Below are 72,089 nucleotides of genomic sequence, written 5' to 3'. Positions count from 1 at the left end.
TCGTTATATCCTCCCCTTCTTAAATAAATGTTCATCCTTGAATGAGTCAAGAAACATACCTGAAGCCTCAAATAGGTGAGGATATCTTCTCTACTTCTCCCGCTCGGTCTCCCAAGTAGCCTCCTCCACGGGCCGACCTCTCAACTGCACTTTCACTAAAGCTATATCCTTTGATCTCAATTTTCGGGCCTGCCGTTCCAAAATAGCCACTAGCTCCACATCATAAGTCAAATCACCATCTAACTGAATCGTGCTAAAATCCAAAACATCAGACGGATTGCCAATATACTTCCGGAGCATAAAAACATGAAATACTGGGTGCACACTCGACAAGCTAGGTGGTAAAGCAAGCTCATAAGCCACTTCCCCGATCCTCCGAAGCACCTCAAAAGGCCCAATGAACCGAGGGCTCAATTTGACTTTCTTCCCAAATCTCATAACACCCTTCATGGGTGAAACCTTCAGTAGAACCTTCTCCCCAACCATATAAGACACATCCCGAACCTTTTTGTTAGTATAACTCTTTTGTCTCGACTGCGTCGTGCCAAGTTGCTCCTAAATCTCTTTCACCTTGTCCAAAGCATCATGTACCAAGTCTATACCCAAAAGCCTAGCCTCACCCGGCTCAAACCAACCTATTGGAGATCTACACCGTCTCCCATATAAAGCCTTATATGGAGCCATCTGTATACTCGGTTGATAACTGTTGTTATATGCAAACTCTGTGAGCGGTAGAAGCTGATCCTATGAACCCCAAAAATTAATGACACAAGCGCGCAACATGTCCTCTAATATCTGAATAGTGTGCTTGGATTGCCCGTCCGTCTGAGGGTGAAAAGCTGTCTCAACTCAACCTGAGTACCTAACTCTCGCTGCACGGCCCTCCAAAACTGTAATGTAAACTGGGTACCTCTATCTAAAATGATGAAAATCGGGACACCATACAGGCGAACAATCTCTTAGATATAAATCTCAGCTAACCGCGACTTGGTTAGCCGATCCACAATTACCCAAATAGCATCGAACTTCCTTACAGTCTATGGGAGTCTAACTACAAAGTCCATGGTGATTCGCTCCCACTTCCTCTCTGGAATATCCATCTGCTGAAGCAAGTCATCCGGTCTCTGATGCTCATATTTCACCTGCTGACAATTGAGAAACCGAGCTACAAACCCCACTATATCTTTCTTCATTCTCCTCCACCAATAGTGTTGTCTCAAATCTTGGTACATCTTCGTAGCACCCGGATGGATAAAATACCGCGAGCTATGGGCCTCCTCTAGAATCAACTCCCGAAGCCCATATATATTGGGCACACATATCCGGCCTTGTATCCTCAATACCCCATCATCACCAATAGTCACATCTCTAGCATCGCCGTGATGAACTTTGTCCTTGAGGACAAGCAAATGAGGATCATCATACTGGCGCTCTCTGATACGATCAAACAAGGAAGATCGAGAAACCACACAAGCTAAGAACCAGCTGGGCTCCGAAATATCCAACCTCACAAACCGATTGGACAAGGCCTGGGCATCAACTGCAAGAGGTCTCTCCATAACAGGAATAAATACAAGACTACACATACTCACCGCCTTCCTACTTAAGGCATCGGCCACTACATTGCCTTCCTCGTATGGTATAAAATAGTAATACCATAGTCCTTTAGCAGTTCCAACCATCTCTGCTTCCTTATATTGAGATCCTTCTACTTGAACAAGTGCTGGAGGCTACGATGATCAGTAAACATCTTACAAGACACACCACAAAGATAATGCCTCCCAATCTTCAACGCATAAATAATGGCAGCCAACTCTAAATCATGAACAGGGTAGTTCTTCTCATGGGGCTTCAATTGACGAGAAGCATAAGCAATCACTCTACACTCCTGCATCAGCATACACCCAATACCAACTCTAGAAGCATCACAATATACTGTATATGACCCTGAAGCTGATGGTAAAACTAATACTGGAGCTGTAGTCAAGGCAGTCTTGAGCTTTTGAAAGCTCGCCTCACACTCATCCGACCACCTGAAAGGAATGCCTTTTTGAGTTAATTTGGTCAAGGGTGATTCAATAGATGAAAATCCTTGAACGAAGTGATGGTAATAACCCTCCAAACCCAGAAAACTGCAAATCTCTATGGCTGAGGACAGTTTGGGATAACTTTAAACCGCATCTATCTTCTTCAGATAAACCTGAATACCCTCACTAGACACCACGTGTCCCAAGAAATCCACTGAACTTAGCCAAAACTCACACTTGGAGAACATTGCATAAAGCTTCTCCTCCATCAATCGTTGTAATACAACTCTCACATGCTCATCGTGCTCCTTCTGACTACGTGAGTACACCAGAATATCATCAATGAATACAATAACAAACGAGTCGAGATAAGGCCGAAACATGTTGTTTATCAAATGCATGAATGCTGCTGGGGCATTTGTCAGCCCAAAAGACATCATAAGGAACTCATAATGACCATATCGGGTCCTGAAAGTTGTCTTAAGAATGTTTGAGTCCCTGATCTTCAACTGGTGATACCCTGACCTGAGGTCAATCTTGGAGAACACTCTTGCTCCCAGAAACTGGTCAAATAAATCACCAATACAAGGCAAAGGATATTTCTTCTTGATTGTGACTTTGTTCAACTGCCTGTAGTCAATACATATTCTCATCGTGCCATTCTTCTTCTTCACAAATAGAATAGGCGCACCCCAAGGCGATACACTAGGCCGAATAAACCCTTTATCAAGGAGTTCCTAAAACTGCTCCTTCAATTCCTTTAACTCCGCCGGTGCCATACGGTACAGTGGGATAGAAATAGGCTGAGTGTCTGGTACCAAATCAATACCAAAGTCAATATCCCTGTCTAGAGGCATGCCCGGTAGGTCTGCAGGAAATACATCCAGAAAATCCCTCACTAACGAAACTGAATCAATGGAAGGAGTCTCTACTCTAACATTTCTCACAAAGGCCAAATAAGAAAGACAACCCTTTCCAACCATCCGCACTCTCAAGAATGAAATCAACCTACTGGGAGCATAATCCATCAAATCTCACCACTTAATCCGTGACCACCCCGGCATAGCCAACGTCACTGTCTTAGCATGACAGCCCAAAATAGCACGACACAGAGATAACCAATCCATGCCTAATATCACATCAAGTCGACCATACTAAGCAACAAAAGGACCACTCGGATCTCTAAACCCCTAATAGTTACTACACATGACCGATATATGTGGTCTACAACAACAATATCACCCACTAGAGTAGATACTCGAACAGATGAAACAAGAGACTTGTAGGGCATATCCAAATAATGAGCAAAATATGATGACACATATGAAAAAGTGGAACCAGGATCAAATAATACAGAGGCATCCCTGTGGCAAACTAAAACAATACCTATGATCACAGCATCTGAAGCAATAGCATCTGGTATGGCTGGGAGTGCATAGGAACGGGCTTGACCACCACCTGATCGTCCTGCCCCTTTAGGGCGACTCTTAACTGACTGTCCCTCGCCCCTAGTTGACTGGGCGGGTGGTGAAGTAACTGGTGCTGGAGTCGATAGACTAGAACTCTACTACGGAGTCCCACTCAACATCCTGGGGCAGTCTCTCTTGATATGACCAAGATCACCGCACTCGAAACAACCCTTCCTCTGACGAAACTGTTGTTTCTGATACCCTATGGAACTACCCGTAGAAACCTGAGCAGACGAGGCATGATGAGAGCTCTATGCTGGAAGGGCGCTAAGAGAAGAGTGTCCCTGATGTGAACTGTGCGAACCATGTCCCGATGATGCCCCACGGTGAACCGGGCAAGCTGACTGAGCATGTTTGAATGTACGGACTCTGCTATGCTAAAACTGACCACCAGGAGGAACACAACAAAAAATACAGGATCCCCGAGGCCTCTTGGCCTCCCTCTCTACTCGCTCCTGGCAGAAAGCAAACTCTATCTGTCGAGCAATGTCAACCACCTCCTCAAAAGAAGCACCGCACACCCTTTCTCTAGTCATAATAATCTGTAACTAATATGAGAGACCATCAATGAACCTTCTGATCCTCTCCCTGTCTGTGGGAACCAACCAGATAGCATGACTAGCCAACTCAGAGAACCTCATCTCATACTATATCACAGTCATATCATCCTGACGCAACTGCTCGAACTGCCTACATAGCTCCTCTTTGCGAGACTGCGGCACATACTTCTCTAGGAAAAGAACGGAGAACTGCTGCCAGGTAAGGGGCGCTGCACCAATAGGCCTACACCTCTCATAAGCCTCACACCAAGTAAAGACGGCTCTATGGAACTAAAAAGTAGTAAATAAGACCCCACTAGTCTCCAAAATACTCGTTGTATGAAGCATTCTCTGGGCATCCTTGCCCTCTGTACCACTGAAAGTCGGAGGCTGAAGTCTACCAAACCTCTCCAATCTATGCTACTCGTCATCAGACATGACTGGTACTACATAATCCTGAGCAGGTGCAACCGGCTGGGTTGGTGATGCCTCTGTTGTCTGCAGTCCCCAAACAACCTACTCGGGTGTACGAGCGGCGGGAGTTTGAGTGCCTCCCTTGGCCTAAGAAGTAGTTGTTGTAGTAGAAACAGTGATAGCCTGGGCAAGACTGGTGCACACGGTCAAGATCTGAGCCAAGGTCTCCTAAAGACTTGGAATAACAATAGGCATAGTCGGTGCATAAGTTGGTCTTGCTGGAGCGTCCCCAATTGGGACCTACTCATGAACTAGGGCGGCTAGTGGATCTACAAATGGCGCCCTAACTGCTATGTAGATTGTACCCCTGCCCCTACCACGGCCTTGACCGCGACCTCGGCCTCTCGCGAGCCCAACTGGTGGTACTAGTGGTCGTCCGTTCTGACCGGTAGCGCGTGTCCTCACCATCCGTGAGAGAATAGAATAATAGAAGTTTATTTACTAAAATCAAAAGATTCGCATGACAAAAATTCAAGAATTTGAACTTTTCCTAAAGGTTCTGCAGCCTCTAGAAGATAAGTACAGACGTCTCCATATCGATCCGCAAGACTCTACTAAACCCACTTATGACCCGTGAGACTTATGTAACCTAGGCTCTGATACCAACATGTCACAACCCCAAAACCAACCCGGTTGTGATAGTGCCATCTCTTTGTACATCACATCTATAAGAAGCATAAACTCCAAGTCTTCCCAAAATCTACCCATGAATCGATAAGGCGAAATGTCGCACAGATTCTTGTCACGACCCTAAAACCAACCCGGTCGTGATGGCGCGTATCATGGAACTAGTTCAGCCGACACATTCCCAAAATAGTCCAACATTTCATTAAGATTTAAATAACAACCTTTTTCATATTGAAATCCTCATAAAAAGTGTAAAGTCAAAAACCAAAACGTGGAAAATAAAGTTCAACCTCGGGTGTCACTAAGTCATGAGTAATACTACAATTGTTCTGAAACATATCAAGACAAAAATAGTCTGGAAATCAACTACTAATATCTATAGGAAGATAAGAGGGAGAAGGGCAAGGCTGCGATTGCCATGCAGCTACCTTGCTAACTCCAAGTATTCACGGAGGATGAAGATCAACGCTCGCTAGCACGTTCAGCAACTCCTGCATCTACACACAAGGTTCAGGGAGTAATGTGAGTATGCCAACTTAGTAAGTAATAAAGGTAAATAAAGACTGAGCGGTAAGAAACACATAAAACCACATCATGAAATCTCAGTAAGTACAACATACTTCCAATTCAGTGTGTGAGCCAAATCATCTCGTTTTAAATTCAGTTTTCGAAAGAATCATTGAAGATATTTTTCAACAGTTTTTAACAAAGACTCAATACAATTGATAGTAAAAGTGAATAAAAATCATAAACAGCCCCTCGGGCACAATGTCACTCATAACAGCCCCTTGGGCATATCTCGAATCACTTACTCAGGGTACTCGCGCTCACATGGGGTGTGCAGACTCCAGAGGGGCTCCTACAGCCCAAGCACTAGAGCACGCACGAACAACTCACATGCTGCACAGACAACTCATGTGTTATAGTATCAATATTAGAATCCTCACAGATAACTCACATGATGCACGGACAACTCACGTGCTATGCTCTCAATATCCTCACAATTACAGGCTCTCAGCCTTACTCAGTCATAAATCTCTCAAGCCACTCGGTCTATTAGTAAAGACAGGGTGCTCAGCCTAAAATATTATTTTATGCATCAAAACGGAGTAATAATGACTGAGTTATGAAATCAGTAAAACATAGCGTGACTTAGTATAGATCTTAAGTCAAAACAGTGAGGAAATAAAAAAAAGGCCCCTAAGGGTCCAAACAGCTTGGCACAAGGCCCAAATATGGCATTCAGCCCAAATAATAGAAATTCTTCCTAAAATACATTAGTATCATATAGTTTCCAGTCAAATACGCAACTTAATAGTTGCTACGGGATAGACCAAGTCACAATCCCCAATGGTTCATGCCCACACGCTCGTCATCTAGCATGTGCGTCACCTCAAAATAGTGAAACGATGTGAACTCCGAGGTTTCATACCCTCAAGACAAGATTTACAATCACTAATTACCTCGAACCGGTCAAATCCCTACTTTACAACGGCCTTGCCTTTAGAATCAGCCTCTAAACATCCCGAGTCTGGCCAAAAGCATTACAATGCAATTAATATAGGCCAATGAACCAATTCCATACGAAATATTATCAAATTAAATCAAAATCCCGAAATTCACCCAAACTGCCCCCCCATCCTCCCGGGCCCATGCCTTGGAATCCGATAAAAATCACAAAACTAGAAACTCCTTTCACTCACGAGTCCATACATACCAAAATCATCAAAATTCGGCGCCAAATGGTCCCTCAAATCCCAATTTAAACTCTCCAATTACCAAGCCGTAACCCCTCAATTTCATCCCTAATTTCTACAAATTTCATACTTAAACAACTGAAAATCACCATAACCATGAGTGTTAGGCTCAAGAAACTTACCACAATGAAGAACCCCTTGATTCCATCTTCAGAACTCCCCAAAAGCTCCAATCCCGTCTTCAAAAATGGAGGAAATAAGCAAAAATTCATGAAGGAAACCTTTTATACATTCTGCTCAGCACTTTCCGCATCTGCGATCTGCATGTCGCTTCTGCGATGCTGCACCTGCTGAAACTCCATTGCAGGTGCGGTTTTCACTTAAACCTCAAACCCGCTTATGCGGTCAATCACCCGCATCTACAGTCTCGTAGGTACGGTCCAATGTGCGCATCTACGGCTCCTGCCCTTCTCATCAATGGCCACTTCTGCGGCTGCTTTTTCGCTTCTATGGGCCCGAGTTTGCGATCCCCTTTCCGTAGGTGCATTTATGATAGCTGAAAACAAATCTTCAACATTCCTCCAACTTCCATCCTTGATCTGTCAACTACCCGAAATCAACCCGAGGCCCTCAGGACCTCAACCAAATATGCCAACAAGTCACATATCACCATTCAAATTATTCCAACCTTCGAAACACTCAAAATAACATCAAAACACCAAATGTAAGGACCCGACTGGTCGTTTCATGAGTTACCACTCCATTTCCCCTATTTCTACTTCTTTACATGTTGTTCAGTTGTATTTCATTGCATCGTGTTGGTTAGTTTGGGTTCGGAGTGGTTTTGTAGAGAAATAAGACACTTAGTCTCTTATGTTGGCCTTTTAGTTGGAAAAGTCAATTGGAAGTTGACTTCTGAGTAAATGACCTCGGAATTTGGTTTTTATGATTTGGATAGCTTTGACAGGTGATATGGGACTTAGGAGAGTGATCGGAATGTGTTTTGGAGGTCCAGGGTTGATTTAGGCTTGAATTGACGAAATTGGAATTTTGGCGTTTTTCGATTGATAGTGGAGATTTTGATATTGAGGCCAAAATGGAATTTTGGAATTTGGATTTAGGTCTGTTGAGTCATTTCTGACGTGTGTGCAAAATTTCAGGTCATTCGGACGAGGTTTGATAGACTTTTTGATCGAATTCGGAATCAAAGGTTTTTGGAATTATTAGGCTTGAATCCTATAATGATTTTATGTTTTGATGATGTTTTGAGCATTTCGAAGGTTGGAACAAGTTTGAATGATGTTATGAGATGTGTTGGCATATTTGGTTGAGGTTCCGATGGCCTCGGGTGAGTTTCAGGTGGTTAAACGGATCAAATTCTTGTTTTGAGAGTTGCAGATTTTCCTTCAGTTCTGTTGCAGATGTTTCTTCTTCGTGATCGTGTGAGGAGGCTCGTGATCGCGTAGAGCAGTTGTAGAGGTAGGCCAGGTTTATCTTCACATTTTTGTATCTGAGGTTGCAATCGTGAGTGTTATTCAGGTAAAGCATCGTGAACACGTGGGTTAAGTCGCGTTCGCGTAAGGTAAAGTGGATCAAGGTAGGACCACGTGTTTGTTCATTGCGAACGCGGTCCCTGGTCCGCGATCGCGTAGGTGTGAGGGAGCTGTGTATCGCGTTTGCGTGGGGAGAGACGCGTTCGCGTAGGATTATTTCTGGGTTAGCAAGGTTTGTTCTTCGCGATCGCGATGGTCTTCCCGCGATCGCGATTAAGGAAAATTACCTGGGCAGAATGTTTAAATAGTCATTTTCGCGATTTTTGGTCTATCTTCCACCATTGTTGGGTGATTTTGAAGCTTTTTGAGAGCGATTGAAGAGGGAATCGAAGGGTAACACTTGGAGGTAAGATTTTTGAACTCAATACTCGATTCTATGGTTATTTCTACCTAATTAGACATGAATTATGGGATTTAAAGCCTACAATTGGGGAGTTACGGTTTGAAATTGGAGACTTTGATTTGAGAATTTAATGGGCCGTTTGTGGTTGGATTTTGATGTATTTGGTATGTATGAACTCGTGAGAGAGTAAGGATTCTTGTTTTGTAATTTTTATCAGAATCTGAGATGTGGGCCCAGGGGTCGGGTTTGGCCAATTTCAGGATTCTTGATTTATTTTCGCATGGGCTTCGTTCCCTTAGCATATATTGATGTTGTAATTCTGATTTTGGATAAATTCGACGCAAGTTGAGTCTAAGTCGAGAGGCAAGGGCATCGCGGAGTAGTATTTCATTTGGTTTGAGGTAAGTAACCATTGTAAATCTAGACCTGAGGGTATGAAACCCCGGATTTCGTACTGTTTTGATAAATGAGGTGACGCCCATGCTAGGTGACAGGAGTGTGGGCGTGCACCCGTAGGGATTGTGACTTGTTCCATCCCGAGGCGACTGTATAGTTGCATATTTTGATATACCCTATATGATATCCACGTGTTTTAGAAATTGGTTTATTAATTTGGGCTGAATGCCATGTTTGGGGCCTTTGTGCCGACCTATTTAGACCCTTCAGGGTATTTTTACTACTTTCCTCACTCTAATTGATTTGAAAGTATGCCCTCAGTCATGTTTTACCTATTTATTGTTTAAATCCGATTTCATCTCTCTAGTTCTTAATATATGAAAACTATTTGGGCTGAGTTTCCCTAATTTGCACTGATATGCCCGAGTGGCCGTGAGGTTAATGGTTGAGAGAGGTTGAGGACCTAATAGTGAGGATTATATATAATAAATGTTATGGATCGGGCTGCGCGCCGCAGCGATATTATATATATGGATCGGGCTACACGCCGCAGCGATATACATATGAATCGAGCTGCATGCCATAGCGATATATATTGGATTGGGATGCGTGCCGCAGTGATATGACGCTTGGGTTGTAAGAGCCCATCTGAAGTCTGTACACCCCCAATGAGTGTAGTCGACTATAAACTATGGATCGGGCTGCACGCCGCAACGGTTATTACTATTATTATTATTTTTATGAGATATCTATTGACCCGGAATGCTGAGTGTGAGTACTAATTGATGAGAGCTGAGTCACGAGTGACTGAGAGACTTGCCCGAGAGGCTATACTTATGAGTGATATGTTGCCCGAGGGACCCGCTTATGACATTTTGCTGCTTTCACTCTTCTTTTATACTAAGCCTCTATTAAAAAATATTGAATAAATATTTTCAAAGTATTTTAATTGAAACTGAAGTTTTACGAGATAACTGGCTATTGAGTCGTAGATTTTGACTTGATATTTCTGCTGAGATTCCATTTATGATTTTAAATGTTCGTCACTACGCTCAGACTTTATTTACTTTAGTTACTTACTGAGTTGGCGTACTTATGTTACTCCATGCACCTTGTGTGCAGATCCAGGTGCTCGAGCATCAGAGTGAGAGTTTCCAGCACTCTCAGAGTCGTATCTGAAGATCGCAAGGTAGCTGCACGGTGTTCGCGGTCCTGCCTTCCCCCTTCCTATCTTAATATTTGGTTATTTCAGACTATTTTGTATTATTCAGATAGTGTGTTGGTTGTACTTAGAGGCTCAGGACTAGTGACATCGGATTCGGGCTGTGTAGTATATCTTGTACTAGTTTCCGTATATTTTTGTTGATTTATATATTACATATGAGGAACTTGAGACTTAATCGGTTTTTGAAAATGAATTTTATAAAAAGAATTCGATGTAGTGGATGTTGGATTGGCTTGCCTAGTATTGTGAGAGGCGCCATGACGATCGGGGTATTTGGGGTCGTGACACCAAATCACCCTCGGATTCAAGCCTAAGAACTTCCAAACTTCCAAATTTCACTATAGATGCCGAAACCTATCAAACCTCGTCCAAATGACCTGAAATTTTGCACACACATCAAAAATGACACTATGGACCTACTCCAATTTCCGGAATTTCATTTCGATGACGATATCAAAATTTTCACTGTCGACCGAGAAACGTCAAATTTTTAATTTTGCCAATTCAAGCCTAAATCTACCACAGACCCCAAAATGATATTCTGAATGCGCTCCCAAGTCCAAAATCACCTAAGAGAGCTAGATGAACCATCATAATTCACATCCGAGATTATTTACACATAAGTCGACATTCAGTTGACTTTTTCAGCTTAAACTTCTAAATAGGAGACTAAGTGTCTCATTCCACACTAAAATCTCTTCAAACCCGATCTAACCAACACAATACGATGAGATACCGTTGAAGAACACATAAAAAGCAGAAATGGGAAAAATGGGGCTATAACTCATAAAACGACCGGCCGGGTCATTACAATTCATCAAGTTCTTTGTCCGAATATTCCTTGATGCTTTATTTCCTTAGACATTACTAATCCACCAATGTACTGATAACCCGATACTACCAAGGCACATAACCACGTGACTCAATCATAGACGGTGGGCTCTCCCACATAGATTTAAGCTACCATCAGATAAATCCAGAACCCACAATAACTCCTTCTCAATTACAATGATCTCGCACCGTTACCCACCAAATTTCTCGCAATCTCTTGTTAAACTTTTCATAAAACATTCCAGTTTATAAGCCACAATCTCACATTCGACCTCTAGAGAGTCGTACCATCCTTTTTAAGTGATCCAAGCTCACATCGTAATACATGCCTCTCGCTAGGTACAAAGTAGAACTCTTTGTAGGAACTTCATCAATTCACGCAACCGCTAACATGTTCACAGGAGATAGCCCACCCGTGGAATTCCATATCAACATCTTCTAATGACGTTGCCCTGGGTACAACTACCATGAGATCAATAAACCCTTCTGAGCCCATGCTCACCCACCAGCTGTAAGAGACTGTTCATTCCCTATTAGCATCAACTGAAGGCCCAATTGAAATCATGTTGCTTTCCAAAACGATAATCAAACTTTCACACCCCCCCCTCATTCAAAGCAAACTCTTTTCCGTCATATTCAACCTTCCTTAGTACAGTAGCTACCGTCCCAAATAAAATTTATATACTTTGTCATTGTCCACCAAGATCCCCAAATCACTCTAAACTTTTATAAGGCATGTGGCTATCCTACCACAGAATCCATACGCTACAATTTCACTCCTACTTCGGTTTAACCATCTCCTTCAGCACCTACTCAACCTCTATTATTCATACTTGAAATGCCTACTGCGAGACACCTCCTACCATGTCCTTCCTCCTCCTTCGCTGCTAAATCAGTACATGATTGCTTCTTCTTTTTTATTGAAACAATTTTGTATTGTGCGTGATCTATTTGAAAATTTTCCTAAGGGAATTTTTTTTCATTTTTCCGAATCTTCCAAAACTTAAAATCATTGAAGTTCGTTAGTGGTAAATATACATAAAGTTGTTTGCTTATTGAGTGGTTAGTACCAAGGTATTAATGTTCAAAATATTAAAGTGATTGAAGTAGATAAACCATATAATCTAATTTTCCTTTTTTACTTATAAGTCTTGATTTGCCTATGTTTCCTATAAAATTTCAAAAGACAATCCACAACAATGTTAGTTTCAAATATATATATATATATATATATATATATATATTATACACACACACATGAGCAATAGATGCTAAGGATTATTTGAAATAAAAGAGAAAGAAAGCTGGACTCTTAGATACTTGACATATAATTCGACCCAGCAGCGTTCACACAAGTGGCAAACTCAACAAGCTGAAAAATATGGCATACAGCCCAAGTACGGAACTCAGCAGGCCCATATTATACATGAATAAAAGAATAAAGGAAATAATTAGTGGGAAATTAACAAGATATACAATTATAGCAAGTAATAATAATAGAATGGTAGGAATACAGTGAAACTATTAATCCAATTAATGATCAAAGGCTTAGAATGAGACATTATTCATGGATAAAATTTCCCCATGGGACACTAACACTTCATATTTCACAAGGGTATCAAGGAATCCGAGCAATGCTTATGCCAGGAATGTATAATTTAGCCACAATCCAGGTTCATACCTAAATACCCTTTAGCCATTTATTCTTACTCTTCCTCAAAGGTTTAAGCAAAAGTAAAGTTTGGCAATATAATGCATTGTCAGAAATAACAAAAGGTTCATTATAAGCCTCCCGTAAACTCAGATGCACAGAAGCCCAATACACTGATACAAACATCTACTGAAGATAATGCATTATTATCAAATACCAAGACATGAACAACTCAGAGTCAACATCAATACTAGCCCTAGATCACTTACTAGGATACTAACATAAGGGTATATCATGGCAAAGGGACTGATGGAGTCTAGTAAAACTAACGACCTTAAGGTTGATCTTTAACATATGTCGGAACACTTAAATGGATCATTATTAAGACCTAGTAAGTCAATTGAACATTGTCAACAGATAAGTACTACTTCTAGTTAGCACAGGTTTTAGAGAGATTTAATCAAGTGATCCAAGAAGTGATAGAGGATACAAGAAGACATATGCACTAGTTCCACTATCTCTACTGAAGATTTATCATTTTTAGGTCCTTTGAATGGGTCCTTGACACTTAGAAGGGACCAATAGATAATTTGGATTGGTCTATGACTAGCATACACATGGTTGAAACTTTCCTTGACTTGTCCAAAATTTCTTAGAGGTGATGATAGATAACAAAGGCACTAATATATCCTAAAGGGGTAAATTTTTCTAGTGACATGATATCTAATGGTACAATGGGTAGTTAACAGGTTTTCATGTTGTTACAACTATTAACACTCCATTTCATGATCGAATCCCTCTATACATAGTGATATCAGGTAGACATGGAGCAACAAGTAGAGAGTTTTATCCTCAGTTGATTAAAGCATGAGAGGCAGGTTGTAGTTAGTCCATTTAAATAGGTAATTGAGTTTAGTGACAAGTCATACTAAAAGAGTCTTACTCAACCTTCACATGCCAGTTATTAATCTTATTCTACTATGATAACATGACAACATGATCAAATCTTAGCATGAGAAACAGAAGCAAGTTCCTTGACGGGGGTCATTCATTTGACTGCTATATGATAGTGTGGGTGGATTTGACTACAGGTATAGGCTTGGGAAGGCAACATAGTAACTAGTAAATGAGGCATACAATTTTCTCAAATTAAGGATATAGGAAAGGTTCAAAAATAACATTGGACTAACAGAAGTGGCATGATGAGTGTGATCATAAGAACAGCAATCAATAAGAGTCAATCAAGAGTAAAGATTTTAAATAGTCATTCCTACAGAGTTTAGAATCATCAGGCACCAAAGGGATATGGCAAATCAAAACATAATAGGTTAGCAGATTCAGGTTCATCACATGATCTAAAGCCACGAAGGAAAACTTATAGAAGTCACTAAGAACACATAATAAGACTATCAACTAGATTGAATAGAACCAACATGTAAGATATAAAGTTGTAATAAGATTCACTCATTCAACTAAGACATATCAAAGAATTTCTATAAACATGTTGATCATGCTACTAGACATAATAAGACTTTAGACATGATTAATAAACATTATTTGATTGGCTTATCTAAGATGATAATGTTCATATAACTATTTATGAACTCACAAGGGAAAGTCGCACATAAAACCAGCACAAGGTTTCAATTTTGACTAAATGCAGAGACTTAGCAGGATCTGTTAATGGCAAGAACATATATAATTATTTTTTACTAGCTAAGCTATGAGAGATAAGATTCGAATGATCATTACATGTAAATAACAACACAAAGAAATATAACTATCAGGGAGCATGATCAACCCCAAAATAAATAGAATAGCATAAAAAATTAATACTTAGTAAAAAAATCCACTCTAGAATACTTAACAGACGATCTGCAGTATAAATGACATAAACATAGAGTCACATAACTAATTTATGAAGAACTAATGAGAAGAGGTCAGCGTACACTGACCTTTAGCGGAGCAGCAAACCAAGCGGTGCTAACAACCGTATAGGGTGTCCAAACTTGTTATGATCGACTCACAGTAGATCGAACTCGAACATAGAGTGAAAAGAATAAAGAAAAGTTATAAAGGAAATACCGGAACACAAATTTTGACGGAAAATACTTGAACTTTAAATTTTTCAGTAGTAGTATTAGGTATATTGATGTGTATTGATCTCTGTTAGATGAAGTCATTGAGTGCCCTATCTATATTGGAATTCAAGCCACTTAGGGTTTCAATCGATTCAAATAGATAGTGGAGAATGAAGAGTAGATCACGATAGTAAGTATGTGAAATTAGAAAGGAAAGAGGGGATAACAATGAAGACCTTTACTTGGGAACAAGGAGATGGCCGTTAAATGCGAAGACCTATCGGATAAACATTAATGTCCAGAGGTCATTACGTTTGACCTTTGGACAAAAAATAATGATGATAATCTTGTAGATAACAGTCACGCATACCCTTGATTTGAAGGAACAAAAGAAATACTGATGGATTTCAAGTTGCATAATTTAGGTCTAGGGTTTCAGATTCGAGATTCAAATTGTAGCAATGGAATTGGAATACTTAGGCAGGATTCGCGTTGTTACAGGGGCAAATGGGATGATTTAAGGGTTGGATTTGTGACCTTGCACAAATTTGTGCAAGGTTCTTCACTAATAGGGGCGGATGGGTTGAGAGAAAAGAAAAAGGAAAGGAAAATGTGTCACGACCCAGCCTAGAGTCGCGACGGATAACTGATGCTAAGTGCTGATCATCACTAAACTTGTTGGCAATCTATCAATCATGAATATAAACGGATAAACCGAACAAGCATAAGCATAACTAATAAGAAGTGTACAATTTGGAATGATGGCAAGGCTAACACAAGACAATATATAAAAACATACTAATTGCACAGGTGCATATATACATGCCTTTGGGAGTGCTGAACTGAAAAAGTATTGGACGGAACAGGGCCCCGTCATACCTAAACTAGCTAATTGTACACACACCAAAAGATAAGTAACTCTAGGAGTAAGCGGAGCGACTCCAAAAACTTGTGGATTGCCTACTGATGTAGCTCAAACACTGATCTATTTGTACCTGCGCGGCATGAAACGCATTACCCTGGAAGGGACGTGAGTAAGATATGTACAAAGTATGTAGGGTAGCAATCATATGTAAAGCATAATAAAGTATGAATTAATATGGAAATCTGAATAAAAGGTGAATGCTAAACAAGATTCTGAACTAGCAACTGGTCTGGAACTGAACTGAATTTTAAGTTGAAACTGTGCTGAAACTGAACAACTATCTGAATTGATACATGTATGGTGTTATGGGTTATATCCACCAAATAAGGTAATTATAGAACTAAACTAGCCTCGTGTATAGTTATGCAATGAATATTGTAGCTATATACTCGTATAACATGCCTGGATGGCGTTATAGGCTATATCCCCCTAGTAGATAAATATATAATTAATAGGCCCGGTTGGGGTTATGGGCTATCTCCCCTAGCATATAATTAATAGGCCTCACTGACGTTATGGGCTATATCCCCCCAGCATAATCAATGTAAGCATGTATGAGGCATAACACATGTGGCAACATCATATGGACTCAAGAGACCATGAAGGAACCCATAAACGAAATCACAAATGTAATATGTCGCTCATCGTCCATAAGTTGGACGGAGTATCCTATCCCCATTTTAGGGAGAAACTAAATATTTACATGAGATAATAAGTTTAATTAACTCATTAGGATCGCTCTATAATCAATTTAGAACCAAGGAACTCAAGATTTTTCTACTCTTCAAATTTACAAAATTCCACAGAGTTTTCCCTAAAACTAGATGATTCCCAAAAACAACAATAAGCACCACAATATATACGGAAATGGATAACCGGCCAAGATGATAACATCAAACCAAAGGAGATCCAGTTATGCACAATAGTGTCAAAAGATCGACAAAATAAAATTATGAACGTATTGTTGGCTCATAGTGGCTAACTTGTGACATGAAGGTCTAAATGAGCCTTAGAGAGGAATGCTACGACTTTATATATCAAGATAATCCTCAACCAATCTAGTGGGTACCAAAGGGAGTTGCTTGCGCAGCCGCGCAAAACCACGAATATGTCTCCACTCAATGTCGTATTGTTGGAAGATTTAATGAGTTGGAAACTAAACCTATAGATATTCAGTTTGTTGGTTGGTCACACCATAATCCCAATTACATTTAGAGAAAATATAAATAACATTAGACCTAAATTTTAAATTAAATTTATAAACGTAACTTGCGATAACTTTTGTCAACATTTGTTTCCTAACTCGTTTGACTTAAAAAATTTACACATGACTATAATACGACTAAAATATCTCATAATATTGCCTCTTTATCATTTTAATCACCCCAATATTACGGGTTATAACATTCCCAACTTGTCATTTCGATGAACCTTATTTTTTCGATTCGTTTAGCTTCTAAAACTTCCAATCCTATGGTGCTTTAGTTCATGATATAAAATATTCGTAACCTCCTAGGTAACATGATGAACTTACTTTATGTGCTTTCAAAGATGATCTAATTTTCAACCATGCATCAACTAACTTACGACGTACTTTTACTTATGAAAACTGTCACGAGCCAAAACCCAACCCGTCGTGATGGCGCCTATCATGGAACTAGGCCAGCCTCAAACCAACGCAATCGAATACCACAGTGTAAATATTAAAAATCATTTGCGGAAAACTTTCATCATTTTTAAAACAGATCGTTAAATACATAAGAGAAAGATTTATATTACAATACATTCGTCCCAAAACCACAGTGTCACTGAGATCATGAGAGTCTAAAGTAAATACATAATCTATCAAAGTGTCTAAGAACCAACAGAAAAGTACAACTGGAAATGAGAAGGAGAGCCAAGCCCTGCGAACACCGTGCAGGTACCTCAATAATCTTCTAAGTCAAAAGCCTCAACCAAATATCTTCCACTACATCCAAAGTATCTAAATCTGTACACGAGTTATAGGGGGTAACGTGAGTATACCAACTCAGTAAGTAACAAGCCCAAACTATAGACTGATAGGTAGTGATGAACTCAACCTCTTCATAGGATAAACAGGAATATCGTACAGAAATGTAGACATGCTTTCAGTTAATTAAACAGCTCATAACAGGGAAATAGAGCAAGTATGAACATGATAAAGGAGTATAACTTCGCTAAATCTACATGCCAATGCACATACTATATGAAATGCACTATGCCAAGTACCTCATGTGCCCAATAACTCGATGCTCGTCCACTCAGTACTGTATATGTGACGACCCAAAGGGTCATCACTTGCTTTCAGTTGATTTCTGTGTCTCCGAGGCTTTGAAAACCTCATTAGAGTTGCCTCGATTTGTGTGTGCAGTCCGAGCGTGTAGCCGGAAAGTTTGAATATGAAACTCTGTGAAAAATTCTATACACATCACAGACTATTAGTCTCCGGTACCGAGGAACAAACTAATCCAGCCTCATGGAGAAGATCCATCTCCATACCAATACTTCGGACAAGATCCATGTCCAGGGAAGATCCATCCCTCAATATCATCAACTATTGCGCTCACTAGAGGTGCAAAGACTCCGGAAGGGCTTCTCTGAGCCCAAGGAAGGCCAATCCAGCCTATGGAGAAGATCTATCTCCTGGTAATAATAATGATAACCTCACAACCACTCGGTACCGTATATGGCTCACAAGGCCCAGGAAAGATCCATCCCGGAATATATATATACATCACAGACTATGATGGGTTTTCGGTACCGAGGAACAGACTAATCCAGCCTCATGGAGAAGATCCATCTCCATACCAATACTTCGGACAAGATCCATGTCCAGGGAAGATTTATCCCTCAATATCATCTACTGCGCTCACTAGGGGTGTAAAGACTCCGGATGGGCTTCTCTCATTAGCCCAAGCGCTATATCAATGCCAGCGAAGCTATGATCATTATCTCGCTGCGGCGTACAGCCCGATCCCATACTGTCAATCAATATTAGGCTCTCGGCCTCACTCAGTCAATAAAATATGGTGAAAAACCACTCAAAATCGCGAAGGGCCAAATATATATGTTCTGCCCCAGCTAAACCGCTTCTGCGATACAAATCTCACACCTGCAGACCCGCACCTGCGGTCTGAGGGGTGCACTTGTGCAAATCATTTAAGCGCTCAAAATCTCCAATCTCACACACATGGGCTAAGATGTCATGATACAAACCCGAGGAATGATATGATATGTCAAATAGCAATAATCGAGACTGAGGCATGATATAATATGAATGAACAGGACTAAGTATAGATTATAAATGAAGCTAATGACATGACAACAAGAAACGACCTCTCGGGTCTCAACAGTGTTGGCGTGAAGCCTTAACATGATAATTAGCATGATTTGCAGTTCATCATCTTAATCACATAATTACAACACAAAAATCAGCATAAAAGAATCATTAAGCGGTGCCATGGAATGATCCAGGCTGCATTTCTTACGGTGCATGCCCACACGCCCGTCACATGGAATTGCACCATCTCAATAATAATCATAGAACACATAGTTCGAGGTTTCAAACCCTCATAACCAAGTTAGGAAGCATTACTTACCTTAAGCTAAGCCAAACTCTAGCCCGCGATGCCTTTTCCTCTCTATTCGGCTTCCAAATGCCCCAAATCTAACCAAAATCAGAATATAACCATCAAAAAAATGCTAAGGGAACAAAGCCCACTCAAAAATAATCAAATTACATCAAAATCCCAAAATTGGTAAAAACCTGACCCCCGGACCTACGTCTCGGATTCTGATAAAATTCACAAAACTAGAGCCTTTACACTCTCACGAGTTCATACATATCAAGAATACCAAAATCTGACCACGAATGACCCCTCAAATCCCTAGATTAAGGTCTGCAAATTTCCAAGGCCTAAACCCCCAATTTTGCTACTAATTTCTATAGATTTCAAGCTTAATCCGTCAAAAACCATCATAGAAACAAGTTTAAGGTTCAAAAATCTTACCTCTATGATTCCCTCTTCAATTTCCTCTCTAAAGCTTTCTCCCGAATAAAATATGGTGAAAAACCACTCAAAATCGCGAAGGGCCAAATATATATGTTCTGCCCCAGCTAAACCGCTTCTGCGATACAAATCTCACACCTGCGGACCCGTACCTGCGGTCTGAGGTGCGCACTTGTGCAAATCATTTAAGCGCTCAAAATCTCCAATCTCACACACATGGGCTAAGATGTCATGATACAAACCCGAGGAATGATATGATATGTCAAATAGCAATAATCGAGACTGAGGCATGATATAATATGAATGAACAGGACTAAGTATAGATTATAAATGAAGCTAATGACATGACAACAAGAAACGACCTCTCGGGTCTCAACAGTGTTGGTGTGAAGCCTTAACATGATAATTAGCATGATTTGCAGTTCATCATCTTAATCACATAATTACAACACAAAAATCAGCATAAAAGAGTCATTAAGCGGTGCCATGGAATGATCCAAGCTGCATTTCTTACGGTGCACGCCCACACACCCGTCACATGGCATTGTGTCACCTCAATAATAATCATAAAACACATAGTTCGAGGTTTCGAACCCTCATAACCAAGTTAGGAAGCGTTACTTACCTTAAGCCAAGCCAAACTCTAGCCTGCGATGCCTTTTCCTCTCTATTCGGCCTCCAAATTCCCCAAATCTAACCAAAATCAGAATATAACCATCAAAAAATGCTAAGGGAACAAAGCCCACTCAAAAATAATCAAAATCCCAAAATTGGTCAAAACCCGACCCCCGGGCCCACGTCTTGGATTATGTTAAAATTCACAAAACTAGAGCACTTACACTCTCACGGGTTCATACATATCAAGAATACCAAAATCTGACCACGAATGACCCCTCAAATCCATAGATTAAGGTCTGCAAATTTCCAAGGCCTAAACCCCTAATTTTGCTACTAATTTCCATAGATTTCAAGCTTAATCCGTCAAAAACCATCATAGAAACAAGTTTAGGGTCCAAAAATCTTACCTCCACGAAACCCTTTTGAATCCCCTCTTCAATTTCCTATCTAAAGCTTTCTCCCGAATAAAATATGGTGAAAAACCACTCAAAATCGCGGAGGGGCAAATATATATGTTCTGCCCCAGCTAAACCGCTTCTGCGATACAAATCTCATACCTGCGGACCCGCACCTGCGGTCTGAGGGGTGCACTTGTGCAAATCATTTAAGCGCTCAAAATCTCCAATCTCACACACATGGGCTAAGATGTCATGATACAAACCCGAGGAATGATATGATATGTCAAATAGCAATAATCGAGACTGAGGCATGATATAATATGAATGAACAGGACTAAGTATAGATTATAAATGAAGCTAATGACATGACAACAAGAAACGACCTCTCGGGTCTCAACAGTGTTGGCGTGAAGCCTTAACATGATAATTAGCATGATTTGCAGTTCATCATCTTAATCACATAATTACAACACAAAAATCAGCATAAAAGAATCATTAAGCGGTGCCATGGAATGATCCAGGCTGCATTTCTTACGGTGCACGCCCACACGCCCGTCACTTGGCATTGCGTCACCTCAATAATAATCATAGAATACATAGTTCGAGGTTTAGAACCCTCATAACCAAGTTTGGAAGCGTTACTTACCTCAAGCCAAACCAAACTCTAGCCCGCGATGCTTTTTCCTCTCTATTCGGCCTCCAAATGCCCCAAATCTAACCAAAATCAGAATATAACCATCAAAAAATGCTAAGGGAACAAAGCACACTCAAAAATAATCAAATTACATCAAAATCCCAAAATTGGTAAAAACCCGACCCCCGGGCCCGCGTCTCGGATTCTGATAAAATTAACAAAACTAGAGCCTTTACACTCTCACGAGTTCATACATATCAAGAATACCATAATCTGACCACGAATGACCCCTCAAATTCCTAGATTAAGGTATGCAAATTTCCAAGGCCTCAACCCCCAATTTTGCTACTAATTTCCATAGATTTCAAGCTTAATCCGTCAAAAACCATCATAGAAACAAGTTTAGGGTCCAAAAATCTTACCTCCACGAAACCCTCTTAAATCCCCTCTTCAATTTGCTCTCCAAAGCTTTCTCCCGGATAAAATATGGTGAAAAACCACTCAAAATCGCGAAGGGCCAAATATATATGTTCTGCCCCAGCTAAACCGCTTCTGCGATACAAATCTCACACCTGCGGACCCGCACCTGCGGTCTGAGGTGCGCACTTGTGCAAATCATTTAAGCGCTCAAAATCTCCAATTTCACACACATGGGCTAAGATGTCATGATACAAACCCGAGGAATGATATGATATGTCAAATAGTAATAATCGAGACTGAGGCATGATATAATATGAATGAATAGGACTGAGTATAGATTATAAATGAAGCTAATGACATGACAACAAGAAATGACCTCTCGGGTCTCAACAGTTTTGGCGTGAAGCCTTAACATGATAATTAGCATGATTTGCAGTTCATCATCTTAATCACATAATTACAACACAAAAATCAGCATAAAAGAGTCATTAAGCGGTGCCATGGAATGATCCAGGCTGCATTTCTTACGGTGCACGCCCACACGCCCGTCACTTGGCATTGCGTCACCTCAATAATAATCATAGAACACATAGTTCGAGGTTTCGAACCCTCATAACCAAGTTAGGAAGCGTTACTTACCTTAAGCCAAGCCAAACTCTAACCCGCGACGCCTTTTCCTCTCTATTCGGCCTCCAAATTCCCCAAATCTAACCAAAATCAGAATATAACCATCAAAAAATGCTAAGGGAACAAAGCCCACTCAAAAATAATCAAATTACATCAAAATCCCAAAATTGGTAAAAACCCGACCCCCGGGCCCACGTCTCGGATTCTGATAAAATTCACAAAACTAGAGCCTTTACACTCTCACAAGTTCATACATATCAAGAATACCAAAATTTGACCACGAATGACCCCTCAAATCCATAGATTAAGGTCTGCAAATTTCCAAGGCCTAAACCCCCAATTTTGCTACTAATTTCCATAGATTTCAAGCTTAATCCGTCAAAAACCATCATAGAAACAAGTTTAGGATCCAAAAATCTTACCTCCATGAAACCCTCTTGAATTCCCTCTTCAATTTCCTATCTAAAGCTTTCTCCCGAATAAAATATGGTGAAAAACCACTCAAAATCGCGAAGGGCCAAATATATATGTTCTGCCCCAGCTAAACCGCTTCTGCGATACAAATCTCACACCTGCGGACCCGCACCTGCGGTCTGAGGTGCGCACTTGTGCAAATCATTTAAGCGCTCAAAATCTCCAATTTCACACACATGGGCTAAGATGTTATGATACAAACCCGAGGAATGATATGATATGTCAAATAGCAATAATCGAGACTGAGGCATGATATAATATGAATGAACAGGACTGAGTATAGATTATAAAAGAAGCTAATGACATGACAACAAGAAACTACCTCTCGGGTCTCAACAGTGTTGGCGTGAAGCCTTAACATGATAATTAGCATGATTTGTAGTTCATCATCTTAATCACATAATTACAACACAAAAATCAGCATAAAAGAGTCATTAAGCGGTGCCATGGAATGATCCAGGCTGCATTTCTTACGGTGCACGCCCACACGCCCGTCACTTGGCATTGCGTCACCTCAATAATAATCATAGAACACATAGTTCGAGGTTTCGAACCCTCATAACCAAGTTTGGAAGCGTTACTTACCTCAAGCCAAACCAAACTCTAGCCCGCGATGCCTTTTCCTCTCTATTCGGCTTCCAAATGCCCCAAATCTAACCAAAATCAGAATATAACCTTTAAAAATTCTAAGGTAACAAAGCCCACTCAAAAATAATCAAATTACATCAATATCCCAAAATTGGTAAAAACCCGACCCCCGGGCCCACGTCTCGGATTCTGATAAAATTCACAAAACTAGAGCCTTTACACTCTCACGAGTTCATACATATCTAGAATACCATAATCTGACCACGAATGACCCCTCAAATCCCTAGATTAAGGTCTGCAAATTTCCAAGGCCTAAACCCCCAATTTTGTTACTAATTTCCATAGATTTCAAGCTTAATCTTCAAAAACCATCATAGAAACAAGTTTAGGGTCCAAAAATCTTACCTCCACGAAACCCTCTTGAATTCCCTCTTCAATTTCCTCTCCAAAGCTTTCTCCCGAATAAAATATGGTGAAAAACCACTCAAAATCGCGAAGGGCCAAATATATATGTTCTTCCTCAGTTAAACCGCTTTCGCGATACAAATCTCACCCCTGCGGACCCGCACCTGTGGTCCGAGGTGCACACCTGTGCAAATCATTTAAGCGCTCAAAATCTCCAGTCTCACACACATGGGCTAAGATGTCATGATACAAACCCGAGGAATTATATGATATGTCAAATAGCAATAATCGAGACTGAGGCATGATATAATATGTATGAACAGGACTGAGTATAGATTATAAATGAAGATAATGACATGACAACAAGAAAAGACCTCTCGGGTCTCAACAGTGTTGGCGTGAAGCCTTAACATGATAATTAGCATGATTTTGCAGTTCATCATCTTAATCACATAATTACAACACAAAAATCAGCATAAAATAGTCATTAAGCGTTGCTATGGAATGATCCAGGCTGCATTTTTCACGGTGCACGCCCACACGCCCGTCACTTGGCATTGCTTCACCTCAATAGTATTCATAGAACACATAGTTTGGGGTTTCGAACCCACATAACCAAGTTTGGAAGCGTTACTTACCTAAAGCCAAGCCAAACTCTAGCCCGCGACGCCTTTTCCTCTCTATTCTGCCTCCAAATACCCCGAATCTTACCAAAATCAGAATATAACCATCAAAAAAACTAAGGGAACAAAGCCCACTCAAAAATAACTCAAATTACATCAAAATCCCAAAATTGGTCAAAACCCGACCCCCGGGCCCACGTCTTGGATTCTGATAAAATTCACAAAACTAGAGCCCTTACACTCTCACGAGTTCATACATATCAAGATTACCAAAATCTGACCACGAATGACCCCTCAAATCCCTACATCAAGGTCTCCAAATTTCCAAGGCCTAAACCCCCAATTTTGCTACTAATTTCCATCGATTTCAAGCTTAATCCGTCAAAAACCATCATAGAAACAAGTTTAGGGTCCAAAATTCTTACCTCCACGAAACCCTCTTAAATTCCCTCTTCAATTTGCTCTCCAAAGCTTTCTCCCGGATAAAATATGGTGAAAAACCACTCAAAATCGCGAAGGGCCAAATATATTTGTTTTGCCCTAGCTAAACCGCTTCTGCGATACAAATCTCGCACCTGCGGTCCGAGGTGCGCACCTTTCGGGTCTGAGGTGCGCACCTGCGCAAATCATTTAAGCGCTCAAAATCTCCAATCTCACACACATAGGCTAAGATGTCATGATACAAACCCGAGCAATGATATGATATGTCAAATAGCAATAATCGAGACTGGGGAATGATATAATATGCATGAATAGGACTGAGTATAGATTATAAATGAAGCTAATTACATGACAACAAGAAACGACCTCTCGTGTCTCAACAGTGTTGGCGTGAAGCCTTAACATGATAATTAGCATGATTTTGCAGTTCGTCATCTTAATCACATAATTACAACACAAAAATCAACATAAAAGAGTCATTAAGCGGTGTCATGGAATGATCCGGGTTGCATTTCTCACGGCGCACGCCCGTCACTTGGCATTGTGTCACCTCAATAATAATCATAGAACACATAGTTCGGGGTTTTGAACCCTCATAACCAAGTTTGGAAGCGTTACTTACCTAAAGCCAAGCCAAACTCTAGCCCGCGATGCCTTTTCCTCTCTATTCGGCCTCCAAATACCCCGAATCTAACCAAAATCAGAATATAACCATCAAAAATACTAAGGGAACAAAGCCCACTCAAAAATAACTCAAATTACATCAAAATCCCAAAATTGGTCAAAACCCGACCCCCGGGCCCACGTCTTGGATTATGATAAAATTAACAAAACTAGAGCCCTTACACTCTCACGAGTTCATACATATCAAGAATACCAACATCTGACCACGAATGACCCCTCAAATCCCTAGATTAAGGTCTCCAAATTTCCAAGGCCTAAACCCCCAATTTTGCTACTAATTTCCATAGATTTCAAGCTTAATCCATCAAAAACCATCATAAAAACAAGTTTAGGGTCCAAAAATCTTACCTCCATGAAACCCTCTTGAATTCCCTCTTCAATTTGCTCTCAAAAGTTTTCTCCCGAATAAAATATGGTAAAAAATCACTCAAATCGCGAAGGGCCAAATATATATGTTCTGCCCCAGCTAAACCGCTTTTGCGATACAAATCTCACACCTGCGGACCCGCACCTGCTGTCCGAGGTGCGCACCTGCGCAAATTATTTAAGCGCTCAAAATCTGCACCTGCGATTAAAATCCCACACCTGCGCTATCACAGGTGCGCTCGAACACCCGCATCTGTGATTTCAGATCCCCATGCCTAATTCCGCTTCTGCGACCCTCTGGGCGCTTCAGCGAGCCCGCACTTGTGGTCCCCAAGCCGCAGGTGCGGTTTTGACAGAAAACTCAGTTGCTTTAGCTGCAAATTCCCAACTCCAAACTTCCTGTCAACCATCCGAAATCACCCTGAGGCCCCCCGTAGCCTCAACAAAAAGCACGAACAAGTCATATACCACTATCCAAACTTATACCAATCTTCGAAACACCTCAAACAACATCGAGTCAACCAAATAACATTGGATTCCATCCTAAGGTTCCAAACTTCCAAATTTTTCTTTTGATCAAAAAGTCTATCAAACTTCGTCTGATGACCTGAAACTTTTCACACACGTCACTGTTGACATCGTGGACCTACTCCAACTTCTGGAATTCCATTCCAACCCCTATATCAAAATCTCACCTATCAACCGAAAAATGTCAAAATTCCAATTTCGCCAATTCAAGCCTATATCTCCTCCGAACATCCAAAACACATTCCGATCACGCTCCTATGTCCCAAATCACCTCTCGAAGCTATCCGAATCATAAAATCCAAATTTCGGGGTCGTTCACTCACAAGTCAACTTCCGGTTGACTTTTCCAACTAAAAGGCCAATTTAAGAGACTAAGTGTCTCATTTCTCTCTACAATCATTCCGAACCTGAGCTAATTAACTAAATCACAACATAAAAGAGTTGAATCACACAAAATGAAGCAGAAATGGGGGAAACAGGGTCATAACTCTCGGAACGACCGATCAGACAGTTACAAAAACATAGGGTGTAACAAAATTATTGCGGCTGGGTGGTGGGAGAAAGATTAGGTTTGGGGTTCTCTTAGATTTAAAGTGAAATATTGAATCTGAGTTATTGGATCTCTTGATCAACATCTCCAATTTTTAGAAGATGAGATTTGATAAAAAATGGTTATTAGGGAAAAGACGGGGGCCGTTAGATCTGTGTGATCTAATGGTTGAAATGGGATCTGGAAAAAGGTTTAAAATAAAAGGAAAATGGGTATTAATGTGCACTATTGATGATTTGGATCAACGGTCCAGATCGATGTATTTTTGTTTACGAGTGGGAAAGACAGGTGACGCGGCGTGCTTTGATTGGCTCTCAAGGATTGGCGTGGATTGCCAAATTTGACAAAGGAGGGTTGGTTCTGGACCAGCCGACCAGGTCAACCTATATTGGGCTTATATTTTGGGCTAAATTAGCATAAATGAATATTAATTTAAAGCCACATTGGATTTAGTTAATTTATTGCAATGTAGCCTTTTTAGTTTTTAACCTCTAATTAAATGTAATATAATGTAATCATCAAATATATTATAATTACTGTAACTAATTATTTATATATTAGAACACTTCATTTATTAAATTGTTAAAACTAATTTCGGATTAACCAAAGTAATAAGAGTGATAGAATTATAAATTAAAGATTAATTTATTAAATTAATTGTAAAGCTTATTTATTAAAATATAAATTTTAATTTATTAAATTAATTCTAAAAGTTATTTATTTAAAATATAAAGTTTATTTTAATAATTCCAAAATAGTAGGAGTAATATAATTCATAAATATTTAATATCAAATTATTAATTCAACATTATTAGTTACTATTTATATTTTAACCAAAATAGGTATTATTGATTAGAAAATAGTTTACCACATTTATTGCAAATTATTAAGCATGAACAATTTAATTTTTAAAGGGAAGATAAAAAATGGTCATCAATAGCTGCCCCTTTTTGCCCGGAGATGATGAAAGAGTTTGCTGGCAAAGAAATCGGTTTAAGGACCAATTTTGTCCTGACTCTAGGAATATATTGCAATAATGGTATATGGATTTGGAAATGATTATGAGTTGCGAGATTAGGGGCTGAATTATGGCTTTGACTCGACTATATACCTCGGTCTTAACAAGGATCAGGCCTTATGTAGTTCTGGAATGATTATTTGGAGAGGATGGTGCTTGTAGGAGTTGATCCAGTATCGTGTTATGACGATACTGCAAGGCGGGAAGATCTTGGAACCCAAAGTGACTCCACGGAATGTATCTTGATTATGAGACTTGAAAGACTTGACGATTTTGGAGTTCTACTAATCAGATTGAGTTGGAATTTGGATCCTTGGCTCGCATATGAGTTTGGCGTTCCTCATAGTGGTGTAACTTGGTTTGCTGCTTAAACGAAGTTCCGCGTCGCAGTGTTTGAACCTATAAAAGAAGATACACACATACCAATATAGCGTAATGCAAGGTACATTAAGATATGATGTAAATAATGCAAGAATGATGGTTCTTGGCTACAGGCTAGCCATTTTTTGGGATCTCAAGATTACGAGATGTTTGAATCTAAAATTTCCACGCTCTGGAGCATTATTTGGGTTGTCGGGGATGTGCCTTTGAATTTTACTTGATTGTTAGCCGGTCTATGTACTGTTCCATAGCTGTCGAAGCATTTAAGTTTCCACACAGTGGGAGTAGTTGACTTTAAATGTAAAATGCCCGCATGATGGGAATATCTCTACTCAATGGGAGTAGATGACTTTGAACGTAAAAATTCCTGCAAGATACATAAATAAACGTCAAGACATTCAAGATAAAGCAGAAAAATAAATGAGCAAACCCAAGACATACTCTTGACTAACAAACTAATTTGCAGTCGTCGATTGGCGGAGCGTATGGTGGAGTTGGATGATCCATCCTTCGACTAGTAGGGTTGGTAAGGATGTTTGCAACTATCGACTTGTAATCTCCGATATGGCAGAGTGACGGTGCAATCTGTGAAAAGGCTCCAGTTGGCAAAGCGAACAGTTTGCTATATACAGGCTCTGATTGTCAAAATCGGCAGTTTGATATGTACAAGGTTCTCCGATTGGTTGAGCATACAGTTTGCTAACTGGCGGTTCGATATGTACAAGGCACTCTAATTGGTTGAGCGGACAGTTTGATATATACAAGGTGCTCCGAATGCATCGAAGACTTTATTTCGAAATACCTGCATAGAATTTGAAGTTAGTCCTTAACTAGATGAGAAAAAATTGAATAAGAAGGAGAAGTAGGGGCTCATGAGATAGTAGCGAGTCTGTCATTGTTCCCGGTACATTCTGGTATCCTTGATTTTTGTTGGTCTTGCACTCAAAGAAAAATTCTTAGTGGGAGGGAGAGTTTGTTTGTGTTGATTGCAGGCCTGGCCTTGCCCCAGATCTAGTGGATTATTCCACTAAGTTTGGTAGGTTGAAGCATATAATTTTTTAAAAACATTTTGAAAATCATTTATCTTATGGCAAGTGTTGTTGTTCCGGATTCTGATATGTTTAGAAATTTCCTTTGACGCGAATATTATTTTTGGATGATTATGTCTCGTTGACGATAATCACTTTAGATTCCCCTAATGACGTAACGTCTTGCCATCACAATCGCGTCCTAATCTAAACAAATGCATTACAAAGGCTTTCCTAGGGTTATGAATGAGCCTTTTTCAGGTTGTCTACGTATCCGAATAGAATCAAGTCTGAATGTAGTTCGAGGATGATAAAATGATGAGTGAAATATAATGGAATGACTGAGCCTGACTAAGGTAGCCTATGTATACAAATGGAATCAAGTCAAAATGTAGTTCAAGGATTGTAGATGCAAAATAGTAAGAAATTGAAATGAAGTGGCCAAGTATGACTCGGACTACCTACGTATCCAAAACGTAGTTTGATTATAATAGATGACTTAATCCGACGTGGATTGCCTAGGTATTCGCGCTAGATAAAATCAAGTCATTGCATAGTTCTGAATACAGACAAAATGACATTTGGATTTTCTATTACTAAAAGGGGGAGAGAGACTGGACCCTACGTGAGTTGCCTACATATCCCACTGTGGGAAGTCAGGTCAGGCATAGTTTTGTTACAACTAAACCCTAATTATATTGTCTTTAAATGTAGTATCTATTGACTACATCATAGTTGATAAGCTTCGTGCCAACTCTGCTGTCCATTTCTTCTAGGACCAATGCTCCTCTTGACAATACTCAGATGGACCTCATAAGGATTATGGAAGTTCGGTATGAATTTTCCCTCGGCCTCCACTTGATGGGGAAATATCTTATTTAACCCTATTTTCCCTGGTGTGAACTGCCGAGGTTTTACCTTTCTATTGAATGCATTAGCCATCCTATTTTGATACAACTGACCATGGCACACTGTGTCCATTCTGCGTCATCTAGTTTGGCTTCCTGAATGACTCTCAAAGATGGTATCTCGACCTCTGCGAGTATCACAACTTCTGTGTCATATACCAATATGTATGGTATTGCCCCAATAGAAGTTCTCATGGTGGTACAGTAACTCAATAAGGCAAAGAACAGCTTCGCGTGCCACTGCCTATGATTTTCCACTATCTTTCGTTAGATCCTCTTGATGTTTTTGTTGGCTGCTTCAATGGCTCCAGTCATTGGTGGCATGTAGGCTGTAGAATTCTGGTGGACGATTATGAACTGCAGGTAAATCTCCTTCATGATATCACTGTTGAGATTGGCTACAATGTTAGTTATGATTGATTTTGGGATCCCAATCTGCATACTATGTTGCTACAGACAAAATCTGCCACTATTTTCTTTGTGACAGCATTGTATAGAGAAGTTTCGACCCATTTGGTGAAGTAGTCGATGGCTATAAGGATGAAACAATATACGTTTGATGTGTCTAGTTCTATAGGTCCAATCATATCCATGCCTTAAGCGGTGAACGGCCAAAGAAAACCCATTACGTTCTGCTTATTAGGTGGAACCCGGATGAAATTCCCGTGAATTTGGCACTGGTAACATTTTTGCATGTAGCACATACTATAACTTTCCATGGTTAGCCAAAAGTATCAGACTCTTAAAATCTTCTTGTCTAAAGTGAAATCGTTCATGTGAGGACCACACATTCCTGCTTGTATCTCTTCTAGTAATCTTGGTTCGTTAGCAACATCTACACACTTAACATACCCAAATCTGGGGTCTTTCTATATAGGACTTCCCCGTTAATGAAAAGTGGTTCTTTTGTCTTCTTAGTGCTAACTTCTGACCATTGGTGGCATTCTCTGGGTATTCTCTTACTTTAAGGAACCTTTCAATATCGTAGTACCAAGGCTTACCATCTAGCTCTTTATCTACATGGAAACAGTACACATGATGATCTCGAACCTCTATCTCGATAGGGTCGATGTAATTCTTATCTGGATGCTGGATCATAGATGACAAGGTTGCTAGAGCGTCGACAAACTTATTTTGGATTCTGGGAACATGTTTGAACTTGATGTTAGTGAACTTCTTATATAACTCTTTTACACAGTGCAAGTATGAAAGAATCTTGACATTATTAGTGGTCCATTCGCACTGAGACTGGTGTATCCACAAATCGGAATCTCCTATGACCAAAAGTTCCTTGATGTTCATGTCAACTGCCATTCAAATTCCCAGAATACATACTTTATATTCCGCCATATTATTTGTGGAAGAGAACCTTATCTTAGCTAAAGCCTGATAATAGTGTCCCAACTCAGAAGTTAGTACTGCCTCAGTCCCTACACCTTTGAAATTTTTCGCTCCAACGAAAAATATTCTCCACCCTTGGTATGGCTCTGCAATATCCTCCCCTGCGAACAACACTTCTTCATCTAGGAAGTACATGGTGAGTGGCTCGTAGTACTTGTCTAGCAGGTTCTCTGCAAGGTGATCGACAAATTCTTGTCCCTCGATAGCTTTCTATGTCACGTACACAATATTGAATTAACAGAGACGAATCTGCCATTTGGCCAACTTTTCTGTAGACATCTTCTGGAAGATGCACTTGCACGGGTTGAGTCGGGATATCATATGTGTGGTATGTGCTGATGTAGTGCCATAACTTTTGAGTGATCTAGGTCATAGCGCAATAGGTCCGCTCTAACAAGGTATATCTGGCTTCGTATGGTGTAAACTTCTTGCTTAAGTAATAGATAGCTTGCTCCGTCTTTCCAGTCTCATCGTCTTGTCCAAACACGCATCTGAATGCATTATCCAAGACAGACAAGTATAGTAGCAGCGACTTGCCAGTTTTGTGAGTAACTAAAACTGGTAGATTCGACAAATACTCCTTGATACTGGCGAAAGCTTTAAGACATTCTTTCATCCACTTTGTAGCATCATTTTTCTTCAATAACTTGAAAATCGGTTCACATATTACCATTGACTGACTATGAACTTGCTAATGTAGTTCAATCTTCCAAGGAAACTCATCATGTCCTTCTTGCTTTTGGAAGGAGGCATGTCTAGAATGGCCTTGATATTTGAGAAGTCCAACTCTATCCCTTTTTTGCTGATGATGAATCCTAATAGTTTTCCTGTGGAGACTTCGAATGCACACCTCATAGGATTCAACATCAAACTATATCTCCACAATTGTTCAAAGAACTTCAAGTTACTGAAATGATCCTTACTCTTTAGAGACTTAATGATGATGTCATCCACATGTACCTCAATTTCCTTGTGGATAATGTCATGAAAGAGGGTCATCATTTCCCTCATGTAAGTAGCACATGCATTCTTAAGATCAAGTGGCATGGCCCTATAGCAATAAAATTCCCATGGCACAGTCAACATTGTTTTATCGGCGTCTCTTTCATGCATTAGAATCTGGTGGTATCTGGTGAACTAATCTATGAACGATTGCAACTCATGTTTTGCGTAGTTGTCTATAATGATATGAATATTTGGTAGAGAAAATTTTCATTTGAACTAGCTTTGTTAATGTCCCGATTGTCTACACATGTCCTAATCTTCCCACCTTTCTTCAGTACTGGTATGATACTTGCAAACCATGTAGGATAATTGGTGATTCTCACCATATTCACTTCTATCCGTTTGGTGACTTCTTCTTTTAACCTTAGACTCAAATCTGACTTTAATTTTTTAGGTTTATGTTTGATTGGTGGTCTGGCAGGATCGGTGGGCAATTAGTGCGAGACGATGTCAGTATTTGATCTGGGCATGTCTTCATATGACCAAGCGAATACATTGATGTATTGTCGGAGGATTTCTACAAAATTCTTCTATCTGTTATGTCTTCAAATGGATGTTGATTTGAGTTTCGTTCACATCTTCTTCACTTCCCAAGTTAATTGCTTTTATTTCCTCGAAAGTTGGGCTTTTTCTGGCTCTTTAGCTGCTCGATGTCTTGCAGGAGGTTCTCAAGCATCATGATCTCATCGTACTCTTTGTAGTATGGATAATTTTTTTCAATGTTACATGTCATAATCGCATAACACAGGTTTATATCAATTCGATTATTGAAATGGAAAACTAAGTATAAATAAGAGCGAAAAAAATGAATCTGCAATGATTTCAGGAGAAATAATTCTTTTTATTTCATCAAAAGGAATGTCTCAACATTCAAAGAGGCAATTTAATATAAATGTACAGGAACAGTTCAGGCCTTAATTGACTGTGTGTTTTTCAAAATTACCACAATTTCACGCTACCAAGACTCAAGGCGAACCAGAGATGGATTGGTGGTCCAATTATGCAAGGTCTCTCTTGGTTTGGCATACCGAATGATCAGTGTCTTGGAATCAGCTTCGCTGCAATATCCTCAATCAGGGTCATGAACAATCTGCCCATTCCATCAACAATGTCATCCTCTGGTGGTGAGCTCTAATCTATGTCCGGAACAGGCTCTTCAAAAGCCTTCTTCCCAGCGTTACCGTCATGGGTCTTTCTAGTCGTAGGTTGATACCCCAAGCCGGCTGTACTATTCTACCCTTTCAGTTCAATTATCTTTGTTATCCCATCTGATTGTGCTCTAGCCTGTCCCTGGTCTGTATCCGTACTTCATCATCTCTCTCATTGCCATATTTGACCTGTACGGTGACTACATACCGTGGTTCTAATCACTCTTCTACATTTTTATTGCTTGCAAGGCCTCGACTGAATGAAAGGCGACCCATCTAATCCTTTTATAAAAGGAACCGCATGCTTCGAGTAAGCTGACTAGCTCCATTTTCCATGTATCACAATCTCTTGGTAGTCCCATTCGAATTTCATACATTGATGGAGAGTGGAAGGAACTACCTCTGCCATATATATATCCAGGGCCTTCCTAGTAACAGATTATATGAAAACTAGATGTCCATCACTTGGAACAATATTGGGAACTCAATTGGTCCAATCTGTAAGGCTAAGTACATATCTGCAATAACATTCTTATAAGACCCATCGAAAGCCCTCACTCTTACATGGCTTTCTTTTATTTCCCTCATATGAATACCCAATTCTTCCAGAGTAGAGAACGAGCAAATATTTACTCTGGATCCTCTGTTGGCAAGAACCCGAGAGACGACATTATCCTCACACTTGATTGTAATATGCAGATTTTTGTTATGATCCATACCCTCCACGGGAAGTTCATTCCTCCTAAAGGAAATCATGTTTTCTTAGACCATCTTCCCAATGGTTGCCGCAAACAGCTCGCTGGTAATATTGCTCGGCGCACTTACTCCACTTAGTACTTTCACCAAATCATCATTATGAGTGTCGGTGCTCATCCATAAATCCATGATTGATATGTGAGCATGGGTCTTTCTTAATTTTTCCTCTATAAAATATTCTTTAATCGGTATCTTCCTCCAAAACTCCACCGCTTCAGCGTCTGTTATGTTTCTTCTTTGGTTCTATTCTCTACTCGAGTTCCTTTAGTTCACCTCTTCTGGAGCGTAACACCTTCCTAATGTTGTCATCCCATGAGTAGTTGTGGTGTCTATCATTTTTCCCTTTCCCTTTTACTGGTTAGCCCATGGAACTATTTGGTATTGTTGATTCCCCTCATCTTTGATGGTGGTAATGGACCGTTATTAGTATGTCTGAAAAATCACAAGAGGTTTCAATGGCACAATAATCAATGGAGTCACTCGAGGTGGCACTCTTGTAGCTTCGGCATTCCCAATATAGACGATGGTCCCCTTCAAGTAATAGTTATCCAATGCAATCATGTTGGCTCCTTGAATTACATGGTATGGCAATGGGATAAGTTTATATTTGGTAGGACGGGGGTACATTAAATAGCCCTACTCTTGATTAGCAGCTCGATTGCATTCTTCAGTCTATAGAAATCCTCAGTATCATGCCCAGGAACACCCGAATAATAAGGCACAACGCGTAATTGCGTCAAAATATTTGGACACTTGATCGGGAGCTCTCCATTCTATTAGGTATGTCAATCCGGCTCTCCTCAACCTTTCAAACAACTAGGCTAATGGTTTAACAATTGGAGTGAAGTTTTTGGGATTTCTTTCTTCAAATTTTGGGCATGGCCTATATTTTCTTTTATAAAAAAATTAATTAACTATTAGTTTTGAATTTAGTCACCTAGTATTAGCATTGTGTAATTATAAATATACTTACTAATTTAATTTCTAAAATACATCATATTGTCACGACCCAGATTTCTCACCCTCGGGAGTCGTGATGGCGCCTACTAGTATGAGCTAGGCAAGCCAACTATTTGAACAAATTACCTTTTTCCCATTTTAATCCTTTACAAGAAATTTTGAGCAATAGCTTAAAGACGGCGGAATTTATATCAAGCAGAAGAAAAATAATAAAATTACTGAGTATAGCCAATACAAATACTTAAACAAGACTACCCAGATCTGGAGTCACAACTTCACAGACAGTCTAAGAGTACTACAAATAAAGGTTTTAAAGAAATAAAAGATACACTATTTCTAAAATAAGTAAAGGAAACAGGATAAAGAAAAGATAGGAGGTAACGCCAAGGACTGCGGACGCCTGCAGGACTACCTCGGGTCGCCTGATGAACAAGAAACAACAATCTTACTGCGGTCCGAAGTCTACAGCACTGGGATCTGCACAAACGAGTGCAGAGTATAGTATCAGCACAACCGACCACATGTGCTGGTAAGTGCCCAGCCTAACCTCGACAAAGTAGTGACGAGGCTAGGACCAGACTACCAAGTAAACTTGTGCAGTTAAATCATATACGGTGGAAATAGAAACAGATAATCACAATTAAAATTGGGCGAGAGAAACATGCTGTGGGGAGTAACAGATAACAACAGAATATCAAGAGGAATTCAAAGAAACCAAAATCCAATTTACAAACACGGATAGGGAAAACAAATGCAGAGTTCACTTTCATTTCACATTTCATTGCAGGCGTGCAACCCGATCCCATTTCATGTATGTCGTTGGAGGCATGCAACCCGATCCCGTTTCACATATCTCGTTGCAGGCGTGCAACCCGATCCCATTTCACATATCTTGTTGCAGGCGTGCAACCCGCTCCCATTTCACATATCTCGTTCCAGGCATGCAACCCGCTCCCATTTAATATATCTTGTTGCAGGAGTGTAACCCACTCCCATTTCATATATTTCTGTGGCAGCATGCCACTCGATCCCATTTACAAATCAACAACAATCACAAAAGAATCCTGGCAAGGGAACAATTATATTTCAACAACATCCCGGCAAGGGAACAATAATATCAAGACAACATCCGGCAAGGGAACAATAATGATAATAACATCACGGCAAGGGAACAATAATGATAATAACATGTGAAGCGCAATAAACCAAAACAGAGTCATAACAATTACAATACAAGACTCACGGGCATGCTTGACCCCGACGTATAAATACTCGTCACCATGCCTATATGTCGTACTCCACAATTAACATGTAGCAAATAAGACATGATTCCTAATCCCTCAAGCTAAGGTTAGACCAAACATTTACCTCGATGCCACGAACACAATTCAAGCCTCTACTATCGCTTTACCTCTTGATTCTACCACCAATTCGCTCGTATCTAGCCACAAGTTACTTAATTACATCAATAAATGCTAAATGAATCAATTCTAATGCATGAAAATGAGTTTTCTAAAGTTTTACCCAAAAAGTCAAAAATCACCTCCGTGCCCACATGGTCAAAACCCGAGGTTCGAACCAAAACCCGATTACCCATTCCCCCACGAACCCAAATATATAATTTGTTTTGAAATCGGGCCTCAAATCGAGGTCCAAATCCTCAATTTTTAATAAACCTAGATTCTACCCAAAATACCCAATTTCCCCCATGAAAATCATTGATTTGAGTTGAAATCATGTGAAAAGATGTTAATGATTGAAGGAAACGAGTTAAAATTGACTTACAATTGATTTGGAAGAAGAGTTGTTTTTGAAAAAATCGCCCAAGAGTGTTTTGGTTTTGAAAGAGTGTGAAAAATGAGAGATTTTCAACTAAGTTATAAAATTGCAGGTTGCAGATGTCGCAATTGCGACCATTGCGAATCCAAACCTCTACTAAGTTCGCATTTGCAAAAATGGGATCGCATTTGCAAGCTGGGAAATACGACCAACATGTCGCATTTTCGATGGTTGGCCACAAGCTGGGAGATATCATTTGCGATTAAAACTCTCGCAATTGCGAGATAGGCTGGTCTGGGCTACTTTCGCAATTGCGACATAGCCCTCGCATTTGCAATATCGCATTTGCGAGCCAGGCTTCACAAATGCGAAGCCTGCAGGCCTCCACAAAAACAGCTCAAGCCTGCAATTCCTTAAGTCCAAAAATTTACCCCGTGGCCTATCCAAAACTCACCTGAGCCCTCGGGGCTCCAAACCAAACATGAAAACCAACCTAAAAACATCATACGGACTCGCTCGTGCATTCAAATCACTAAAATAACATCAACAACTATGAATTTAACATCAAAATTATGAAATTTCTCAAGAACTTCAAATATTCCATTTTTCTCAAATATGATCCAATTCACGTCGTTTCAAGTCCGTTTCTTACCAAATTTCACAGACTTATCCTAAATCACATATAAGACTTGTACCGGGCGTCGGAAGCAAAATACAGGCTCGATACCAATGGTTTCAAATATAAATTGTTTTCTTTACTTTAAAATTAATTCAGCAACACAATTTCTTTCAAAAATTCATTTCTCAGGCTTGGGACCTCGGAATTTGATTTCGGGCATACGCCCAAGTCCCATATTTTCCTACGGACCCTCCGAGACTGTCAAATCATGGGTCCGAGTCAGTTTACCTAAAATGATGACCGAAGTCAAATTAATTCATTTTAAAGTCAAAATTCATCATTTTCACAGAATTTCACATATTGGCTTTCCGGCTACACGCCCGGACTGTGCACGCAAATCAAGGTGAGACAAAAAGAGGTTTTAAGGCCTCGGAACACAGAATTTACTTTTAAAGTCATCACATCCTCCGCCTCTAAAACAATTGTTCATCCTCGAACGGACAAAAGAAGGAAGTACCTGAGTCGGGGAAAAGATGGGGATAACGACTCCGCATATCGAGCTCGGACTCCCAGGTCGATGCCTTAGTGGGTTGACCTCTCCACTGAACATGAACAGAAGGAAAACTCTTCGATCTTAACTGATGAACCTGCTGGTCTAGAATAGCTACCAGCTCCTCCTCATAAGACAAGTCCTTGTCCAACTGGACAGTGCTGAAATCTAACACGTGGGATGGATCGCTGTGATATTTCTAAGCATGGACACATAAAACACTGGATGCAGAGCTGATAAGCTCTGCAGCAACGCGAGTCTACAAGCCACCTCTCTCACTCGATCAAGAATCTCAAACGGGCCAATGAACCTAGGGCTAAGCTTGCCCTTCTTCGCAAATCTCATCACGCCCTTCATAGGCGACCCTCGAAGCAATACTCGCTCACCGACCATGAATGCAAAATCATGAACCTTGCGGTCGGCATAACCCTTTTGCCTGGACTGAGCTCTGCGAAGCCCATCCTGAATAATCCTGACCTTGTCCAAGGCATCCTGAACCAGATCCGTACCCAACAACCGAGCCTCCCCTGGCTCAAACCATCCAACTACCGACCGACACCACCTACCATACAAAACCTCATAAGGAGCCATCTAGATACTCGACGGATAGCTGTTGTTGTACGCAAACTCTGCTAAAGGCAAAAACTGATCCCATGAGCCTTCAAAGTCAATGACACAAGCTCGGAGCATATCCTCCAAAATCTGAATGGTCCACTCGGACTGCCCGTCCGCCTGAGGATGAAATGTTGTGCTCAACTCAACCCGTGTGCCCAATTCTTGTTGAACTGCTCTCCAGAAATGGGAGGTAAACTGCGTACCTCGATCCGAAATGATAGACTCGGGCACACCATGAAGACGAAGAATCTCCTGGATATAGGTCTCAGCTAACCTCTCAGAAGAATAGGAAACTGCCACAGGAATAAAATGTGCTGACTTGGTCAGCCTATCAACAATAACCCACACTACGTCGAACTTCCTCTGAGTCCGTGGGAGTCCAACAACGAAGTCCATAGTGATCCTCTCCCACTTCCACTCGGGAAGCTCAATCCTCTAAAACAAACCACCCGGCCTCTGATGCTCGTACTTAACCTGCTGACAGTTTAAACACCGAGCCACATATCCAACAATGTCCTTCTTCATTCTCTGCCACCAATAATGCTGACGCAAATCCTGATACATCTTAGCGGCTCCCGAATGAATAGAGTACCGGGAACTATGGGCCTCCTCTAAAATCAACTCTCGGAGTCCATCCACATTAGGCACACAAATTCGACCCTGCAATCTCAAAACTCCATCATCACCTAAAGTAACCTGGTTGGCACCTCTGTGCTGCACCGTGTCTTTAAGGACACACAAATGGGGATCATCATACTGCCGATCATGGATACACTCCAATAAGGAAGAACGAGCAATTGTGCAAGCTAACACACAACTGGGCTCTGAAACATCCAACCTCATGAACTGATTGGCCAAAGCCTGAACATCCAAAGCAAGTGGTCTCTCACCGACCGGAATATAAGCAAGACTGCCCATACTGGCTGACTTCCTAGTCAAAGCATCGGCCACCACATTGGCCTTTCCCGGATGATATAAGATGGTGATATCATAGTCCTTTAATAGCTCCAACCACCTTCTCTACCTTAAATTTATCTCCTTCTGCTTGAACAAATACTACAGACTCTTGTGATCCGTGAACACCTCACATCCTATACCATACAGATAATGCCTCCAAATCTTCAACGCGTGAACAATGGCTGCCAACTCCAAATCATGAACCGGATAGTTCTTCTCATGAATCTTCAATTGTCGTGAAGCATAGGCAATGACCTTGTCATCCTACATCAACACCACAACAATTCCAATACGACATGCATCACAATAAACTGTATAAGGCCCTAAACCTGTGGGTAAAACCAACACTGGCGTCGTATTCAGAGCTGTCTTAAGCTTCTGAAAGCTCGCCTTACACTTGTCCGACCATCTGAACTGGGCACCCTTCTGGGTCAACCTTGTCATCAGGGCTGCGATAAATGAAAACTCCTCCACAAACCGACGATAGTATCTTGACAATCCCAAGAAACTCTAGATCTCTGTAGCTGATACTGGTCTAGGCCATTTCTTGACTGCCTCAATCTTTTTCGGACCAACCTGGATACCCTCTGTTGATACAACATGACCCAGGAATGCAACTGAACTCAGCCAGAACTCGCACTTCAAAAATTTGGCATACAACTGACTATCCCTCAGAGTTTGAAGGATCACTCTAAGATGTTGCTCATGCTCCTCCCGGCTACGAGAATATATCAAAATATCATCAATGAAAACTATCATGAACGAATCCAAGTAAGGCCTAAACACTCGGTTCATCAAATCCACAAAAGTTGTCGGGGTATTTGTCAACCTGAATGACATCACCAAGAACTCATAATGCCCGTACCGAGTGCGGAAGGCTGTCTTAAGGACATCGGATGCCCTAATCCTCAATTGATGGTAGCCAGATCTCAAGTCAATCTTCGAAAATACTTTGGCACCCTGAAGCTGATCAAACAAATCATCAATCCTCGGCAATGGATACGTATTCTTGATTGTAACCTTGTTCAACTGCCGGTAATCAATACACATTCTCATCGATCCGTCCTTCTTCTTAACAAACAACACCAGTGCACCCAAAGGCGAGACACTAGGTATAATGAAGCCTTTTCAAGCAAGTCGTGCAATTGCTTCTTTTACTCTTTCAACTCAGGCGGGGCCATACGATATGGCAGGATAGAAATAGGCTAAGTGCCCAAAGCCAAATCAATGCAAAAGTCAATATTCCTGTCGGGTGGCATACCCGGCAGGTCTGAAGGGAATACCTCAGGAAACTCACGAACAACAAGCATAGAATAAATAGAAGGAACCTCAGCATTAGAATCACGAACATAGGCGAAATAAGCCAAACACCCCTTCTCGACCATATGTCGAGCCTTCATATATAAGATAACACTATGGGTAGAATGACCAGAAGTCCCTATCCACTTTAAACGAGGTAAACGCCGGCAAGGCTAAGGTCACAATCTTGGCATGACAGTCCAAAATAGCGTGATAAGGTGATAACCAGTCCATCCCCAATATGACATCAAAATCAACCATGTCCAGAAGAAGCAAATCTACACGAGTCTCAAGACCTCCAATCACGACTACACATGAACGATGGACTCGATCTACCACAATAGAATCACCCACCGGTGTAGACACATAAACAGAAACACTCAAAGAATTACTAAGCATGACCAGATACGGTGTAAAATAAGATGACAGATAGGACTATGTAGATCCCGGATCAAATAAAATGGAAGCATCTCTGCCACAAACCAGAACAGTACCTGTGATAACTGCGTCGGAAGCCTCAGCCTCGGGCCTTGCTGGAAGAGCATAACATCAGGGTTGGGCCCCACCACCCTGAACTACATCTCTAGGATGGCCTGTTGCTGGCTGGCCTCCACCTCTAGCGGCCTGAGCTCCACCTCTAATACCTCTACCTCTAGCACCTCTACCCCACCTCTAGCTAGCTAGGCAGGCTGTGGAACACATGGTTCTTGAAATATAGCACGGAAACCCTGCTACTGAGAACTGCCCGGTGCTCGAGGGCAATATCTAGCAATGTGCCTCGTGTCACAACAAGTAAAACAAGCCCTCGACTACTGGGGCTGACGACCCTGGAAACTCTGAAACGGTGGTGCACTGGTAGGAACTAGTGGTGCATTATAGGTCTGCTGATCAGAATACAGCATATGAGAACCACGACCACCTGAAGTACCGTAAGAAACTTGAAGTGCTGACTGAAGAGGCCTAGGAGGATGGCCTCTACCATATAAATCTCTGCCTCTAGACGAGGTACCACTGAATTGGCCGGAATGACGAGGCCTCTTATCAGACCCCTGACCACCTCACTGCGATAGAACTATCCCAACTCTCCTAGCCATATTGGCCGCCTCCTAGAAAGAAATATCACTCCCAGTCTCCTTGGCCATCTGAAGTCGAATAGGCTGGATAAGTCCCTCAATAAACCTCCTCACCCTCTCTCTCTCTCTCAGTGGGAAGTATGATAAGAGCATGACGAGCCAAGTCGATGAATCTAGTCTCATACTGAGTAACATTCATAGAACCCTGCTGGAGATGCTCAAACGGCCTCCGATAGGCCTCTCTTTGAGTAATAGGGAGAAACTTCTCCAGAAATAGCTGAGTAAACTGCTCCCAAGTCAAAGCTGGTGATCCAGCTGGTCTAGCCAAGCAATAATCTCTCCACCAAGTCTTGGCGGATCCAGACAAGCGAAAAGTAGCAAAATAGACCCCATTGGTCTCCACTATCCCCATGTTCTTGAAAACTTCATGACAGCTGTATAGATAATCATGGGGATCCTCAGAAGATACACCGCTGAAAGTAGTAGTGAAGAGCTTGGTGAACCTGTCCAATCTCCACAAAGCATCGGCAGACATAGCTGCTCCATCACCGGTCTGAGCTACCACACCCGGCTGAACTGCTCCAACTGGCTGAGCTACTGGAGTCTAAAACTGGGGAGCTACCTGCTCTAGAGTGAGAGTAGCAGGAGTCTGAGCTCCTCCTCCACCCTGAGAGACGGCTGGGGTTATAGGAAGCAAGCTTGCCTGGGTGACACTCTCCATAAGGCCCGCTAGATGGACCAGAGCATCCTGGAGTATGGGGTAGCAATAAACCCCTCTGTGACCTAAGTTGGGCCCACCGGAACTGTCGGGGCCAGAACTTCATCATCAAAGTCAACCTGAGGCTCCGCCGTTGGGGCTGCCACTCTGGGCTGAGCTCTGCCCTTACCTCGGCCTCTAGCACGGCCTTGCCCTTGCCCTCTGCCCCTCGTAGGAGCTGCTGCTGGGGGCTCGAGTTGCTAGTTAGTGGATAAGGAAGTACGTGTTCTCACCATCTGCGAAAGAACATAGTAGAAATTCAAGTAGCATTGAGAAACCAAACTGCACCACAGGAAGGAATAAATGTGAAGTTTTTCCTAATTTTGTAGCCTCTGGGGGATAAATACAGACGTCTCCATACCAATCCCTCAGACTCTACTAAGCTTGTTTGTGAAATGTGAGACCCATGTAACCTAGAGCTCTGATACCAACTTGTCACGACCCGGATTTCCCACCCTCGGGAGTCGTGATGGCACCTACTAGTGTGAGCTAGGCAAGTCGGCTGTTTGAACAAATTACTTTTTTCCCATTTTAATCCTTTAGAAGATATTTTGAGCAATAACTTAAAGACAGTGGAATTTATATCAAGCGGAAGAAAAAATAATAAAATTACTGAGTATAACGAATACAACTGTTTAAACAAGACTACTTAGAACTGGAGTCATAGCTTCACAGACAGTCTAAGAGTACTACAAATAAAGGTCCGAAAGAAATAAAAGATACATTGTTTCCAAAATAAGTAAAGGAAACAGGATAAAGGAAAGATAAGAGGTGACGCCAAGGCCTGTGGACGCCTGATGAACAAAAAACAACAATCTCACTGTGGTCCGAAGTCTACAGCACTGGGATCTGCACAAAAGAGTGCAGAGTATATTATCAGTACAACCGACCTAATGTGTTGGAAAAGGGCCCAGCCTAACCTCGGCGAAGTAGTGACGAGGCTAGGACCAGACTACCAAATAAACATGTGCAATTAAATCATATACAGAGGAAATGGAAACAGATAATCACAATTAAAATTGGGCGAGGGAAACATGCTGCGGGGAGTAACAGAAAACAACAGAATATCAAGAGGGAATATAAAGAAACCAAAATCTAATTACTAACAAGGATAGGGAAAACAAATGCAGAGTTCACTTTCATTTTACATCTCGTTGCAGGCGTGCAACCCGATCCCATTTCACATATCTCGTTGCAGGCGTGCAACCTGCTCCCATTTTGCATATCTCGATGCAGGCGTGCAATCTGCTCTTATTTCATATATCTCGTTGCAGGCATGCCACCTGCTCCCATTTCACATATCTCGTTGCAGGCGTGCAACCTGCTCCCATTTTATATATTTTCGTGGCGGCGTGCCACCCGATCTCATTTACAAATCAACAACAATCACAAAAGAAACCCGGCAAGGGAACAATTATATTTCAATAACATCCCAGCAAGGGAACAATAATGATAATAATATTCCGGCAAGGGAACAATAATGATAATAACATCCCAGCAAGGGAATAATAATGATAATAACATGTGAAGTGCAATAAACCACAACAGAGTCATAACAATTACAATACAAGACTCATAGGCATGCTTGACCCCGACGTATAGATACTCATCACCACGCCTATACGCCGTACTCCACAATTAACATGTAGCAAATAAGACATGAAAGCTAAGGTTAGGCCAAACACTTACCTCGATGCCACGAACACAATTCAAGCCTCTACTATAGCTTTACCTCTTGATTCCACCATCAATTCGCTCGTATCTAGCCACAAGTTACTTAATTACATCAATAAATGCTAAATGAATCAATTCTAATGCATGAAAATGAGTTTTTTAAAGTTTTACCCAAAAAGTCAAAAATCGTCCCGGGGCCCACATGGTCAAAACACGAGCTTCGAACCAAAACCTGATTATCCATTCCCCCATGAACCTATATATATAATTTGTTTTGAAATCGGACCTCAAATCAAGGTCCAAATCTCCAATTTATGAAAAACCTAGGGTCTACCCAAAACACTCAATTTCCACCATGAAAATCATTGATTTTGAGTTGAAATCATGTGAAAAGATGTTAATGATTGAAGAAAACGAGTTAAAATTTACATACAATCGATTTGGAGGAAGAGTCGTCTTTTAAAAAATCACTCAAGAGTGTTTTGGTTTTCAAACATAAATTCTTTTCTTTACTTCATAATTAATTCAGCAAAATAATTTCTTTCAAAAATTTATTTCTCGAGCTTGGGACCTCGGAATTCGATTTCGGGCATACGCCCAAGTCCCATATTTTCCTACGGATTCTCCAAGACCGTCAAATCACGGGTCTAGGTCCGTTTACCCAAAATATTGACCGAAGTCAAATTAATTAATTTTAAAGACAAATTTCATCATTGTTCATAGATTTTCATATATTGGCTTTCTGGCTACGCGGCCCAACTTTGCACGCAAATCGAGGTGAGACAGAAAGAAGTTTTTAAGGTCTCGGAACGCAAAATTTACTTTTAAAACAAGTGATGACATTTTGGGTCATCACACATATAAGCTTTATAATTAATTTAGTGAATTACTCCTTAATTTCTAAATTAACTAGAATATTATGGCAATAATTCTAAATTAGCATTGTGATATAGGAAAATAATATATTTTAGTGATTAATGAACTAATTTCAATAATTAATAGTATATTTAATAAATCTAATTTCTATTATATATATTGAAATTATTTAAGTTTATTTAAATTAATTTTAAAGGGTCTAAAAACCGAAATGACTACAGTTGAAAAAATCCAATCAAATACAAATTGGCTATTTGTCAAATTAAAACTTGCCCAAAGAATTGGCCCAATCCCCGACCAGACCGAGTCCAAACGCCCTCACTAGTCCAGGTTGGCAATCTACAACTTCCTCTCTAAGCCAATCCATTTGCACCATGAAGACTATTCCCTACACTCACAAAGAAGCACATACGAATCTAGATTGTTGATCTAACACATCAACCGTCCGTGATTAACTCTAGTTTTCTCTTTTCTTTTAATTCTAGCTAGGACTACATCCCCACCGTCCAAATACAATTACCCAACAGCCACCAAAATTTCCCTTTAAACCTCTTTGATGCTCGAATTTTCAGGGCCATATACATGGCTAAGTTCGATATAAAAACATGCTTTGTGTTTTAATAGGGTTAGTGTGAAGCTAAAACTCTCACGAAGAAGTGATTATATCATTGACTTCAAGATTAAGCAACACTGATAGCTTAGGAATATATTAATACTCCTAAAAGTCCTAAGTGAAGTTGTGAATCTATGACCCATTTATGTACTCTTGGAAGTCTTGATAGTAGTTTGATATCTGTAATAGTGCCAGTGGAAGATCTAATTATGATTACTGCTTTGAATCTCTGAATGTTCTAATTGAAGTCATCAGCCTATGCCTTTTAACTAAGGTTATTGGTATGTATCTCTGTTTGAAGTTGCTGACATGTATATGTATTGGCACTCTTTAGGGAGTTTTAGCTATAGTGATTAACCTGTAGTATCGTTAACAATCTTCAGGAGTCTTAACTGTGGCTGTCAATCTGCCCTCCCCTAATCGCCTTAGAATTTAATTGAAGTTGTTGGCCAATATCTTAGTGAATACTTTTTAAGAAATTTAATTGGGGTTGTTAACCAATGTGTGATCAAGACCTAAGTTAAAACTAATCTTTCATTGGTCTAATTGAAGGCTGTTAGGGTACGTGTGTTCATGATTGTTGCAGACTGAGAATATATGCTCTTCCTATTCTTAAGATATATGATCTCAGGAGTTTTGATTCTTTAATAATAATATGATAATATCCCTGCCTCTATGTAATATGAAGCTGATTTCTTTGAACCTACTTCGCATGTTACTCATAGTGAATCATCCATTTAGATTTGAATTATGGTTATAACAATATGAATAGGTTATCTTTTGGTATTTTGTATATGTGCTTCTGTGGCATAGTATCGTTGTGGTGTTGGGATTCATATTGAAAGTGCCTCATTGGCACTTAAACATGTGGGGAAGAATGCGTGTGAGTGGTTATGGGTATTTGAGAGTAGAGTTTAGCTCTTGGTTGGGCTACTCTCCCTGACACAAGCACTGCCCTAGGCCTTGAGATCCTTGGAAACTTTGAACTGTCGGAGATCCACAGAGAGCCTTGGCCTTGAACGGAACTCTACTCTTAGCCTGTAATCTATTGACAATCTTTACTCCTTTTGGGTTTAGCATTTAATGACAACTAAAGGTCTTCAATGTGACTCACTTCACCATATGTGACCCCATATTAGTATAAACTTTCAAAATTAAAATTACTATCGGTTTGTTATATTTTGTTTATGTCATTTACCTATATATCTCATGTATGATTGTATGTATCGAATATTATATCTAATAACTTTCTCTCTTGCTTTCTGAACATGTATAACAATTGGGCCTGTTGAATTCTCGAAAGACCTTAGGTCCAAATATGCACACTGCGCACTTGGGAGTCTGAAGCCCACTGCTGTCCGTTCCTGCTATTTGTTGGGCTTGCCTATTTGAGGCGCAAACCCCCAGAGTCCATTATTTCTCATCTCTTGTTTGTTTACTGCTTCAGTTATTTTACAGTTTCACTATGTCATTACTTTTTACTGTGTTTATGTTATTTTATCTCACATGTATATTGGATTGAATGCTTCATTTTATCTTTTAACTCACATAAATTAATTTAGGCAAGCCATAAAGAACCTAGGATTAAAAGAGGCATTGGTTAACAATTAATTCCATATCCTCTAATCATAAACTGTTATCCATCTATTATGCTTCGGCAAATCTTTCCTTAGAGATTTTTTAAGCCCAAAGACATTACAAAGGTGGAAGTCCCTCTTTCAAAATAAAGAATCAGAACCGAGTTGCGAGTTTAATATTTTCTAAATGAGAATCAACTATTTTTGAAAAGATCAAGTGTTGCTGCCCCAAAAAACAAAGGCCTTCAAATAATTTTTTATCTAAAATCGAGGTAATATCTTAGGTTCATTTTCATAAAACTTTCACCATATTAAGGTAATTTGAACTTCCATCATTTAGGAAACAAAGTGCACTAACTTAAGCTTCTTTTTTTTGTGAAATACTTTCGTAACAAATGTTCCACCTTTCAAAGTTCTTTTCAAGTTTATATATACTAACACTATTTTCTTAAAGGCTTATATTTAAATCCATCCTCTTTAAACCATATTCTTCCCTTATAGCTATTATATCCTAATATATGGTAAGCTACACTTTTAAACACTATTTAAAATATAGTATAAATAAATAGTCCCAAACTAGTTTACATTCTATGGAGCTAACCTAGGTAGATTTTAAAGGGTGCCTAACACCATCCCCTTAGAAGAACAAGAACTCTTATGCATAATCTCACTAGTTGGTAGAATAGTAAAGAATATAACCTTTAGTAATTAAATAGATACTCTAGTATACCTTTAAATATTAGGTGGTGACTCACTTTCATCAACAACAAAGAAACCACAAGTTGAATTTTGTTTTGACTAAAGCAAAATAGGGTGCAACACCTCGGTGCATAGGTGGGTCTATTATTGTGGGTGGTGGTTTGGGTCGGGGCAAATGGTCGTGGTAGGTTTAGATGTATAGGCTCAGGGTGGGTTGTAGCGATGTTGAGCGTTGTAGTATGGTTGGGTGTTATATACTAGGGCATAGGTGGGTTGATGTGTGGGATAAGTATTTATGGTGTAGGAGTTGGTTTGATGAGGAGGACTTTACTGATATTGGAGAACGATTGTCGTTATTTCCTCTTTCTTTTTATTCCCACAGGCTATGGAACCATATTGCATAGCCTTGCTGATAGTTGACAGCTGGCAGCTTGCAGCATGGCCACTGATTGTATTTTTCCTGACTTGATGCTTTCCTCCAAGAATTCTCCCATTTTAATCATCTCGGGAAATTTTTGACCAACATACCCATCATCTTTTCAAAGTATATCCCCTTTTGGGCCCTGATTAAATACTTGCTTAGCTCATTAATATTCAGTGGAGGTTGGGTCTTGGCGGCTTTCGATCTCCAACGATAAGCATACTCTTAAAATGATTACGAGGGTTTATTCTATAAATTGACAAAAATGAACCTGTTTGGAGTGATTTCGGTACTAAATCTAAAGTGATTCATAAAATCATCTGCCATGTCCTTCCACTCTCTCTAATTCCGGGGACCTTGCCGTGTATATGAGGTAAGCATTTCTCCTGTCATACTCCTTATAAACAACCTCATTCTCAGCTTTTTATTTCTTCCCATTGCGACCAACTTGTCAGAATAAACCCTCAAATGAGCATGAGGATCACTTGTTCCATCAAAAATGTCAAACTTTGGAGGCTTATACCCTGCGGATATATCAACATCGGGATGCATACACAAGTTCTCAAAATCCAGGCTCTCGCTCCCTTAAGCAACCTAGAGGTTCCTTATCTATTTTCTGTACACTCATAGTTGTTCTGACACTAATTCATCTTCCTTGTATTTTGCTTCTTTCTCCATCTCAGCATATTGGTCGATCTCACAAGGCACTCTTACCATGAAGGGCACGGTAAAGGTAGGCTTAGAGGTGGCATATACAGGTTGAACATACTGCTCATATGTGATGATGTGTGTCGCATGTGTGTGATGGGTCTGGTTGGCAATAGTGACGCTATTGCGAGTAGGGGTGTGAAATAAATTGTTGGTGGATGGTGGATTTTATGGTGTCTGGACATAATTCAGGGCATAGGGTGTATGTATAGGGGGTTTGGCAGATTTTTCGAGGTTATTAGTGGTATAACTTGGGTTGAAGAATTTGTAGTGACAACGATTGGGGTACTGGTTGTTTATCGGGTTGCTGAAGGAAAATTATCAAGGATTGAATCTAAGGAAGAGAATCAGGGTGGTTGCGGAAACATCGTCACGACCAAGTATGACACCTCCTGGATCTGTTGTACTTCTTATCTCAATGACTCTATTTCCTGCGCCATCCTGGCAACGCGTTTATCATTTCGGGTATTTTCTATCAATAAATACCTAGTTTTATAAAAAAAAATTAATTAAGTATTAGTTTTGAAGTTAGTCACCTAATATTAACATTATGTAATTACAAATATACTTACTATTTTAATTTATAAAATACATAATATAGGCTTTATATTTAATTTAGTGAATTACTCCTTAATTTCTAGATTAATTAGACTACTATGGCAATAATTATAAATTAGTACAGTAAATAGAAAAATAAGATATTATAGTTATTAATTAACTAATTGTAGTAATTAGTAGTATATATGATGGTTTTAATTTCTATTATATTTATTGAAATTATTTAAGTTTATTTAAAATTATTTTAAAGGGGCTAAAGACTGAAATGGCTACAGTTGCAAAGATCCAATCAAATACAAATTGGCTATTTGTAAATTAAAACCAGCCCAAACAATTGGCCGAATCCCCTACCTGACCCACTCCAAACGCCCTCACAAGTCCAAGTTGGCAATCTACAACTTCCTCTCTAAGCCAATCTATTTGCACCATGTAGACTATTCCCTACACTCACAAAGAAGCACAAACAAAATCTTGACTGTTGATTGCACCACATAGACTATTCCCTACACTCACAAAGAAGCACAAATAAATCTAGACCATTGATCCAACACATAAACGGTCAGTGATTAACTCTAGTTTTCTCTTTTTTTTAATTCCATCTAGAACTTCAATCACACCATCCAAATACAATTATCTTACGGCCACAATTCCCCTTTAAACCCTTTTTATGCCCGAATTTTCAGGGTCGTTGATCATCAGATCCAACGGCTCAGATCTCATGTCCCCCTCTTAAATCTAAAGAACAATCCCAACTACCGAAACCCTAAATCCATTTCATCGGAGACCATGCCGTCCCCTTTTCCCTTTTGCTCTCTACTCTCCTACCAAGGTCAACAAATCAACAACCAAATCATCCCTTCTGTCTTCGCTAGCCGCGAATCCTGCCGATTTATTTCCCTTTTCATTATTTAATTTCAAAATGCCTAAAATCTGGAAACCTAGCTTAAGGATGCAACTTCAAATCGATCGAATCCTCTTATGCTCCATCAAATCGGGGTATGCATGGAGCTTCTTCAGATATTTATCTTGAGAATCTATACCTAGAGGTCAAATGCAATGACCTCTTGGTTTTAGGATTTGTCCGATGGTCCCTTGCCTTCGACGGTCGATTCCTCCTCTCGGGCAAAATTCTTTATCATTTTTTCCTCTGTTTTCAGTCTGATTTATCCCTTCTTGCTATCATCATCTGTCTTTCATCATATTTCACTATCGATTTGAATCTGCTGAAACCCTAATGGCTCTATGACGACTATAAATAGTGTCTTCAATGCTCTCACCAATCAACAAGATATACCTACTAACTATACTTAACATCTGAGAATTTTAATACTTGCTAGGGAAATCTCGATAAAAGTCTATATTTCTGCTTTTCTTTTCCTTTGGATTTTGAGTGTGATACTAATTGAGAGCTTGAGCTCTTGGTTTTCCAAAAAGGCTAATTTGAACACTCGTTTGGTTTGCTGCCCCCAAAAAGGTCAGTAAAACCTCGACTTTATTTCTTCTTTAACTAGTTCAAATTCCTGAATATGAACTGCTTTACTACCTTTGTTGAATGATGTTATCAATTAATGTGTTCATGTTTTTTAACTATTTTTGTATCTGTATGTTGTTTAGTGGATTCTGTTATCATAAACTTTCTTAAGTTGCTAAAATCAGAATTATATATTGATACTGATATGCATCCAGTGACTCATTCCTACTATTAACCTTCAAAATGACTAAAGAGAATCATACATTCCTAATACCTAGTTTCAGACCTCTTTAATGATTCCATTAGCACTATTCTGACTGTTATGTTAATCTCTTCTAATGTTACTTTGTGGTTCACTTAATAGTCTAAATTTAACAAAGTATGAATCATTTTAATGAGAACCAGCTTGCTACATTAGTTTAGAAATACCAGATCATGACCATTGAACATGTTCTTATCTCCTTAATATGCCTCTATAATCATGTTAATCAATTGATTAAACTCATGCCTGTTTATGTAACCTAACCTAAGTTAGTTGGATTTTTCTATCACTTTTGTATATATTCTGAGATTACCTTACACTTATTTTAAGACATGAAGTAAGATGTATTGACATATTTATTTAGCTAAAATCCTATTGCTATATTCCATTATACCTGAGACCCTATCCCCATACATGTTTAACATGTTTCCCCAAATGTAATATACCCTTATCCTTTTCTTGGAACTCATATGATGATATTATTGGTTATACTTGTATAATGTGACCTCTGTCAAGTGTCCTTTGTGTATGCTCTTGTAATCCTGCACTAATTTTTTTTATCTTTAGTGCCTCCGTTTGTCCTTTATGACCACATGCATGACTGCGTTGTCTTTGAAACCTCACTAAACTCTCTTAAATGGATCAAACCTACCCTGTGAACTATAAAGGAATCTCTTGTGGCTATTGCTGGGATATAACAACATGCTTTGTTTTCAATAGGATTAGTGTGAAGCTAAAACTCTCACGAAGAAGTCATTATATCATTGATTTTAAGATTAAGCAAGATTGATAGCTTAGGAATCTCTTAATACTCCTAAAAGTCCTAAGTGAAGTTGTGAATCTATGACCAATTTATGTACTCTTGGAAGTCCTGATTATAGTTTGATATCTGTGAAAGTGCCATTGGAAGCTCTAATAATGATTACTGCTTTGAATTTTAGAATGTTCTAATTGAAGTCATCAACTTATGCCTCTTAATTAAGATTATTGGTATGTATCTCTATTTGAAGTTGCTGACATATATTTGTATTGGTACTCTTTAGAGAGTTTTAGCTATGGTTGTCAATCTGCCCTCCCCTAATCACCCTCAGAACTTAATCGAAGACATTGGTCTATATCTTTGTGAATACTTTTTAAGAGATTTAATTGGGGTTGTTAACCCATGTGCTATCAAAACCTAAGTTAAAGTCAATCTTTGATTGCTCTAGTCGAAGGATGTTACGGTACATGTGTTCATGATTGCTGCAGACTGGGATATATGTTTTTCCTATTATTAAAACATATGATCTTAGGAGTTTTGATTCTTTAAAAATGATATGATAATATCTCTGCTTCTATGTATGTATGAAGCTGATTTCATTAAACCTGCTATGCATGTTACTTAGAATGAATCATCCATTTAGCTTTGAAATATGGTTATAACAATATGAATAGGTTGTCTTATGGTATTCTATATATGTGCTTGTGTGGCATGGTATCACTGTGGTGTTGGGATTCATATTGAAAGTGCCTCATTGGCATTTAAACATGTGGGGAAGAATGAGTGTGAGTGGTTAGAGGTATTTGGGAGTAGATCGAGTTTAGCTCTTGGTTGAGCTAGTCTCCCTAACACAAGTACTGCTCTAGGCCTTGACACTCTTGGGAACTTTGAAGTTTTGAGGATCCAAAGAGAGTCTTGGCCTTGAACGGAACTCTACCCTTAGCCTCTAATCTATTGAAATTCTTTACTCCTGTTGGGTTTAGCATTTAATGACAACCAAAGGTCTTCAATGCGACTCACTTTGCCATAGCTGACCATTAGTATAAACTTTCATAATTCAAATTACTATCGGTTTATTATATTTTGTTTAAGTCATTTACCTATATATCTCATGTATGATTGCATGTACAGAATATTATATCAAATGACTTTCTCTCTTGCTTTCTGAACGTGTATAACAATTGGGCCTGCTGAGTTCTCGAAAGAACTCAAGTCCAAATATGCACTGCGCACTTGGGAGTCTGAAGCCCACTGCTGTCCGTTCCTGCTCTTTACTGGGCCTACATCTTTGAGGCCCAAACCCCCAAGAGTCCATTCTTTCCCTTCGCTCCTTCCTTTACAACTTTAGTTATTTTACAATTTCACTATGTCGTTTCTTTTACTATGTTCATGTTGTTTTGTCTCATATGTATATTGCAATTATTTATTGAATGGAATGCTTTATTTTATCTTTTAACTCACATAAAATAATTTAGGCAAGCCTTAAAAAACCTAGGATTAAAAGAGGCATTGATTAGCAATTAAGTCCACATCCTCTAGTCATGAACTGTTATCCATATATTATGCTTCGCTAACTCTTTCCTTAAAGATTTTTGAAGCCCAAAGGAATAACAAAGGGGGAAGTCCCTCTTCCAAAAGAAAGAATCAGAACCGAGTTGTGAGTTTAATATTTTCTAAATGAAAATTGTCTATTTCGGAAAGATCAAAGTGATGTTGCCCCAAAAACAAAGGGTTTCAAATAATTTTCTATCTAAAATCGAGGTAATATCTTAGGTTCATTTTCATAACACTTTCACCATATTAAGGTAATATGAACTTTCCTGATTTAGGAAACAAAGTACAATAATTTAAGCTTTTTTTTTTAAAAAAAAAAACACTTTCATAACAACGTTCCATCTTTCAAAGTTCCTTTCAAGTTTATATGTACTAATGCTATTTTCTTAAAGGATTCTCTTTAAATCCATCCTCTTTAAACTATAGTTTTTCCCTTATAGATGTTATAAGGGAATATATGGTAAGCTACACTCTTGAACATTAGTTAAGATATAGTACAAACAATTAATCCCAAATCTAGTCAATGTCTTGTGAAGCTACCCCAGGTGGATTTTAAAGGATGCCTAACACTTTCCCCTTCGAAGAACAAGAACTCTTATCCATAATTTCACTGGTTAGCAGGCTAGTAAAGAATATAACCTTTAGTAATTAAATATATACCCTAGTATACCTTTGAATATTAGGTGGCGACTCTTTTTAAAAAACAACAGAGAAATCACAAGTTGAATCTTGTTTTGACTGGTGCAAAATAGGGTGCAACACCTGGGTGCATGGGCGGGTCTATTTTTGTGGGTGGTGGTTTGGACTGGGGCATATGGTCGTGGTGGGTTTGGATGTATATTGGCCCATAGTGGGTTGTAGTGAGGTTGAGCGTTGTAGTATGGTTGGGTGTTCTATACTGGGGCATTGGTGGGTTGATGTGGGGGATGAGTGTTTGTGGGGTAGGAGTTGGTTCGACGAGGAGGACTCTATTGATAGTTGGGGACGATTGTTGTTACTTCCTTTTTTTATTATTCGCACTGCCTATGGATCCATATTGCATAGCCTAGCTGATAGCTGGCAGCTTGCAGCACGGCCACTGATTGTATTTTTCTTGTCTTGTTACCTTCTTCTAAGAAGTCTCCCATTTTAACGAGCTCGAGTAATTTTTGACCCAACATACGTATCATCGTTTTAAAGTAATTTACCTCTTGGGCCCTCATAAAATACGTGGTTAGCTCATTATCATCTAGTGGAGGGTGGGTCGTGGCGGCTTCCGATCTCCAATAGCGAGCGTACTCTTGAAATGATTCTGAGGGTTTCTTCTACAAATTTACCAAAGCGAACCTGTCTGGAGTGATTTCAGTAATAAATCTAAAGTGATTCATAAAATTATTTGCCATGTCCTGCCACTCTCTCCAATTCTCAAGGTTTTGCCGGTTATATGAGGTAAGCACTTCTCCCGTCATACTCCTTATAAATAACTTCATTCTCATCTTTTTATTTCTTCCCACTACGACCAACTTGTCATAATAGGCCCTCAAATGAGCATGGGAATTACTCATCCCATAAAAAAAAGTCGTACTTTGGAGGTTTATACCCTGCGACTATATCAACATCGGGATGCATACACAAGTCCTCAAATTTCAGGTTCTCGCTCCCTCAGGCAACCTGGAGGTTCCTCGTCTGTTTTCTAATCACTCATAGTTGTTCTGACACTGACTCATCTTCCTTGTATTTTGCTTCTTTCTCCATCTTAGCATATTGGTCGATCTCATAAGGCACTCTGACGTTGACGGTCGCGGTAAAGGTAGGTTTAGAGGTGGCATATACAGGTGGAACATACCGCTCATATGTGGTTATGTATGCCGCATATGTGTGATGGGTTTGGTTGTTGGGAAAAGTGACGCTATCACGAGGAGGGATGTGAAATAAATTGGTGGTGGCTGGTGGATTTTGTGGTGTTTGGACATAATTCAGGACATAGGGTGTATGTATAAGGGGGTTTGGCAGATTTGCCGAGGTTACTTGTGGTATAACTTGGGTTGTAGAATTTGTAGTAATAGCGGTTGGGGTACTGGTTGTTTGTCGGGTTGCTGAAGGAAAATAATCAGGGATTAAATCTAAGGAAGGAAAGAGGGGTGGTTGTGGAAGCATCATCACGACCAAGTGTTCTAGCTCCCAGATTTGTTGTACTTCTTGTCACACCTCCTTTTTCCGCGCCCGGGGGGCGCAGAGGGAGTTTTTTCCAATTAAAGGACAATCGAAACGGGATTTATTTGTTTATTTCAGAGTCGCCACTTGGGAGATTTAGGGTGTCCCAAGTCACCAATTTTAATCCCGAATCGAGGAAAATAATGACTCTATATTACAGTCTGCGTACCAGAAATCTAGATAAGGAATTCTGTTAACCCGGGAGAAGGTGTTAGGCATTCCCGAGTTCCGTGGTTCTAGCACGGTCGCTCAACTGTTATATTTGGCTTATTTATCTGATTTTTAATACACTATGAACTTATGTGCAAATTTATCTTTTAACCGCTTTATTATTATTGTTTTTACAAGAATGTGAACATCGCTTAAAATATATCTTTGGACTGTGTCACATGAAATGCACCCACAATCCGAAACATATTTTATTTGATGTTTTAGGATTTGGATTTGGGTCGCATGAAATGCACACCCGAGTTTAAGAAAATTAGATTATTAAAGGTGCGCCTAAAGAGACTATCGCGTTATTATTTTGCGGAGGCCGTGAAATTCGCTAAACAACCCTCCTGAATTCTAAGTAATTTTAAACAAGTATTTACTGAGGGCCCCGCAATCTGTATTTTTATTCGGCGAGGCTCATCTCATTCTTATTTTTTTTAAGAATTTGCAACGTCATGGAAATGCATCTCGGGCCACGCCACAATCAATGCGCCCGTGACTAAAGACATATTTCGACTCCATTGAGATTTGGATTTGGGTCACATAAATGTGCACCCGAGTTTAAGGAGATAACATTATTAAAGGCGCGCCTAAAGCAACTAGCGCATTATTATTTTTGGGGAGGGCCGTGAAATTTGTTAAACGGTCCATCCCGGAACCTAAGTATTTAATACATATATTTTGTGAGGGCCCCACAATTTGTCCCTTTTATTCGGCGAGGCTCGTCTCATTTTATTCTTTATTATTTTTTTTATTATTATTATTTATTTTTATTTTTTATATTTTTAAAGGGATGCCATTTTTACGCCTTTAACAATGATAAACCTTACGGCTTCTTCCCAACTACAATCTTATAACTTGTCAAGATTTGATAAAAGAAGTTAAGCGAATGAGTGTTTCGGGCGTAGCAACAACATGCACTAATACTAATTTTGTCCAAATAAACTAAGACAATAATAACATAACACATTGAACGTAAATAATAACAATACTAATCTTGGGACTACTAATACAACTAAATCAAATGACATCAATTAAACAATAATAACATAACACAAAACGAACTAAAATGCATACGGTGAAACATAGGCAGAAAATTTCCATACCAATTTTATATTGCATCTCAAACATTCAACGTAACGTTTCCCTTTGAGGTTTACTAACCTGAAAAAAAAACAGAAAATGGATAGAGCCACGGGCCAACCCTCTACATCGACCTCGACGAACAACCTCGACGTACCGGACCTCGACGAACAAGAGACGACCTCAACGGACTGAAACAGAAGACTCGGACCAAGACTGTCGACGACCCGAGGCGTTGGCTGACTGCTGGTTCTATTCTTTTCGACGCCGCAGATCGATACGAGGAGTTAAAGCAGAAGGGATCGCTTGGGCAAGGCGATGAGGCTGCAATGACGGGAAGCTGACGTGAGGGAGTCGGACGTTTGGTGATGTTGGTGGTTTTGGACGTGAAGTTGGTGGTTTTCGATAGTAGGGGTGCCGGCGTTAATGGAGGCGGGCGTTTGTGACAGTAGGTCGATGGAGATGGTGCGTGGGGGTGCCGGACTGACGATGCTGGACTGGTTCGTTAATGGAGTGTTGGTGGTGGTCGACGATGGCGGTCGTTCGGAGGAGTTTGGGAGGAGACGGGGTTGGACTGGTTTGGGTTTGTGGTCGTTTGGAGGTGTCGTTTGGTCGACGCAGGCGAGGCGGAAATGGAGCTGGAGCTCGCGGGCTGGGGGAAGGTGACGATGGTGGAGCTGGGAGGAGGAGGGTCCGTGTGGTCACTGGTTTTTTTTCCGTTCTTCCTCTCTAGGTTTCGTTTCTTTTTCGTTTTTTCTTTTTTCCGTTCTCTTCTGCTTCTTCTTCTTAAGAAGAAGAAGATAAACAGTACATGTTTTCTTTTTTTTTTTTTCAAAATTCTCAAAATCCCTCCCCTTGTCAAATGTGTAGTCCGTGTATTTGGCATGGTTTGCCATGAAAAATGAGCCCACGCGTGGTGGGGTTCAAGGCATATGTCCCCCACGCGTGGTGGGGTTCCCCATGTGTCCTGGACACTGTTTATTATGGGCTAGGTCCGAAAATTAGGCCTAAAACCGGGTAGTTTAAACCCGAATATTATTCTTTTGCCCGGACCCGAGAAATAGGAACACGTTGCTTAACTAGTCCTATGTAAGCAAAAATAACTACCAAAAATAAGACTAGTATTCAACAAAACTATATATTTTTAAAATATTTTTTAAAGATTTAAAATAGCTACAAAATATTAATGAAACTATTTTTTTTGTAATTTTCGTTTTTCTTAAATATTAAGATAAAATATGAAGTAATATTTTTTTGTATTTTTCAAAGTTAAAATGATTATAGAATATTAATAAAACTATTTTTTGTAATTTTCGTTTTTAATAAAGAAAAAAATAAAAAGTAATATTTTTTGTATTTTTCCAAAATTAAAACGACTACAAAACATTAATAGAATTATATTTTTTTGTAATTTTTGAATTTATATAAAGTACAAAAATAAAGTGCAATTTTGTATTTTTCAAGTTGATGAGAGATACATAAACTAAAATTTATATATATACCTTTTTTTGTAATTTTTCTTTTTGCAACGAAATAAAGGAAAAATAGTTAAAATAGCTATACTAGACCCAATTTCACATATTCACACTAAAAATGTGAAAATTCTCGGGGAGGGTCAAAAATCACGTGCTTACAGCTGCCCCTCTTTGACTGGAAACACGAAGAGTTTTCCGACAAAGAACGACTAGCCGTGTTTTTGACCCGACCATTACTTGGACGGACTACACTTCAGGAAAGGGAGGGAATGTGACCGAGCCCTGGTATCTGAGCTTCCTACATATCCTTGGTTATACAGGAATCAGGCCACGTGTAGTTCGGAAATGAGAGAGACAGTGAAGTGTACCGAGGTGAAGAGCCGATCGAGGTGCCGTTCCGTTGAGGTTCCGGTCCGCGGTCCTGTCGTTACAACAAAAATGAAAACTGAAAAAGACTAACTAAGCCTATCAGCTACTAGTTACAAGGATTCCTATCTCTTAAGTCTTCTGAAACTTGGTCTTGAGTCTTGAATGGTGCTTCATACAGACTTTGGATTTGAATCTTGATACTTGCTAGTTGTAGGCGCTAGTTCTTGAGCAGATCACATCTGTTCTCCACTTCCGTGCTTCGGATTCATTCATTTTTCTCTTTTTCGTTTTCTTCTTTTTTTTCTTTTTGTTTTTTTGTGACTAGCTTTTGTTGACCCTCTCAGACTGTTGACTCGCATCCTTGGGGCGAGATTCTTGTTGCTTCTATCTTGGATTGAGTGCTGGGGATTTTTGTTGTAATCCTTCTGCTCTCCAGTGGGTCACTGCTTGATTTTGAAAAATGTTTTCTCCGTTCTACAGGCGGGTCCCTGACAATCAAAACAAACAAAACAAACAAAATTTCCTAACCCAGTTTGTGCTGGGAAGGTTTGTGAGTCGTTAGCAAAATTGTAACTCACTTACACTACTGATGCAATGATGAGAGTGAACTAAAGACTAGGCTAGGATGTGCATCTCCTATGAGTAAAACCAAAACTCTTGCTAGCAAATGTGTCTGCTAAAATAAAACCTCAATGACTCAAACTAGAAAGTGTGTCTTCTATGGTTGAATCGGAATGAGCTAAACTAGGAAGTGCATCTCCTAAGGGTGAAAACTCTAGTGACTAGAACTAGGAAGTGTGTCTCCTATGAACCTGAAAGACCTTGATTAGGAAGTGCGTCTCCTACGGGTAAACTTCAAAACTGGACTAGGAATTGTGTCTCCTATGGTCGAACTTAAAAATGAATCAAACTAGGAAGTGCATCTCCTAGGGGTGAAATCTTTTTAGGAAGTGCGTCTCCTATTGGTGAAACTGAACTTAGGAAGTGCGTCTCCTACTGGTGAAACTTATCTTAGGAAGTGCGTCTCCTACTGGTAAAACTTGCTTAGGAAGTGCGTCTCCTATGGTGAAACTGAACTTTAGGAAGTGCGCCTCCTATGGTGAAACTGACTTAGGAAGTGCGTCTCCTATGGGTGAAATGAACTTAGGAAGTGCGTCTCCTATTGGTGAAACTTGCTTTAGGAAGTGCGTCTCCTATGGTGAAACTTGAACATAGGAAGTGCGTCTCCTATTGGTGAAACATGCTTAGGAAGTGCGTCTCCTATTGGTGAAACTTGCTTAGGAAGTGCGTCTCCTACTGGTGAAACTTATCTTAGGAAGTGCGTCTCCTACTGGTGAAACTTATCTTAGGAAGTGCGTCTCCTACTGATAAAACTTGCTTAGGAAGTGCGTCTCCTACTGGTGAAACTGAAACTTAGGAAGTGCGTCTCCTATTGGTGAAACTGAAACTAGGAAGTGCGTCTCCTATTGGTGAAATAAACTTAGGAAGTGCGTCTCCTATTGGTGAAACTTGTTTAGGAAGTGCGTCTCCTATTGGTGAAACTTGCTTAGGAAGTGCGTCTCCTATTGGTGAAACTTGCTTAGGAAGTGCGTCTCCTACTGGTGAAACTTATCTTAGGAAGTGCGTCTCCTACTGATAAAACTTGCTTAGGAAGTGCGTCTCCTACTGGTGAAAAATAAACTTAGGAAGTGCGTCTCCTATTGGTGAAACTTGTTTAGGAAGTGCGTCTCCTATTGGTGAAACTTGCTTAGGAAGTGCGTCTCCTATTGGTGAATTAAACTTAGGAAGTGCGTCTCCTATCGGTGAAATTAACTTAGGAAGTGCGTCTCCTATTGGTGAATGGATTTAGGAAGTGCGTCTCCTATTGGTAGAACTGAATTTAGGAAGTGCGTCTCCTATGGTAAAACTGAACTTAGGAGGAAATGCATCTCCTATGGGTAAAAACGTGGAATGTATGCCTCTGTTATCTGGGCGGGCTCCCAATTTCAACACTTGAAAAGTAAAGACTGAATTTATGCCTCTCATTATACAGATGGGCGCCTGGCTTCAACACTTAAAAGTAAAGACTGAATGTATTCCTCTCATTATACAGGTGGGCGCCTGGTAAAACCTGAAATAAAAAGACTGAAACCAACAGATCCTATTTGAGGGCGGATGAACCCAACAGATCCTATTTGAGGGCGGATGAACCCGACATATCCTATTTGAGGGCGGATGAACCCAACAGATCCTATTTGAGGGCGGATGAACCCGACAGATCCTATTTGAGGGCGGATGAGCCCAACATATCCTATTTGAGGGCGGATTAACCCGACAGATCCTATTTGAGGGCGGATTAACCCAACAGATCCTATTTGAGGGCGGATGAACCCGACAGATCCTATTTGAGGGCGGATGAACCCAACAGATCCTATTTGAGGGCGGATGAACCCAACAGATCCTATTTGAGGGCGGATGAACCCGACATATCCTATTTGAGGGCGGATGAACCCAACAGATCCTATTTGAGGGCGGATGAACCCAACAGATCTTATTTGAGGGCGGAGGAACCCGACAGATCCTATTTGAGGGCGGATGAACCCGACATATCCTATTTGAGGGCGGATGAACCCGACAGATCCTATTTGAGGGCGGATGAACCCGACATATCCTATTTGAGGGCGGATGAACCCGACATATCCTATTTGAGGGCGGATGAACCCGACAGATCCTATTTGAGGGTGGATGAACCCGACAGATCCTATTTGAGGGCGGATGAACCCAACAGATCCTATTTGAGGGCGGATGAACCCGACATATCCTATTTGAGGGCGGATGAACCCAACATATCCTATTTGAGGGCGGATGAACCCAACAGATCCTATTTGAGGGCGGATGAACCCGACATATCCTATTTGAGGGCGGATGAACCCAACATATCCTATTTGAGGGCGGATGAACCCGACATATCCTATTTGAGGGCGGATGAACCCGACAGATCCTATTTGAGGGCGGATGAACCCGACAGATCCTATTTGAGGGCGGATGAACCCGACAGATCCTATTTGAGGGCGGATGAACCCGACAGATCCTATTTGAGGGCGGATGAACCCGACAGATCCTATTTGAGGGCGGATGAACCCGACAGATCCTATTTGAGGGCGGATGAACCCAACAGATCCTATTTGAGGGCGGATGAACCCGACATATCCTATTTGAGGGCGGACGAACCCAACATATCCTATTTGAGGGCGGATGAACCCGAAATATCCTTAAGACTTGAAAATGTCTTACCTCGAATACTTGCTGGGGATTGGGATGAATTTTCCTTTTCTACCTTCCCCATTTTTATTATTATTCTTTTTTTTTCTTTATTCCTTTTTTATTTTTGTTTTGTTTTTGCATAGCTTCTCCCTTCAAAGAATACCTCCCTTGATTTACTTACCTGTTGGGGGGTAAAATGTTATCAGCTGGGGGTACCTGACTTCCAGAAAATTTTCTAAATGGAAGGAAAATTTTCTGCCCCAGTTTGATAATATCCCTTGTGGCATGCGTTTCTGTCTCAATGCCATTTCCCTTACCTGTTTCAAATCAAACAAAATTGTTAGTTTAAAACATGGTGGTTGGTTGTGATACTCCCAATGGGATGGCTTTTCCTTTTTTCCTTCCTTGCTTTGCGTTGGACAACTTGTTGGGGATGATATTATGTGCTAGGGATAATCCCTTCCTGCTGGGGGATATCCCTCTTCTTTTGTGGCATAGCTTGGAAACTGGCATTTTCCCCGACCTTTTAGTCTAGCATTGATTTCGCCAAATCATGCTCACTGCTCTCCTTGCTTTGAGGTTTATAACCTTGGTTTTGGCAAGGATATCCCTCTTGACGCTTGTCAATCCTTTTGTCAATTCCCTTTGCTGGGGATATGTTTCTTGACACTGGCCTCGCGTTTGCTCCCTACTGACTATACCACTTGGATGTACTAGTCAGATCTCATTTTGGAAAGCTGATGGCCTATTTGAAGTCATTTCATACCTGTTCTGACCAGACATACTCTATTGGGGATTTTTCTATGAAAGGAAAAAGATGAAAGGGAACAGGATAAAAAGACAAAGGAAGAAACATGACTCTTTAACAAAAGAAACTATAAATAAAAACCCTATCAAATGCAGATACCGACTCTAATGGCCATGACATGCGTATGTGGCCTATCCTTTACCGCCAATCATCTTTCAAGATCCTCAATTGGCGATTCCCCATCTGATTCCCAATCTTATTCGACTTGCAGTGCCCGAAGGGTTTTCACTATCAAGCCTCTCTCATTTTGGTTTTCTCTCAGCTTTCATCGCCTTATGGTGCCTGTGAAGGTTTTCACCGATAAGACTCTCTCATTTGTATCATTTTCCAGCTGGGGATTTGGAGTGTCGTCGGCATGACTCTTTCTGCTGGAGATTAGAGTCCCTTATGCTGTGGAATAGAATGTTATGTTCGCCGGTAAGACTCTTCATTTGTCTGACTTGGCATCTTTTGAAGGCTGGTCAGAAGGTCTTTCTTTGGACCGTAATGTGGGTTTTGGATAGGGCTAGAAAGAAAGGGTATAAAAGGCTCAAAAAATGCATTAATTTTGGGTTATTAATTACAACCTTCGGAATTAGATTTATTTACAACAAACGCAACTTTTGCCCCAATTTCTTGCTTGGGGATATTTTAATTGATTTTTTTTTCATTTTTCAAAACTATGACCGAGCCGTGAAGCGCCTACGTATCCTCTTTGAGGAATCAGGTCAAACGTAGTTCCCAATTCCTCTTTTCTATTTGACTTTCCTTTTTTTTGCTTTTCGTTATCATTTTTCTTTTCTCTTTTTCTTTTCTCATTTTCTTTTGTCGTTTTTTTTTCTTTCTCTCTTTTTCTTTTATTCTTCTTTTTCCATTTTGTTGTTTTCTTTTCTTTCTTTTCTCTTATCCGCCATGCTTGCGTATTTTATTCGTTGCTACTAATTCCGAACGAGGGGTATGAAAGAAAAATAAATAAGGCTCAAAAGGGGTAACGAAGGATAAAGTGTTTGGGTAGCAGAACAAAATGCCTTCGTCATTCCAGTCTTCAACACATGCCAAGTGCAAACAACACAATTAAACCATAGATTTATAGCTCTTCCGATGGTGCCGGACTTGACAATTATATTCAACATCTGTTTGTTCATTTGTCACTTCTAAAACACCGTTGGGCGACACTCTCATTCTCATTATTATGAACGACCCTCATGCCAATTTAGGCGAATCTTTCTTTAACGGTTTTCTTTGTGTTTAACTTGCCCCAGTTCCACATGACTCGGGCTCCAAATAATCTCAAACCGTCCTTATTTTCTTTAAATGGTTTGATCGCCTTTCTGGGGTTTTATGATTAACTTTAAAGACTAGGCCCAAATTGGGTGCGCATGTCATGTCCCTAGAATCGGTATTGAATAAAAAATGATAATAGGACTAAACAAAACTTGAAATAAAAAGGACCGGATTTTGCATTAGATTACCGGTGAAATGGTTTGAATGACCAGACAAACAAAACAACCAGAATAAAATTCTAACCCAGCCTCGACAAAACTTAAACAAACTTATATGTCAAAATGGAAAGATAGGAAGGTTTGACACAAGACAAATCCGAATTACAATCCTAATAATCCGAACAGCGGAAATGACAACAAAATAGACCATCAAAGATCCTCTTCGGTTGACCCAAAATGGAGTATCTTTCCAACTGCAAAGCATGACATTTTAGCCATTGATCTCTATATCAACATTGCCAAGACCATCCCCAACTTCAGTATTATCAACATCAATCAACAAGTTCTCAAGATGATTCGCCTGCTCCCTGTCACTATCGTCGATCACAATTTCCCCTTCCTGAATCATTCTTTCGATTTCCTTTTTCAAAGAACGACAATCTTCAATGCTATGTCCTTGGACATTAGAGTGGTACATGCATCGTACAGCAGGATTGAACCCTTTTGCATATGGATCTGGAGTATAGCCAAGGAGCGGCTCAATCAGTCCTGAAAGCTTTAGCTTTTCGAACAAACTTGCGCAGGACTCCCCAATTGGCGTGAAATTGTTTCCTTGCCTTTGTTTTCCCCCATGCCCCTGTTTTCTAGGGTCGTTGGGTGCTTGAAAACGTTGTGAAGGCAAGGATGCATTACGTGGTGCTGGCTCTCGCCAACGGGGGTGACCTGATGGTTGACCCTGCGACCGGACCTTGTTCGGAGGATAATATTGAGGCGGATTATATGGAGCTCGGGGGTAGGCTTGGGCATGATGGTCTGAAAAGAGTGGCTCTGATGGTGGATAGTAGGGTTGTGGAAGGTTGTATGGAGTGTGGGGCCTGGGCTGGTAGCGAGGGGAAGGACCTCTGAATTTGGACCCAGTACCTGCTTCGATTGATGCGACCTCTAGCACACCTCCCGCGCCGCTCTGAATAGCTTGGGTCGTTGCCTTGAGCGCTGAGTAATTTAGGATTTTGTCAGACCTTAGGCCCTCCTCTATCATGACCCCTATCTTTACCACTTCATTGAAGGATTTCCCAACCGTTGTCACCAAGTGACCAAAGTAAGTTGGATCAAGTGTTTGCAAGAAGTAGTCCACCATTTCTCCCTCTTTCATGGGAGGATCAACTCTGGCCGCTTGTTCTCTCCAGCGGAAACCAAACTCACGAAAACTTTCCCCAGGCTTCTTTCCAGTCCTCAACAATGTGAGACGGTCCGGGACTATCTCGAGATTGTACTGGAAATGACCTGCGAAAGCCTGCGCCAGATCATCCCAAGTATACCATCTGCTGGAATCCTGCCTGGTATACCATTCTAGTGCCGATCCACTCAGACTTTGGCCGAAATAAGCTATTAGCAGCTCATCCTTGCCGCCTGCCCCTCTCATTTTGCTACAGAATCCCCGCAAATGTGCCATGGGATCACCGTGCCCTTCATATAAATCAAACTTAGGCATCTTGAACCCAGCCGGGAGTTGGACGTCTGGGAAAGGGCATAGATCTTTGTATGCTACGCTGACCTGGTTGCCCAAACCGTGCAGGTTCCTGAAGGACTGCTCCAAGCTTTTGAACTTTCTCAACACCTTATCCTGTTCAGGGGTTTTAACCGGCTTCTCGATCTCTGCCGGTACCTCCAAGTGTGGATTGTGAGCATGTGGTTCGAGGGCATGGAATGTAGGCTCAGGGGGATAGTATTGCGTATCGTGAGCCTGAAACAATGGCTCGCTGGTCGTTCTGTGCAAGGGGGCTGATGTGGGTCCCACAAAAGTGGGAATATCGGGTGTGGGGAGAGGTTGATGGGGTGGTGGAGCCTGGGAATCATGAGGGCTTCTTTCTTGATGGTAACGGGGATTTGGGAGGCTTGTTGAAGGGCCGGAGTGAGGGTATTCCGGCATGTGCCCCAATGGCTCAGGGCTCTTTTGTGCTTTGGCTAGAGCTACCTGCATTGCATTCATATCTAGTCCCATCCTTTCTATCTTTCCCATCGCTTCCATTAACAACTGGCTCATCGGCCTTTCTTCCTCGGTACTATTCTCTGAAGTAGCCATGCTTGTTGTTATCGGTCCTTTGGATATAGTTTGGTAAGGGTGTGTTGCCAGAATTCTTTAACAACTAACTGTTTGAGATTCGGAAAACAACAAACTTGTTAGCGTTTAGAGTTTAACAGATTTGACAACAACACATTGAGGATGCAATGCCCCTAGGCAGTTAACCGTTTCTAACATGCTTTGCTTTAAACAACATGCGTCACCCCGACTTGTTTATTTGCCCCTTTGAAGTACTTTGGGAACCCCTGTATTTATTTTGTATTTTCTTTTCCTTTCGATCTTTTTTTTTCTTTTCTCTTTTTCGATTTTTTCATTTTTCCCTTTTTTTTTTTTTCTTTTTGTTGTGGTCGAATCTTATGGAGATTGCCTACGTATCATGACCCCGCATGAATCAGACCTTGCGTAGTTCGGACCAATAAAAGATAAACAATAATAAACGCACACATTTTTTTTTTTTTTTGGAATTTCCAATTTTCAAATTAAAACAAACTTGATTGCAAAAATAGACTTTTGACAAGAGACAACAAACGGACCCGAAAACCAAAATAATTCGCATACTCTAATCAACAATTACAAACTCAAAACGAACGGATAGTTCCTTTCCCCGTTTGCCAAATGCAACCGGACGGTTATTTTTTGCAAATGTGGCCCCTTCCAAATTTCATATAAATTTTGAGGCCGGGGAGGATTATTTTGACACTTTGAAACTTGTCCATTCTTTTACGAAAATAACCTTTCGACAACCGAAAGATACTCTAAGGCTATTTCGGCAAGAACGGTTTAAGACGCGGCCGAAGCTGGCTCGGCTTATTATGACAAAAGACGGTATTCACATGACCGCTGACTCTTTGATTTTTTTTCTTTTAAAAATTACAATAAAAGACTTGGCGTTGTAAACACGGCCCTTCAGCGCCTCGGGGACGAAGATTTATAAGGCTGTGTGGGTCCATATCTCAAAATGACCCACAGGTGGCTGTTTATGCCAAGTCAGCCTTCCGGCGTCCCTTTCGGGAACATTCGGCCCTTTTTATGACAAAACAGCATCACCTGACTTATTTATAACTCTTTTTTATCGTTTTTCAAATGAGAAAAGTCAATATTGCAAACACGGCCTTTCAACGTCTCGGGGACGAAGATTTTTAGGCTGTGGGGGTCAACTGGACCAAGTCTCAAAAATGACCCAAAAGTGGCTGTTTATGCAAAGTCAGCCTTCCGGCGTCCCTTTCGGGAACATTCGGCTATGTCTTGATAAAACAGCGTCACCTGACTTTCTTTATGACAAAATTAAAATTTGACATATATTTTTTACTTATTCGTTTTTGGCTATTTTAGCAAAAGGTGGGTTGGACATCACCCGACTTATTTATGACAAGATTAAAATTTTTGATTTTTAGCTATTTTAGCAAAAGGTGGGGTTGGAACCGATGAGGGTTGCCTACGTATCTCACATCCGGTGAGAATCAAACCCGCGTAGTTCGGGCAAATAAGAATAAGTAGGCAAATAATGATAAGCAGATGAACTAACTTTTTTTTTGATTTTTCGTTTAAAAGAACTACTTTAAAAGCAGCAATGAAATATTATTTTTTGATTGATTTTCTTTTTAAAAGAAACACTTCTAAGATATATTTTGAATTTTCATTTGGTCTTTTTCTTTATTCTAGAGAAGAAGAAGAAAATATTTTTCGGAATTTTGCTTTTAATAAAAGAAATGCTTCTCAAAATGTTTTTTTTTTGAATTTTGAATTTTCTTTTCAATTTCGAAAAAAGAATCAAAATATTTGTTTTTCTATTTTATCTTTTTGAATTTTGAACTTTCTTTTGAATTTTTTTTTTGGATTATATATATACTTATTTTGGAACAAATAATAAAATCACATTCAACGCCGGACTCTTTTTATTTTTATTTCTGGCATTTTCATAGACAAACAAAATAAAATAAAATGAAACATTTTTTAAAAAAAAACAAACTCTTTTTCATTTTCATTTAATGACAAAACAAACTATTTTCTTTAATATTTAAAAAAAACAGACAGAACAATGGTGATTTTTTTTTATTTTTCCTTTGCTTTTAATATAACAAACTAACAAGACATTTTTTCATTTTTAAAATTTCGGCAGAGTTTCGACTCTACTCGGACTTCTATGCTGTTATTTTCTCCTCTTTTTCACGATTTATTTTTAATCTGTGGAAAATAATGAAAACATACAAAATCTTTTTGAATTTTCATGCTTTGTTTTATTTGTAAATTTTTTTTTTTTTATTTATTATTTTTTTTAAAAATGTGGCATGGGAGACATAACGATTTCCAAGACTTCTTGGATTCCGCAAATGCTCCTCATGCGCTTTTCCCAACATATGAAGCGTGGGGGACATATGGGAATTCCAAGACTTCTTGGATTCCACAAATGTTCCCCATGTGTTTTCCCAAAAAGCAAGCGTGGGGGACATAGGGAATTCCAAGGCTTCTTGGATTCCACAAATGTTCCCCATGCTTTGATTAAAATAACATTATGCTGGAAATGACCCAATGACCCATACGCCCTTGACTAAATACAACATGTAGCACATAGGATGCCGAAAGATTGTCTATTATTTTCAGGTTGCTTGTCCTAGACGGACCCAACCCGTGTGTTGAGTCCCCTAAGTCAAATGCACATGATGCAAATAAACGTTCCTACTAGGGATCCGGCATGTGGCTTTGTTATACTAGGTTCAGAACCTGGGTGTTTGTTCTAGACCTGGCTTACCCGAGCGGACAGCTCGAGCCGAGGGGGGGCAGCGTACCGGGAATACAGAAGCTTCACCGGCTTAGCAACTTATCCGAACCTCGTTCTAAATTGGGATTTGACACTATACAGAAAAGAAGTCATACGAAGTACACCCTTCTTCATGATTTAGAAGACTCAGAAAGGATATGGGTTTCGGCACAGTTTATATACAGTTCACATAATATCAAAGCGGTAAAAGCAGCATTTAGCACATTAGGCTTAAAACATGTAAAAAATCAGATAAAGCCAAATATAACAATTTATCTAAGCTCGAATTTCTAACCCTGAACCAGTGGTTCTGGGTTATTACTCCCCAGCGGAGTCGCCAGAGCTGTCACACCTCCTTTTTCCGCGCCCGGGGGGCGCAGAGGGAGTTTTTTCCAATTAAAGGACAATCGAAACGGGATTTATTTGTTTATTTCAGAGTCGCCACTTGGGAGATTTAGGGTGTCCCAAGTCACCAATTTTAATCCCGAATCGAGGAAAATAATGACTCTATATTACAGTCTGCGTACCAGAAATCTAGATAAGGAATTCTGTTAACCCGGGAGAAGGTGTTAGGCATTCCCGAGTTCCGTGGTTCTAGCACGGTCGCTCAACTGTTATATTTGGCTTATTTATCTGATTTTTAATACACTATGAACTTATGTGCAAATTTATCTTTTAACCGCTTTATTATTATTGTTTTTACAAGAATGTGAACATCGCTTAAAATATATCTTTGGACTGTGTCACATGAAATGCACCCACAATCCGAAACATATTTTATTTGATGTTTTAGGATTTGGATTTGGGTCGCATGAAATGCACACCCGAGTTTAAGAAAATTAGATTATTAAAGGTGCGCCTAAAGAGACTATCGCGTTATTATTTTGCGGAGGCCGTGAAATTCGCTAAACAACCCTCCTGAATTCTAAGTAATTTTAAACAAGTATTTACTGAGGGCCCCGCAATCTGTATTTTTATTCGGCGAGGCTCATCTCATTCTTATTTTTTTTAAGAATTTGCAACGTCATGGAAATGCATCTCGGGCCACGCCACAATCAATGCGCCCGTGACTAAAGACATATTTCGACTCCATTGAGATTTGGATTTGGGTCACATAAATGTGCACCCGAGTTTAAGGAGATAACATTATTAAAGGCGCGCCTAAAGCAACTAGCGCATTATTATTTTTGGGGAGGGCCGTGAAATTTGTTAAACGGTCCATCCCGGAACCTAAGTATTTAATACATATATTTTGTGAGGGCCCCACAATTTGTCCCTTTTATTCGGCGAGGCTCGTCTCATTTTATTCTTTATTATTTTTTTTATTATTATTATTTATTTTTATTTTTTATATTTTTAAAGGGATGCCATTTTTACGCCTTTAACAATGATAAACCTTACGGCTTCTTCCCAACTACAATCTTATAACTTGTCAAGATTTGATAAAAGAAGTTAAGCGAATGAGTGTTTCGGGCGTAGCAACAACATGCACTAATACTAATTTTGTCCAAATAAACTAAGACAATAATAACATAACACATTGAACGTAAATAATAACAATACTAATCTTGGGACTACTAATACAACTAAATCAAATGACATCAATTAAACAATAATAACATAACACAAAACGAACTAAAATGCATACGGTGAAACATAGGCAGAAAATTTCCATACCAATTTTATATTGCATCTCAAACATTCAACGTAACGTTTCCCTTTGAGGTTTACTAACCTGAAAAAAAAACAGAAAATGGATAGAGCCACGGGCCAACCCTCTACATCGACCTC

General features: G+C 40.0%; 1 protein-coding gene across 1 annotated transcript; it reads right to left on the bottom strand.

Moving 5' to 3' along the window:
- Positions 1–28,952: 28,952 nt before the first annotated feature.
- Positions 28,953–31,874, bottom strand: LOC142165105 (uncharacterized). The gene is made up of 2 exons (XM_075223733.1): positions 31,413–31,874; positions 28,953–28,991 (listed from the first exon to the last, which is right to left on the bottom strand). Exons 1-2 carry the CDS (start codon positions 31,872–31,874, stop codon positions 28,953–28,955), a joined length of 501 nt encoding a protein of 166 aa, XP_075079834.1.
- Between the last annotated feature and the right edge of the window lie 40,215 nt (positions 31,875–72,089).

Source organism: Nicotiana tabacum, chromosome 10, assembly GCF_000715075.1.
Source record: "Nicotiana tabacum cultivar K326 chromosome 10, ASM71507v2, whole genome shotgun sequence".
NCBI classification, from domain to species: Eukaryota; Viridiplantae; Streptophyta; class Magnoliopsida; order Solanales; family Solanaceae; genus Nicotiana; species Nicotiana tabacum.
The sequence above is the reverse complement of the archived record's forward strand: the minus strand, read 5'-3'. Positions and strand labels throughout refer to the sequence as shown.

What these genes read in the sequence shown, in the direction of transcription:
- LOC142165105 (XM_075223733.1), bottom strand. Translation starts at nt 31,874, where the DNA reads ATGGCAGTTGACATGAACATCAAGGAACTTTTGGTCATAGGAGATTCC. An exon ending in TAGAAAGACCCCAGATTTGG is followed by an intron (nt 28,992 to 31,412) that starts GTATGTTAAGTG and finishes TGTATCTTGCAG; the next exon opens with GAATTTTTACGTTCAAAGTC.